The sequence below is a fragment of the Vanellus vanellus genome, assembly GCF_965231255.1.
Source record: "Vanellus vanellus genome assembly, chromosome: Z".
Taxonomy (NCBI): domain Eukaryota; kingdom Metazoa; phylum Chordata; class Aves; order Charadriiformes; family Charadriidae; genus Vanellus; species Vanellus vanellus.
In genome coordinates this window covers 86,702,598-86,773,873 of record NC_138908.1, presented here as the reverse complement: position 1 = coordinate 86,773,873, position 71,276 = coordinate 86,702,598, and the positions used below count along the sequence as shown (strand labels likewise).

Sequence of the window (71,276 nt, the reverse complement as noted above, 5' to 3'; positions counted from 1 at the left end):
CCAACCCCCCTGCCATGAGCAGGGACGTCCTCAGCTAGATGAGGCCGCTCAGAGCCCCGTCCAACCTGATCTGGAATGTTTCCAGGGATGGAGCGTCTATCACCTCTCTGGGCAGCCTGGGCCAGTGCCTCACCACCCTCAGCATAAACAATTTCTTCCTAATATCTAGCCTGAATCTCCCCTCTTTTAGTTTAAAACCGTTACCCCTCATCGTATCGCAACAGGCCCTGCTACAAAGGCTGTCCCCATCTTTCTTATAAGCCCCCTTTAAGTACTGAAAGGCCGCAATAAGGTCTCCCCAGAGCTTACTTGTGTTATTTTGGACCGATTCGTCTGCCCTTGGAGCACAGGAGTCCTGCCAGGCTGTGTGGGACTTCAGGCTGTGTGTCCCGGAGCCGCGTAGGGTGGTTATTCCAGCCTGTTGCTGGGTAGTAGCACTTGGGTTGCTTTGAAAAGAGAGAAAAGGCTTGTTATTCTGGTCTGCAAAGGGCTGCATGTTGTATCAGCTCCATACCAGGGTGTAACTATCCCGGCAGGGTCCCACCAGGAGAGGTTTCTTTATTTCCTACAGTTTTCAGGGCTGATCTTCATCACCCTTCAGCTGTACATTGGCTGTGAGATGCACAGCCCAGCAAGCTCCTATTTCCCACTCACTTCACCATCAGAGAAGATGTTCGATGGAATATCTGTTGTGGGCATCAGGGACCAGGGCCATGGGAGACGGTCCCCACCGCAGGGACTTGGAGAAACAGTGGGGCCAGTCTGGAGAAGGGCCCAAAGGTATCTCGCCAGGCTTGAGCGCCTGAGAGATGGATGGAGAATCACGGCTTCAGTCTGGGCTATGCATTTCTCACTGAGATTCACTGCTTTTGTTTGGTTTTCCCAATATTGTACATAATAATATCCTGGGCGCTATTGAAGGCAATAAAAATTCCTGTGCTTACAGTTACAGCCAAAAAGAGCTAATATTTCGTGTGATCTTTTAGGTAGAACATGGCTTTGGGAAGAAAATGGAAATTTTCATAGCTTTGCCTGAGAAATTTCCAAGGATTCAAATTAAAAAAAAATTAAAAAATAAGAAACATTTCAGCCGGAGAAAGCTCTTCCACGAACGTGTGGTTCTCAGACTCTTTGCTGCTGAAACCTGGAAAAAGCTTTGACGTTGGTCGTTCAAAACTAGATTTGCTGTGGGTGGGCGTGTCCAAAGAGAGAATTTCAGTGGGAAATGGCCACAAAGCAATTTTCCTTTTCCACATAAAGGCGATGACGCCTTCACCAGGCTTAATTCTGTGTTAGGATGGATTACGCAGGAGTGGGTATGAAGGTCCACGAGACGATGTGGGCTTTGCTTTCTGCCACGGCCCAGTGATGCTCTCGAATAAAGGATCTTAGCCAACAGCTGCCTAGATAAGGTAGCAAGTTCAAACCTCCTTTGGGCTATCAGCAGCCTCATGGTACCCATCCCCAACACCTTGCACACAGCTGTAACGCTTCTCCAGCTTATAGCCAGGAATTCCAGACTTCGTGGAAGCTGAATATGGTTTGTGCCATATTATGTATAGATCCCCTCAACTTCAACACACCCAACATCACAAGAGATGGAGATTTCTTCTCTTAGTTCCCTCTAAAGAAGTCAAATTAATTCCCCTGTGCAGTCAAACGTGACCGCCACCCAGAAGCTAACACTGTAGATGTGTTTAGCACGATTTAATTATCTCATCTGATGATAATTAGGAGGCTCATTCTCACACCGCCGTCTGTCTGGCCCATGGAGCAGGGATGCTCCAGCACAAGGCGTGATGCCAGACCACGGTACCCACCACCCTGGGGACACACGACTATTTGTAAGCAGTTTGTGTCACGCATTTTGCCACGTCTGACCTCTTTGCAATTGGAGAAATACGCTGGAATGGCTTTTTAAAGCAATCTGTGAACAAATGCACGTGAGATCTACCACGCGGGAGTCCCTCAGTGGCCAATTCCCCAAGACCTAGTTCCCACCAGCAAATTTCCAGGATGCCAAATCAGTCCAGGGCAGGTATTTTCAGGCCTCCATCACATCAGAGCCAACAGACGGCATCGCATAAGGCTATTTATAGTAGTATCCAGCCATGACTTGCAGTAAGCTACATCTTATTTCTATACCTGTCTCATGCTATCTAAAAGGGAGGTAATACTCCGGCAGCAGCAGTGGGAACCATCACCCATCGCTATTTACATAAGCTTTTGGAGATCCACGCATAGAAGCTGCTGTTGAAGGGAAAAATTCAAACCTCCACAGCAAGTAAGCAGCGCTGAGCCTTTATAAATAGTCTGGGATGCAGGGAAACTTGGGAAAAGTCTCTGCAACTTGAAAGTGCGTTTATTTTTGTAAGCATGCAAGAAGATGATAAATTATTTCTTTTGATCCTTTTCACTTCTGTGCTTACAGCTGTAAAAAATATGCGAAAGGCGGCTGCTTTTTTTTTTCCACCCCCCCCTCTCTGAATCTATCGGTGAGTGAAAAATCCTACAGCACAAAGCAAAGCGTTTTGGATAAAAGCAGGCGTTGGAGCGCTGCTCAGCCCTTAGCAGGACCGCCAGGATTTATTTCACTGCTTCCTTGCATTAACAAATTACCTTCAACATCTCTTCAAATTCTCCCCAACTCTTTTACAGCCTTTTGTACTTATACAGGAGAAATTCCTTCCCCGGTTAATTTGGGACAAAATTTGACCCTTGTTCCCAGCCCGTTCCAGTTGTGGCTTCCCCAGCCCGGCATAGGAACGGGGCATTCGGTTCTTTCACCTCCTCGCAAGGGAGGAAAGATTTGCCTTTTCCCCTCAAATATTTTATTATTGTTATTATTATTACATCCTGTTGTGAATTGAGCACAGCAACAAGAGAAAAATCAAACTTCTTTTTTTTTAACAGTTTGCTTTGATTGTCTTGCACAGATTCGGGGGGGGGGGGAGGATACTTATAATTTCACACATACATAATAAAATCAGTGTATTAAGGGAGGAAGGACCTGGAGCAGCTATACTGTGGCCAATTCTGCTGAGTGAGCAAGGAGACGATGCTTAACGTGCACAATTCCACCCATTCTCACTGCAATAACCCGGGTCTGCAATTTGGCGGCAGAGGCAATCAATGTAATTTTGCACAAGATTTATTGGATCCGAGAGTAAAGAGAGTGCTTTGCCCCTCTCCCCGTGTGCATGTTAATCACAGCAAACTCATTTAACAAATAAATAACGCTAAAGCAAAAATGCACAAGCCCTTTTTAATTAAAAAGTGGCTGCTGTCTTGACCTTATTCCAATAAACTCAAAGCGGGCAGAATTAAGGTCTGGATCCTGCAACTCCAGGAGAAATAGGTAAAGTCATAGATGCAATCTTTTAAATAATTTTGTTACGCTTCCTCCTGCCTCCTCCCGAAACCGCTGCCTTCTCCTGCCTGCTCCTAAGCCCAAGTGCCAGCCAGGAAAATGCTTTAAAAGGTTCCCTGGCTGGGAGCAAGAGGTTTTCCCTGATTTTTTTCAAATGTTCACATTCACGCCTGAAAAGACAAGAAGCATTTATAGCCCTACGCCATTTCTCGCAACAAAAAGAGCTTTTGCCATCAACGTGGCTTCCCAGGTGTGAACCTCGAAACTTCTCCAATGTTCACAGTTCTTTGGGGTGAGGGAGTGGAAATGTGATTGGAAAAGTTTTACAAATAAGAAAATTATCCTGTGCGTCTTCTACATTAAAAAAAAATAATAATCAAGAACAATGAAAAGAGCTTTGGGGATTCTGTTCAGACACCCTCCAAAATAATTCACTCTCAGGTGGGCACCAACCGTGTTATCCTTTTGCATCAGCAAGCTTCAGCCTGAAGTGTATTTCATTATAAATCAGTCATAAGCCTCTAAAAATCTAGGAAGGAAGGGGAAATTTTATTAGAAATCCTGAAAATCCTTAACTCCGAGGGGGTTCGCGGGCTCTGCTATAATTAAACACCGCACTGAATAGCTGTATAGGTTTTAATCAGGTTTGTGACGAACTCAGGGTGAGTTTGCCTCAGTAAAAGGTTATGTTTGCTTCATTAAAATCTGGATTCTGGCTTTGTCCTTGATACGCTCTTGCTCCAGTTTCTTTCATCAGTTCAGTCTTCGGGAGACTTACAGAACATCGCCCATGAAGGATGCCAAGAAGTAGGTGCTTAAAAAAAGTTACCAATTAAATATCCCTTCCGAGCTCTGCTCTCATTTTTGCACCTTAAGTGCAAAACCTGAATAAATTCCCCTCGCCGGTGATCTTCCGCCCGTTTCCTTCAGGTGCTGGTGAAGAAGCCGGCAAAATTGGGATGCTCTCCCTCCTTTCAGCCACCTGGTAATTACGTTACATGAATGACACAAAGCTACAGAAACTGGTGTTCACGGGGCAGCGATGGGGATGCGGTTAAAAACCGGCGTGCCGCCCCTTACACCACGCACGGGTGCCTGCAGCACTGATTTTTGGCAAAGAAATCCCGCTGGAAATATCACCATTTGCTGCTGATTTCCTCCTGACAGCCCCTCTCGGAGACCTGTCAGTTAGCCAGCCCTCCATCCATTTAATGTGCTCGTTATTGATAGCTTACCACGATAAATGTTAATCAGAGTGTCAGCCTGCGCTGCACTAACCGCTTTAGCGGAGTCTATTACCTCAACACAGTCACTTTTATCAACCAAATGTGTTATCTCGTCAAAGAATGAAATCACATTCCTTTGACAAGATCTATTTTCCATAAAACCATTTTGACTGGCATTAATTACACTCCTGTGCTTTAATTCTTTATCTATCACAATCTGATGTCACCTTTTCCATTCTTTCACCCAGAAATTGTTAGGCAGCCCAACCGATGCTCACCCGGAGCCTCCTGCCTGCCCTGCCTTCAGCTCCTGCTCCGGCACAGCAATGCTCCCCGTCTCCTCCTGGGATGTCCATAGGAGGGCCACCAGCAGGTGGTCACCAAAGCAGCTCTCCTGCCCAGGACAAATTGCCCAGCCTTGGCAGGTTCAGACACGTTCATCCCCGCTCGCTGGTGTTTAATATCCTCCTTGGTTGCTAACGGCTTGGAAATTTCCCTGCCATGCTCACGTGACGCAAGAAATCACCCTGTTTTTTTTTCCATATGCAGCACAAAGGCAATTACTGGAAGGTCCTCGTGTTCATCCTCATATGTTCATCACCCACTGTTGAAGCGGGTCCAGAGAAGGCCACAAAGATGATCAGAGGAGTGAAGCACCTCTCCTATGAGGACAGGCTGAGAGAGTTGGGGGTGTTCAGCCTGGAGAAGAGAAGGCTCCCAGAAGACCTTATTGTGGCTTTTCAGAGTCTGAAGGGTGCCTACAAGAAGGATGGAAAGGGACTTTTTCCAAGGGCATGAAGTGATCGGATGAGGGGGAATGGCTTCAAACTGGAAGGGTGGGAGATTTAGATGAGATATTAGGAAGAAATTTTTCCCTGTGAGGGTGGTGAGCCCCTGGCGCAGGTTGCCCAGAGAAGCTGTGGCTGCCCCATCCCTGGAGGTGTTCAAGGCCAGGTTGGACGGGGCTTGGAGCAACCTGGGCTGGTGGGAGGTGTCCCTGCTCATGGCAGGAGGGTTGGAATGAGATGGTCTTTAGAGTCCCTTCCAACCCAAACCATTCTGTGATTCTATATTACTAATCCTCCAGTCACCATTGCTGTTTTATTTACTGGCTTCAGGAGTCCACAACCATCCTGTATTTTAAAAACCTGGTGCTGCTTTGCCCTTGGCTCCACATCGCCTTCATGAACCCCCGGGTGATGCAGCCCAAGAGGCACCTACTCCTGGATCTACTCAGACCCAAATAAGTTCTACAGCTGAGTTGCCTGAATAAGACCTACAGCTATTTCTTGCTCTACGTATAAAGATTAACACAGTTTTCACATATACTGAAGTCTTTAAGGCTCCAACTACTAAATAACTGGAGTCAGCAAGACACTTCTCATGGGCATATTACTGTATTTTTTCAACAGAGGTACATTCACACTTCCAATTCTGAAGTTTTTTGTCCTGAGCACACTTTTAGGGAAAAAAAAAAAAAAACAACTGGGAAAATGGAGTCATCATACCGTATGTGCTGCAGGACAACGGTTCCTGAGTCCCTAAATGACATTAAAGTACTGGAGCACCAGTAGTGATGGGAAAAGATGGACCGTACACATTAAAAGAAAGATGGTTTTTGATGTGTGCCAGTCACTCACCACATCACTGGCAGCGTGCACAAGCGCTTCATGAAGCGTGACGAGGTGTACCGGGATCATTCTAAAATCTCAAATTTAGTGTTTTCATCTGATTTTAAAATATATATCGGCTTGTCTTCAAGAGACCTTGTCCTGCAAATACCTACGTACAAATTTTACTCCACTGAGTCCTGCCCAGAGCAGCCAGTGCGAATACTTTCGAAAAACAAGTTATTGGCCCAGGCAGGCGCCTCGAGGGTAGAGCATCCATGAAGCACCCACGTGCACCATCCGTCGGTGTATTGAGCAGAGCCCTTGCCAGTTTGCTTCAACCTTACTGACCACCCGTGGTATTTAAGTACTGCTCTGAGACAGATATTTTTAACGTATTTAGACCCCTGAAATGCATCTAGGTGGATTTCTAATTGAGCCTATTGAAAATCCCCGCTTTGTGCCTGCTGTTGTTAATATTAAAAATAATCGTCTGGCCACAGGTATGCTGGTAAACAGGGACAGAATTAAGCCCTGGCTTAAACGCTTTGCTGGAGTGAATTTAGCACATAACAAGTAGCCAACACATGCAGGAACTTTTCAGTGCCGTATATCCACGGCGGTTAAAGTGGAAGGATTTAAGGACTGCACTGAGGTGTGAGTTGGGAGCCCCACATTAGCTCTTGAGACGGGACATTTTTAACTACAGGCAGGAAAGCTGTCAACCCCCCCAAAATATTTCGCAAGATCTGCAATCTGACCATCCCTAACAGAGCTCATCTACCCTCTCCACGCTAAAAGCAAAGGCAATTGGCTGTGGCAGGTGTCTCCGGACAGCTTAATACGACCATAATAAAGTGCTTGGAGGAGACCTCTCATGGAGTTAGTTACTTTATTAAAAAGAGTATCTTCGTCACTGTCATTGGTTCAAGGGCAGCCCAATGTACGCCACGTCAGGGACACGGTACGAGCACTGCAGCTTGCACAATTTATAGCCCGTGCTACAAATTAAAATCCAATAAAGCTTTTATAAAGGCTGCTTTAGGAGTATCAAGTTCTTTCCACGGTGCTCATATTTTAGGTGATAGGTTTGTATAATGACTTTACAGTCGATAAAAAAAATGTGTAACTCGCTAAACTTCTGTCCATATTGGTTGTAAAATAGTTACATAAATCTATTGTCTGAAGGTGTAGGCAGTATGGAAGGAATATGGGGTACATCGACAGCATATGCAGGTGTAGGCCAGTTGATGTAGCTGAAGTTCTGCCTCTTGGTTCACTTCACTTTGCTCTTTTGAAAGACAAAATGAGCTCACAGCTTCAGGGCCATCCTCGCCATGGCGGCGACGTGACTTTGTGCACAACCAACGTTCCCCGTAAATCCTACACAGGGACTTTGGGGAGTCTCGAGGGGATGCATCCTGCTGCTCACCCATAAATGACCGGCGCATTTTTGGATCATGGATTAACAGTGTCTGGTTTCCAGCACTCTCCTGCTCAACTCCAGTCCTTTCAAAGGCGTTTAAACCCCCCAGGAGGACCATATTTCTAACACCTGCAGGTAAAGCAAAGTCCCAATTTCCTTCCTGTTCTCCAAAATGATTTCTCACCAAAAATTGCTGGGATTCATTTGTTTAGCTGGTTTGGCATACAGGGTCAGGGAGGTTAGTCCTGGACCTGGACCTATTTAATCCCACCCCAAGCCCCGCCGTGACACCAGAACTGGACCTCCTCCCAGAAGAGAAGAGGGACCCACAAGGTCCACGTGCACCTGAATCTCCTTCTCCAGTCTTACCCTTTTTTTTTTTTTTTTCTGCTTTGGTGGAACAAAGAGAAACCGCAGACTGAGGTAGAAATATTAAAGCAAGCAGGATTATGTGCTTAATTGTAAACTGAGATGGAAGATTAAGCCTGAAGAAAGAATTACTTATGTGGGGGCCTGTTGGGACCTGTTCCTCACAGCTCACTTCACACCAGCTAAAACGATTTTAGCTCTCTGCCTTCCCCTTCTGCTTTGCTCTTACCCCTATCACGGCTGAAGGAATTTACCTTATTAAAGAACATCGTTAAAAGCTGAGCTGCATTTCCAATGACCCGAGAGCATGGGTTCAGGCTTCTCACCTTTTCTTTCAGAATTTAAACAATATGTGCACTCCTCAATTAAGGGACTTGAGAAGGGACAACGTGAGCATGGGGACAGGTCTAGGGTGACAGCAGGAGCTGCGGCTCAGCGGGACTCCCCAAATATCAGGAGCCATAGCCGAAGCCCCGCTGCATGCCAGGCTTGTCCCCATGTCACCCCCAGCCATCCCCAGCTGTCCCCCCCCCTGGGGATGCAAAGCACATGGGAACAGTGCCCAGGACATCATGGCCATCTGTCTTCTATCGAGTTGTGGTTCACTCACTGGTTTTTCTGATGTTCTCCAGTATCCCCAGACTCCAGGAGGCAAAGAGCCAGATCACAGCAGATTCATAAGGAAATCGTAAGAATTGGGAACTCTACAAGTTTTTACGCTTTTGTGACTTGAAGGGAAAACTAGAAAATATAACCCAAAAGCTCCCGAGCCAGAAACAACACAAAACCACTTAATCAGAAATGTCAAGTTCTTCTGTCATATGACTCATGACTTCTGATGCTGATTTTGAATGCTGAATGTGTACGTCATGGCCTTTCTTTGATCACTGAAGCTATTATAGTGTACCTTGAAAAGCTGTACCAGTTCAAGGCAGTCCATCAGGGTTTTCCTGGGCTGTCCTGGACAGCATGGTGAACCCATGACCACAGGAGAAGGAAGGAAAGCAGTTATTTCAGAGAGGCCCAGCAGCTTCTTGGGAACTGACGTATATTTGTATATTTGCATATTTGCAACCGATGCATACCTGCTCCAAGAAATCCGAATTTCAGGGTCAGACCAGGCAGGGGAAGACTGGATGGCTCCAGCCCATCAGCCCTACCAGCTGCACATCAGCACAGATCTCCATTTTAAGATGATTCCCAACGGGTGTCCCAAGGAATATCCCTTTGCTCTCATCTCTCAATGCAAACCTGAAGACCGTACGTCACACCAGATAACTGCCTAGTCCAAAACAGGGCCATAAGGAAGAGGCATGGCCCCGCAGAGAGAAACCCGTGAGATGGGTCCACCTTGGGGCTTTTGCACCAGCAAAGGCTCAGAAGTTCCTACAGAATTTGCTTCAGCCACATTTTCATCCCTTTTTAGTTTGCTTTCTAGGAGTATCTTTCATGAAGTGGATTTGTTATTGAGCATATTTACAACAACGGGTAATTTTAGGAGACAATTATTAGAGACAAGTCGCTGAGAATTAAATTTGCAGATTAGGATCCACAAGTACTTGCCGGGGAGAGCTGACTCCAAACCCCAGGTGAACCCATACAGAAACAAGATATGATGTTGTGCGACAAGGGTGTCTGCTGAGGTTAATTAACATGTCTTAAGTGCCCATAACATAAAATAGCTATAAAATAGCTATACGGTGAAGGTTATTCATTGAAGTTATTTGGTGCTTAAAATTTCAGGTAAATAAAAGGCAAGGCGAGAAAAATGAAGCCAAATTAATAGACTCGGTTATTCGGCGTAAATTATTTGCTCCATCCTGCGAAGCTACTGCACTAGAAAATGCATTTAATAAAATTGTGGCACCTTGAAGTTCCTTTCTGCGTACACGCTTTTTTTTTTTTTAAAAAAAAAGTGGAAATCTTTGCAGACTGAAAGAAAATACCTTATTTCCCCTGCACCAGAGTTACAAAATCCAAAACTGGGAAAAGCATTTCAAAAGGCGGTTTGAGGGCACAGCCACCCACGTCGGTACCCGTGCGGGAGCTGTAGGCTGAATTGCCATTTGTATTAATTAACAAAATTAAACATACGTCACAGTGGAGGGAGCCACAGGTTTTCTCCAGCAGCAGGCCGGTATTAGCGAATATTGTACCTCCAGTGGGTACAACGTCTCGGGGATTATTTGGCTGCCTGTCTACGGAAAACACCGGCAGCATTTATCCTAAAAGGAAAACCCCCATCCCACACCGGGGAGCCCGAGCCGTGAGCTCCCACCGAGTCTGCAGCGATGGGCAAAACACAGCGCACGGCGATGTCTTCTTACCTTCTCCTTTGCACGGCCAGTAACCTTCCTGCAGCGCCACTGGCAGATGGATGGAGGTAAGCCTTGCCTTTAAACGGAGGACGACAGATTTTCGGGGGGAAAAAGAGGGAAGCAGATTTGTCGGGTGTATTTAGGGCGACCCTGAGCAGCGCTGAGTTCTGCCTCCCCAGGGTAAAAGTGGTGTCAGGTTCGTAAAAGATAATTACTGCCACCTGCCCCTAAATCCTTATTCCCAAATGTATAGCATGAGCCCAGCTTTATACCCGTGGCTGTGCTCAAGCTGACATACGACTGAAGGTATATGCACTTATACATACTATATCTATTTTCACAGAATCATTTAGGTTGGGAAAGACCTTTGAGGTCATCAAGTCCAACCATCAACCCAACACTGCCAAACCCACCACTAAACCATCTCCCTCAGCACCACGTCTGCCCGTCTTTTAAACACCTCCAGGGATGGCGACTCCACCACTGCCCCGGGCAGCCTGTTCCAGGGCTTGACAACCCTTTCCGGGGAGAAATTTTTTCCTAATATCCATCCTAAACCCACCCTGGTGCAACTTGAGGCCATTTCAAGTTGTGCCAGGGGAGGTTTAGACTGGGTATGAGGAAAACCAGAATTGTCGGGGTCTCACCAGGTAGGCGAGCCACCTAACCCCTTTTCCTGGCCGCAGTAAGAATTAAGAAGTGGTCAGTTTATCTTTTTCCTGAATTTTAACCTAAACTGAACGTTGTTCTCTACCGCTAAAAAGGAAGATAGTGCTAAGCAGCTGGAGCCACAGACTTGTGCATCACAGACGTTTTCACTTTGGTCCTGAAATATCCTGACTAATCCGTTTTAGGTAATGTGAGGGTGGGTTTGGAAGAGAGAATCATTAGCTCTTCTTGAATGAGCCTAAAATATCTTCTCCCTCCCACCCCTTAGCCCATTCACCTAGGAAATTTGGGATTTATTTAAACACCTCAGCATCCCTTGGATATTTTCCCTTACAAAACAGGAGGGGGTTTCCCATTCTTGGGTGGGGAGAGCCTTAAACAGCCCTTTGCAGAGCTCTTTCAGCCAGTCCAGAGGAGGAAAAGCTCCTCCCTGCAAATGCTCTTTGCGTTTCGTCCCCCACCAGAAATACCTTCTCTCTGTCTCGGACTTGCTGAAGTCTGATATTGTGCAAGTTCTTTTCCGAAAACGGGAGAAACAAATGCGGACACGGGATGAAACCAGTCAGAGGCAGTTTGGAAATACGATAAAGGACAGCAATTTTTATATTTTTTTTCCATTGACGGTCACAAGTATTTTCAATTTTGCATTCATTTTCTGCCTGCAGACGGTATTCTTTGGTGCTGATTAGTGTCCCACCAGCCACACTGCTGTAAACAAAAGCTTAAATAGCCTTAAAAGGGGAAATAGAGTCAGCTGTGTAATAACACTTGGTTAATGAGTTCCCCAGCACACACCTTGCTTTCCTGGAGACCTCAGGGAGTCCCGTGATATACAGTAGAGGTTGATGGGAGACCAGATTTGCAATACCTATCACCGTTTGGTGGACCACAAGGTCCACCTCTGCGTGGTGGGGCTGAGCTGGCTCTCCCCGAAGCAGAGATGCTTCATTCATCCCTTAATCCCAAAGCCGAGACTAAACTCTAAAACCTCCCCTTCTCCCTCAGACTCAGGTGAACAAAACCTCTGAATGATGTGGCTTAGACACATTTGCACCCACTGGCCGAGGTTCACGGCCAGAGAAAGCTATCTTAGAAATGTGAAGTGAAAATGAAAGTTTCACCCAGCATTTTCTCTTCCCCTTCCCACCCTACGCACTCAGGGAGGGTTGACCTGCCTGTAGCAGATATCCATGGATTTAAGAAAACATTCCTCACCCGGTGGTTTTATCGGATGAGTGATGCCCACACAATAGCCGCTTGGATGTTTCTTGTTTTTTTTTTTTCCAACACCATCAGGGAGAAAATGAAATAACAACATGGGGATCCCTTGTGTGGAGCTCTGAGCACCGAGCCCACTTCACCTGCCCCAGGACCACCAGCCTGCAGGTGCTCTACACCTCAAAAAAGCCTTTATCTTCTTCTCGTACCTTATCGTACGCTCAGCAATATGGCCTCACGCTGGGAAACTGTTTGGCCCTCTTGAACTGCAGGAGGACTTTTTGTCCCTAAAGAAATACTGTTCAGAAGACATCTGCTTGCTTTCTTTACATGCAAGTTCTAGCAGCATCATAAAGATAACTTCTTGGAAGTACATCTCTTGGAAAAAAAAAAAAATTATATGGGAAGACTGCTTAATTATTACATATATCTTTGGCATACTTGATGAGAAGCACTTTAGTGTGTAGGTGTAGCTTTAGCAGAGAAAACAGGATTAAATTTATACAGAGCGATAAAGTTATTCTATGCAATTACAGCCTGCCTTTGAGACCCTTCCCTGGAGAGAGCATGTCGCAGAGCTGGGTAGGGCCTTACCCGTGACACCAGTGCTCACTCTTCTTCCAGAAATACAGTGTTCTTCATGTGTAATGCCCTTGTCAAGCTTTAACTGAGTTATTGGCAATGATAACTCCGAGTCCATATGTCACGATACCTCCCAGACCATCCAGTTGCTAGCCTGCCCCTGCGTTGGGTTGAGTTGGGTTGGCCACCTGTGGGCAATGCTCAGCTGAAACTTGGGGTTCCTCTGCCCTTTCCTTCCACTGCATGACATCATTCATCTCAAAGTACTTCAGAGCACTGGAGCTATTCAATACTCGTCTTTGCGTTGAAGGTATCTGAGCACTTCAGAAATGCTGCAGCGCCCAAGCCTTGATTCCCAAAGTGCACTCAGCCGAAGCAGTTCTCCACTTGGGTTGTGCACGCCCGCCCACCCAGCAAAACCCTTCCAAAAGGGACACAGAGCATTGCTATGACCTTTTTCCAGGAAGCGTGACTGTATTTGCATACCCAAGAGACAAACCCATTGCTCAGAGGGATGGAACACCCTTCCCATGAGGACAGGCTGAGAGAGTTGGGGGGGTTCAGCCTGGAGAAGAGAAGGCTCCAGAGAGACCTTCGAGCCCCTTCCAGTCCCTAAAGGAGCTCCAGGAGAGCTGGAGAGGGACTCTTGATCAGGGAGGGGAGCCATAGGACGAGGGGGAACGGTTTTAAACTGGAAGAGGGGAGATTTAGATGAGATATTAGAAAGAAATTCTTTCCTGTGAGGCTGGCGAGGCACTGGCGCATGTTGCCCAGAGAAGCTGTGGCTGCCCCATCCCTGGAGGTGTTCAAGGTCAGGCTGGACGGGGCTTGGAGCAACCCGGCCTAGTTGAAGATGTCCCTGCTCATGGCAGGGGAGTTGGACTAGATGGCCTTCAAAGGTCCTTTCCCACTCAAACCATTCTGTGATTCTATAAATCTATGATACTCTGTTTGCCAAGTGAATTCACTGCCCCGTGTGAAAACCCTTCAACCCTTCCAGGAGCAGATGAACCCTCCAGCGACAAAAGGGCAGCGTTTGCCCCCGCGGTTCTTGCAGAAAACGGGAGCAGATGGGGAAGCACAAGGCGACAGATGCCTGCGAGGAGCAGTGCGCGGCGGCCGCCCGACTATTGTTGAGCTGTCGCAGGCGGCGCAGGGGACGTGGGGACAAAGCCGGCGTCTGTGCCAGGGAACGGAGCAGTGCCAGGGAACACAAGGCACTGCGACAGGACGGTCTGTGCTGCTAAACTCCCTGAGAGCCCGGCGTGCCATGAGCCTGGACACGCAACGGAGTCTGTCCTGAGGGGTGGGGGATAGACACCGCCCCACCATGGGCACCAGACCTGCCCCGTGCCACCACCCTCACCAGGAGATGCTGCCCAGGAGTTCATCGGTGCAACCTTCAGACAGCTTCTGCAAAGCAAACGGCTCGGGTCTAAACCCTGTGAGATTTTGAAAACAGCCCCCTAGACCCAGAAAACTGCAGAAAACAGTAAAATCCAGAAATCGGCACCCAGCCTCTTGGGATCCCTGGGATGAAACGCAGCACGTGCCTAGTTTTTGCTGGCTTTAATATTTTTGTTAGTATGTGTTTGTGACAACTGCGTGGCAGGCAAGGTGTTTCCCACCGCATCGGGAACAGAAATACTGCGGGAAACGGCTGCTTTGTGCACATGGTACACATGAATCCTGAACGTCAGTGTCAGAACTGTTTCAAAAAATCATTTGAAATGATTTCATGAAAGCTCCTCAGCCTGACAGTCTCTTCAAAACAAGAACTTTTTATCCCCAAGTCATCCCCGTTTCCCAAAGCAGAGAAGCAGCTTCCCTGGCTTAACGAGAGCATCAGCGGGACTCTCCACCCTTTGGGTTTCTCCTGGTGCTCTGAGCATCTTCTGGGAAGGACAGCAAGACCAGGACATCACTTCAGGGAGGGCAGCTGAGAGGCTGATTTTTCAAGCATTGGGCACTTCTTAAGTAAAAACACCGAGATTTAATAATAACAAGAAAGGCGGTTCACGGGGAGATGCTCTGACTGGGTCTGCAGGAACTCACAGGTTATTTTGGCTGGAAGACCACCCAGCACGACAGCACAGTTGGGAGATGGCCAAAACCAGGCTTAATCCTAAGTCAATTTGAACTGAGAGCTGCAGCCGGGAGGAAAAAAAAGAAAAGAGAGATTTTTAAAAAATAATTTCATATTCAGTTTTTATCTGAAGGTGGTACCTGAATTCCGAAAGGGAAGGACTTTATTTTAAATAAGGTTTCTAAAAGGCTCAGTCATGCAAAGAAGAAACACGCTTAGGGTGCATACAAAGTGCAGCATGAAGAAGTATTGCACTTAGGGTTGAACAAAACGTTTTGATCAACAGAAAGAGAATTTTTTAAAATATTTTTGACTAAGTCACTGAGTTAAAACATCCACAATTACGGCAAATGCACAGTGTGTACATAAAAAGGCAGCGGGAGATGCTCCACCTGCTTCCTCCCATTAGCATCTTACCAAATCCACGCTGAGAAACCCGACTACGACACAGTACGTATGAGGATGTAAAAACCACTCACTTTGGTGAGTCAAGAGGGAAGAGAAACAAAGAAGTGAATAACCTGGGTTTTCAAAGCATCGAGGAAACAAAATCAGAAGGAGAAGCAAAACTGCGAGGCGCAAGAGGGGAGAGAGAAATTGCTTCTTTCCAACTGGCTACAAAGATGAAGTGACAGGTCCTCAAAAGTGAATTTACAGGCATTTAAGACAAGTTTTTCCCATATAGAAAAGAAAATACTTGGAAAACAACTTGTAAGGAAGGCCTTATATATTTATAAAAGAGAAGGGATTGCATGGAAAGCATTTGGGGGATTCAGTTTCACTTATTTTACAGCAACCGAGTGGTCTCCAACAAGTCCAGCGGCCCAAGAGGAGGCCAACGTTGAGTTAAGAGGATGAAATTGTTTGGGTCGCTTCCAGGGGACGTCAGAGGGGATGCTGGGGGGAGCCTGGGCTAAGCCAGACCCCACGGCCCCAGGCAGGGGCAGGATGCTCATCTTCAGGGACCGTTGCGGGGACCACAGCACTGAGCCATCTGCCCGGACCTCCTGGTTCGTCGTTGGCTGTAATTATCTGCTTTAGCAATTGAAATCTCCCAGTGTGGCGGGTTAACGACTTCCTCGCCGGTCACAGAGCAGTCATTGCGTCGGCTTGCCAGACCAGCACATTTCAAAGTCATCCATCTCGCCCAAAAAACGGCCCTGCCATGGTCGGCGAATAAATTGTTGAGCCATTAAAAACACAGCTGTCAAAAGCGCAGCCAGGCCTGCGTGTTGTCAAGCACCGGGTCAATGATGCTCCGCTAACGCGAGGAAAAAAAAATGCCCTCATTAGAAAGAAAAATACGTCTTGCCATCACCCCGAACACAGCAAAATGGGAGGGGGGTGGGGGGTGGGGGGGAATCCCAATCCTGCAGATGTAAACACAGAAAGTTAAAAGGGGAAATGGAGAGAAGTGACGGGACACAGCCTGCGGCGCAGGGAAGGGAGCGCAGAGCAGGAGTTGGGAGCTGAGCTGTAATCCCCGCTCAGCCACCGAGGCGCCTTAGGAAACCAGTTAACCCCTGTGATCCCGTCATCTGAAAATGGGGATAATCGTTCCTACCCACCTGCATCCCTTGCAGGGGTGTGAGGGGATTAGTTAGCGGCAGATCTAGAAAATGCAAATTGCTAAGCGTGCTAACGAACTGCACGCGTCTCCGCTCCAGCGCTGGCTTCTGGGTGGGATGAAACAAGCTCTGTTCTTTTCACTGGTGTTTTATAATTCTTTTGTGGATGCCCAGAGGAACCCGCCTGCACGTGGCCATTGGAAAGCAGAGCCATAAGGATGCCTCAACCCATGCCCAGCTCATGCAGGGACAGCCCTTATCCAGGCAGCGATTCCCAGTGCAGCTGAGAAACCACATCCTGCGCTGATGCTCACATTACTCAGAAGTCCCAACCACAAAAAAAAAAAAACCCAGAAAACAATTTATTCCCTTCCTTCGTCACATTGTGAATTTCAAAACCACCACCGTGTCTTTCCTCCACCTCCTCCAGAGTTATACAGGACACACAGCCCCCAAGACGCTCCTTGGAGGTCCCCATCTCTCCACCCCTCCTCACTGCTCTCTACTGGACCAGTGCTCAGTCACGCACCCAGGATATCAGCTGGGTCTTCACGAGCACCAAGACGAGCAGGATTGTTGCTGAGCTGTTACAGATACTCGCAATATCCCCATTTCAGCAGCCCAGGGTGATGGTCACCTCCAGTATGAAGGTTCAGTTGGGGACTATGACACCCCCACGCCTTCACCTCTCCCATTATCTCCCATCTCACACTGGATCGCTGATCCACATGCATTGCATTTACCTTACTGAATAGCACCGCATCATTTTTGAGAGCATTTCTCCGACTTGCCAAGATCCTTTTAAATTCTAGCCCTGTCCTGTGAAGCCCTTGAAGCTTTACCCAGGCTGGGATGACCTGCCAATTTGAACAGCACATTCCTGCACCACCAATATCATCCCAAAAAGCCAGAGATGAGTGCCCACCCCAGGACAGCCCTGGGTAATGCCCAAACACACTCATAGAATCATAGAATGGTTTGGGTTGGAAGAGACCTTGAAGATCATCCAGTTCCATGGGCAGGGACACCTCCCCCCAGCCCAGGTTGCTCCAAGCCCCATCCAACCCGGCCTTGAACACCTCCAGGGATGGGGCAGCCACAGCTTCTCGGGGCAACCTGCGCCAGGGGCTCACCACCCTCACAGGAAAGAATTTCATCCTAATATCTAACCTAAATCTCCCCTCTTCCAGTTTGAAGCCACTCAAGGCTGTTTCTGTTTCAACAGGGAGCCACTGATGACTACTGTCTGATGGCCATTTCCTACCCAGCCCTTCCCTACCTTAAAAGACTTTCTTCTGGACCACGCTGCCCTATTTACCTCACCAAACTGCCATTTGACACATCATTAAATGCTTTGTTACAGTTGCAGGAGACAAAAGCCAGATGCACACTCCACCAAGGCAGCCTCTAACGTCGCGTTAACACTTGCCGGTGGAGTAGAGACCTTAGAAATAAATCAGTTATGGCAAATGAAACATCAATTCCCAGCAGGTTGCTTACTTGGAGCTCAGGCAAGTCGCTGAGCCAAAAGGTCAATGGGGACCCAGGGGAAAATAAAGACTTTATTGTCAACCGGAGAGGATTCAGCTCCCTTGACTCAAACTATCTGCAGCATAGATGTCTCCATCAGAGCTAATCACCCCCCCCCCCCCGATTCCTTTAGTCAGCGAAGAGAAACAGGCGCTTTTAGGGAGTGATTCATCAAATCTATTTTAAATGTCTTCCACGGGATGAGATAAATCGCACCTAGAAATCTTGGTTTCTCACATTCGGTCGGATGGGTCCTTATGACTATTGTCAAGACGTCCCATTTCATGGAAATCACCTTGGAAGGTGTAACGGTTATAGTTGTTTACTTTGAAGTAGAATCCAGCCCTCCACTTCTATAATGAAGTGAAAAATATGTATATACAGTAATAATATAAATATATATAATGTATACGTGTACGCCCTGTGAGCATCCCACACGCGTTCCAGTGCCCGGGCGCTGTCCCCCACCAGGCGCCGTCTCTCTGTTTTCCTTCACTCCATTTCTCTTTGCCTACAACTAGAAAAATTAATATTTTCTGTCCCAGATGTGAGGTTTAACATTTGTTACCGGCACTTAGCACATGCTTGAATTATTGGGCCGGCTGCTAACAGAAAAAGATTTAGTAGGATTAATATGGCGAACAAATGAAAAAATTTGCTGAAGGTGGTGAGGGGATGGCAAGAAAACTGCCAGAGAGCGGCTCTCCTCTCCGTCCCGATGATTTATCTTTTTCATCTTAGCACTCAATGAGAGTTTTCCTATTAGCATCGGAAACAACCTCTTAATGAAAACCGGGCAAGGAAAGAAGCATTTCATACCCCAAATCTGCCTATTATTGGGCGGTGGGGAAAAGGATAATTAATATTGGGGGGGCATTGCACTGGGGTTGTTCACGCGGTTGGAATTGGGCCCGTGGGGCAAGACCAGGGCAGCTCCTGTGGGACTGCGGGGCCCCGTTACATCTCCCCCCATGCAAAGGGAAGCTCTGAAAAGGACATCAAACAGGGACCCAAAGTCCCTCAGACAGGTACATCCCAACATGACACCTCGATTCTAGAGGTCTAGCAGCCAGTCTGGGGAAATTTCACTTTTCTCCTTCTTTTTAGGCACCGGATAAGGTGCACCAAAAGGCTCTGGTTGCCCCACGAGCGTGCCTTGCAACACAGATGCTGCCAGATGGCAGTGCAACCACCAACCCTGTGCCGACAAACGCCAAATATTTTATGCTGGATTTCAAAGGGCAGAGGATATTTTCTTTGCAAATCTCCAAGTTTCAGAAGGGAAAAGAAAAAAAAAAAAAAAAAGGCGAAAAAAATGATGAAACCGGTTGTGAAATCACTGACATTTGCCATCCTCCCAGGACATTTTCCACAGACTGGCACCAAGATTGTTTACACCACACAAAGCAGAGGATGCTGCTGCTGGAGAACTGGTTTAAGCATCTCCCCAGCTTCACTCGAAGATCCAAGTGTAAGTCCACGTACGCTTGCCTCCCCGTGGCACCCGACACAGTGGGGACAGTGGCAACTGGGCCACGAGGATGCAGGGAGATGCTCCCTCAGCATCATCCAGACAAGAGGGACCACAGTCACTTATACCCTGTTATTTTTCAGGAGGGGTGTCCGGTGGAGGCTGGGGTGCGTGTCACTAACCCCACATGGGGACAACGCTCTCAGGAAAATCTCCTTCGCGGGTGCCATGGCCGAGTCTCAGCGCTGTCGTCCCACCCACGCAGCCTAAACCTGTCTAAGCCGGGGTAACTGGTAGAGGGAGGCAATCTCCCCTTCCCCTCACCTCCTTTGAAGATCGGGAAGAAAACGGAGTGCGACAGAGATTTAGGGGATCTGGCTCGACTGCAGGCACTGACCCAGCAACTGATCCGAGACACACACCAAAGCCTCTACACCCCCAACTTGAGTAGGTGCCAGGATGACCACAGATGGTCGTCCTCTGTGAGTGAGAGCTGTGACGACGGTCGTGCACGGCTGTGCAAGGTTTGCGGGGGACCCGCAGGTTTCTCCTCATCCCAGGGATGCCAGCGTGGCACCAGGGCAGCCTCTGAACTATAAGGAGAGCAGCAGCGAATAAAAAGCCATTTCTAACACAGGCAGCTACAGCGTGTGACAGAGGAACAGCCACACGGAGCCAGCTCGCCCTCGAAGGGAAGGCTGCAATCAGTAACACTGTTAAAAATAAAAACCTCTCTTGCTGACGCTGCAGTTGCAGCTCGAAACAATCAAATCCTACACAAAGGCTTCATCTACCGAGGAATCGCAAAATAGCACACAGTCCTGCCTCCGGTTTCCTCAAATAACGAGCAGCTCGGTAGCCAGGGATGAGGAAAGGAGTTTATCCAGGGAAATCCTTCCCAGTTCATTTTTGGAAGATCAGTGATGCTTCGTGGCTGACCCCAGCGCAGGGTCAGCAGGAGCGAGGAGAGGGGCAGCCCCTTCCCCACCGGCATCACTCATTTCTTCTTGAAGCATCACCAACCATCCCTTCCCCTGGAGATCATCGAGCATCCTCCCAACCTGTTTTTATATTTTTAGATAAATTGGAAGGATGGTCTGATAGGGCCACCAGCACCATCACCTCCAGTGTCACCCCATCACCAGCCTCAAAGCCATGTCCAGCAGCTGAGTGCCACCAGCAAATGCAGCTCCTGACACGGTGCAACAGATGTAATTAATGAAACCCTGCTTTGAAAAAATGTCAGGCTCATTAATTCAGCTCCAGCACAAGGTAAGGCAACCTCACAGCTTGCTGACCCTACTGCAACAGGAGCGGGAGCAGTCACGCCATCCCTGCCTACCGTACCGGCGTCTACACCGGGGCCAGGCACCCCGACTTGCTCCATAGCTGGTAAGAAAGAAACAGGCACTTCTAGGGAATGAGTTTGGGGGTTTTCCCATCTCAGTGTAGACATCTGGGATCAGACAAGTCGTTGCAAGCCAGAGCAGCTCCAGTGCGAACATCCAACTGCAGCCAAGGGCTGAGGAAGACAAACCTGGTACCTCGAGGTCTCGGAAGGGTTGAAAAACCAGGGAACTGCCAGATCAGTGAGATGAAAGTCAGCGATAATCATCGAGAGAAATAAACCATCAGCCTCCTCAGCTCATCTGAATGTTGTCTGGGATGAGAGGCTGTCCCATAGGCCCACAGCTAGCCGGTAAAATTGGGGAAGAGAGCAGAAGGATTGTAAAAACCAGGGGGAAGGGTAATGGTGACACGTGCCTTTGCAGTCTCACACTTGCATTTTATTTATATGCACACATCTAGCTAAGCAAATACCCATGAAAACCCATTTAAGAGCACTTTTTGAAAGCAAATTGGACGGCGTGGCTCAGCAGAGAGCTTGTGCCCTCTCCCCGGGGGACTCCCTGCTCATCAGAGGTCGCACACCTTCTTCTGACGACCATCAGGGCCTACACAATCGATCCAAGACCGGCTTTAAAGTGCTGTCCCGGCACTAAAGGGGTAGATCCAAGACCACACAAGGCTGGCGTTCAAACACAGATTTCTAAGCCTCCGTTTTGGAAGAGCCCAGACCAGGCTTGGACTTGGCCCACCACAGAAACGGGACTTTGTTGTTTCTCCTACTGATGTTAGAGAAGCCGGAGCAGGTAACGTTTTGATATTAACTTTGGTAGTGGGAATGCGAAAAAGAAAAAAAAAAAAGAAAGGAAAACAGGCCTAGAATTTTCAGGGAGGTTTCTTGATCCCAAATTCATACTGAGCTTCACAGATCGAACTATTCCTACACACAACTGACTGCAGAAGAGTTAAAAGCAGTTGCAAAGAAGGTAAAGATCCTCACATTTACAATCTTCTACATTATACCTCTTTTTTACAGCCGTAATTTGGAAAGGGTGAAGAGATGGGCTCTGTTTTGAAGCAGACAGATGACAGGGTGTCTACCCAAAACTTAAAACCTGCTAATTGGTAGTAGGTTGTTTTGGGAGGGTGAAGCCTTGCTCCTGTCCTGAGGATGTAATTACAAGAGGAAGATTGATGTTTCATACTCGGATCTGCAGGAGCCGCTCCAGAGGGACGTGTACAGATCACAACGCGACCGCAGTAATCACGTGGGGACGTTAATGACACCCAACTGAGTTCTGCAAATACGCTTCAGAGAGGTGTCCAAATACAAGGGGGAGGAATTAATCTTCCAGGAGAATTATTTAAGACTTATAATCTGTTGAGAAAGGAATTACCGGCTGAGTGCTATGCAAAGCTGTGGTAATTATGCTAACAAATTAGAAGTACATTTATCTGCTTTCAAAGATATTCATCAACATTGTATGCTTGGCTTTCCCCGTACGCAGTTATGGCAGAAATCGTTATTCTTTGCAGGCTCCCACATACCAGCCCCACACTGCAATAGAGCTTTTTCACAAGCCAACAGAAAATCCCACTTTTAGGTCACATAATCTTCAAGACTCATCGGTTTAGGTTGGAAGGGACCTTGAAAATCATCGAGTTCCCACCCCCCCCTGCCCTGGGCAGGGACACCTCCCACCAGCCCAGGTTGCTCCAAGCCCCATCCAACCTGACCTTGAACATCTCCAGGGATGGGGCAACCACAGCTTCTCGGGGGAACCAGCGCCGGGGGCTCACCACCCCCACAGTCAAGAATTTCTTCCTAATAGCTCATGTAAATCTCCCCTCTTCCAGTTTGATGCCATTCCCCCTCGTCCTATCACTTCATGCCCTTGGAAAAAGTCCCTCCACAGCTCTCCTGTAGGCCCACTTTAGGGACGGGAATCCCGCAATAAGGTCTCCCCAGAGCCTTCTCTTCTTGCTGAACGACCCCAACTCTCTCAGCCTGTCAACTATGTTCTCTTCTGCTCCTCTGCAAAGTCTTTAGATTGATAAAATAGTTCATTTAGGCATCATTCCCATGCAGTGGTGTGGGGAGGTTTTCTGGTTGAACCTCATCCTGGCTGAGAAGGCTATGGTGAGTCACCAGTGTAGAGCCCACAAGGAAGCTTTGAAAACATTTATTTTCCACATGCCAATGTATCTGTAGTTAAAGCACAACATGGGACCATACTGGGTTTACTGAAATCCTGCCAGAAACCCTGGCAGGTTTCTTACAAAAATTTAATCTAACAAGTAGGCAGATTTAAAAAAAAAAAAAAAAAAAAATTAAAAAAAATCTGTCTTATTTTGGGGGCTGGAGAACATCCTGTAAAGCCTAACACCACATCTCCCGAGCCCACAAGCTCCCAGCAGCCTGTCTCGGGCAGCCCCCGAGCAATCGGCGCTTGAGCTCCCAGCAAAGCAAAGGAGAAAACGGCAACCATCTTCTGTCAAATGTCAGATCTGGGGCTTGTCCCTCTGCCAGTATCTCACCCAGGAGGTGCCACCTTGCACCCACCTGTGCACCAGGGACCTGGAACCACCATCAGAGATGCAGCAGCAGCTCAGCACCCAGCAAGAGCCTCCCAGGGGCAGATTTTGATGGCACCCAAGGACCCCTTCCCACCACAAGACACCACCTCTCTCAGATCCGATACGCCGAATGCGACATTATACCCAATATCCTTCACTTCCCAGGGACAGCACCAGGAGCAAAACCGCTGCTCCTCAAAAGCATCCTGTAGGTTATTAGCTTCTAAATGAGCTAATCTACTGAAAGAAAGCTTAGAATGCACCAGGACTGTGGAGCCCATCTCCATCTCCCCTCCCAAAGAGCACGACAGCCCAAGAACACGCAGGCAGCAGGAGTAAAACCTCCAGTACGCCGTGGCGTGACCTTCCCCCAGCACTGCCAGAGGAATAGGGGCTCAGCCCCCCAACACCCTGCTCCAGAGGAGGTCCCAGCTCTGCTCTCCCAAGCGATCCCAGGACTTATCTCCTGCGATTTCACCCGGGACAATGAACCCGGCCTGTCACACGCTGTAGCTGGACCCTGCCCGAGGGTCCATCCACGCTATGAGAAGGAGGAGTCTCAAAACCACCAAGATGCCTGGTTCGGACATCGGGTTACCAAGTGGAGGAGCCGGAGCATCAGCACTGTTGGGAAGGGATACACAGGGATACACAGCTGTCCCCAGGCTGGAACACCGACCTGACACAGACCAGCCAGGGTGGACCTGATGTTACTTAAACTGTTGCTAAATCCAGTTTCTGCCTTCTTCGTCTCCGGTTTGGTGCTGTGAGCGTGTCCCGAGGGCCGTGCCGGCGGGCTGACCCCCTTTGATCTCTCCCCACACACCCGGGTTGTAATTTCCCGAGGACTGGAGCCTACAGCAGTTTCATTGTAGGCTTTGCTGACGAGCCTGACGTCCAAGGGGAAAGCCGGCTGCCGGATAGCGTGCAAGGACATGTTGTGACACGAAAACTTGGCTCCAGGATGGGATCATCATCCTCTTGTCAGAACTCAAACCGCTTAATTACTTTGCACAGCGATGGAGAAGATGAGTTGTCCCTGCAGCGAGGGAGGATGAGGGTCTGCTCACGCAGTGGCCGGCATCTCGAGGGTAGGTGGAAACCCTCGGGCATGGTCCGATGGCTCTCTGTGGTCACCGCGGCACTGCCTTTGAAGATGCCAACTGGCAAACATAAGAGGAAAGAGCAAATTTACTCCTGCTCTTCACCCAGCACGCCGTTTTTGCTCACAAAATTGTCCTCACCCACTTCATAAAGCGGCGCAAAATTCATACGGGAGGTGCTTCCGTTTAATTACGAAATAAGTAGGGTTGGTTTTTAATTGCCCCACTATTTTCCAGAGCCAACCAAGCGCTTCCTGCGACGGGCAGTGGGAAGACGTCGGGTATTTTACAAGATGCCAATTTGCGCGTTGCATGGTAAATATAAGCACACCATGAACACAAGCCGCAAGATGATTATAGTGCAGCGGAACAAAGGAGACAGAAAATAAAATAAATTGAGGGCAAGGCTGCTACCCAAAATGGGTATTCTGTATTTTGGATCTAAAAATACTGTGCTCAAATAAGGAGGCTTTAACTTACCCCTGACCAAAGCAAATAAAATCAGGTTGAGGCTACACTCAGCAGAGAGGTCGGGAATAGAATCCGTATAGGGTTTTTTAGGCTATTTATGTTTTATTTTACACCCATCCTTTAGTCACCCAGTTATCTGCAGCTGTTATGGTGTATCTTTTTTTTTCCTGTAGGCAGAGCGCGGATACGCAGCGGCAATTGTCTGAGGAGAGAACGCCCGGTTTGTTGCTCAGACTTTTTTATATCTCAGATAAAGTGGCAGAAGGCACAGTTATTTCCTCGTGCCAGCACAAGAAGAGTGACTGCGAGATAAGGTATAGGAACAGACCGAGCCTCCGAACTACAGCCTCCCACATTCCAGATTACAGCTCCAAACCCCACTTTTTGGAACATGGGGCATTCATATCTTCCCAGAAAAAAAAAAATAAAATATCTTTTATATAAAATAAAAAAACCACAACCTTACCAAACCCCCACTTTTCCATCAAAAAAAAAGTTTCCAAGAGAAAAACGACCTCCCCAGCTTATCACAGCACCTCTGAATACTTTTCTGCTTCTCTGCAGTCGATCCATTTTTAGCAAAGCGCTTCAGTTGTCACCATAAAGAAGCAGAAGGTCTTTCTATTTCAATTAATTTTATTTATTTATGCTTGTCAACCACACTTTTATACCAGCTGTCTCTGTTTGGGACCATCTTTATTGGCTGCTGTCAAAGGACTCCAAATAAGTAAAAGCCCAATAAGGAAAATAAGTAAGATTTATATTGCTGTATCCGCAGCCCAGCTTCACCCGGGGGGAAGCACCACAGCACCACAGTTTGCATTTATTTTCCTGCCCATTCTGGCACCGCGGTGTGCCGTCGAGAAGCCAGAGGTGGAAGAGATGTACTAGAAAAAACTTGAAGTCAAAGATAAAAATACCACGTTAGCGTGTAAAGCGTGTAGGGAATGTATAGAGCATCTCGCCAGCAGCTCCATCCTCAGGGCGCAGCAGGGAGAAGAGCACGCTCTGCACGCCGTCCCCCACCACCAGCCAGAGAGGAGCAGGGAAAAATGCTATTATCCATTTCTGGAGCTGAAGAATAATTGCTTTTCACTCTGAAAACAGCAGTTTTTAAGACAGAGGTGCCCAGCCTGCTCCTCCTCCTCCTCCTCACCATTACACCCGCTAGCCGAAAACAGTCACCGCACACGGCTGAATCCTCCTGTACATGGGAGATGTATTCACCTTCAATTTTTTCAGTCCTTGTCCTCTGCCCTGGGAGATTCAATGACTGAAGAAACAACATTAGCATTGGCCAAAATATTTACGAAGAGGCCGCACATGGCAATGAAGCAAATAAATGCCTCCTGGTGAGGACCGGAAGACACTAAGAAACAAATGTTTGCTGTTGGTTATTAAATTTCGCAGTTTACTGAAACGCTGATGTCCATAAGGGTCTTAAGGGTCTTTTCCAACCTAAATGATTCTATGATTAATGTGAGTCCTGCTAAAAGCTATTCTACCTCTGCAATGTTGGCCGCTGCTCAGGTGGAAGCTCTGTTGGGTGGGAGGAGAGAGGACAGAGCCCAAAAGCACGATCCCTGTCTCTGAGCCTAGTTTTCTCAAGATTATCTCCTGAAATTGAGATATCTGACCCCCATCGCACATGGTGCATGGAAACGAGTCCAATGGCTTCAGTGGGTTTTCCAATGGCTTCAGTTCAGTTTCACCAAACCTCCCAGGGATGTGCAGATCCCACTGAGGTCCAGGGGAATCATACACCTTCCCCAGCAGACCTGGCATCAGCCCCTATCCAGCTATTAAAAAAAGCTATCAAAGCCATAGCAATAGCTGCAGCGACGCAGGTTAATTATTTAAGCCCACGTGCTTGCTGGAGAAGACAGTCAGTTCATCCCCATCTCCCTGGTGGTCCTTTCCTGGGGACATCTGTTCACGCCGGTTGCCACTCGATTTCTCAAAATAATTTCACATTACCGCTGCGTTTCCCAAGCTCGGCGTACGCTGAGCATGGCCAACTCCTGGAAACAGCGTCGGGAAGAGGAGACAGCAACGAACAGACCATCTCTGATCACAGAAATCAGAGTGGTCACCTCCCCGAGAGAGCTCTCCCGCAGGAACCAGCATCTCCCACGTGTGGCAAATATCCTGATCCTCTTTCTCCTGTTTTTAAAAGAGGACTTCAAGGGAGGTTTCCTATTGTCCAGACTCCGACATCCCCCATCGAGCAACGCAACATAGGGAGACAGCAGCGCTGGACCTACGTCTTCATTAAAAACACAATTATTTGTATAAAGCCAGCATCACAAATCACTGCTTTTATATGCACGATGATATTAGTTTGCATATTCATAAGGCACCATACGTTTATGCATCTTCATAAATATTAGGGAAGAACAAATTTTTCCGTTCTTAGGAGAAAAAATAAATACGGATTTGGGTAAGTGCTTTCCTAAACAACTCTGTTAAGAAGTGTTCCCTCTTCCAGCGCTGTGCAAAGGGGGTTTGGCTCAGAAATTCAAATTCTCTTTGAATTTCTTCATTTGGAGATGTGCTTTACTCCCCTCACAGCCAGTGTAAGTGTATCTCAGGGAGTTTTAAGCTCTCAACCCAAATAACAAGTGAACAAGCGCTGGATCAGCTGGGACACCCCGACCTCTCCTCATGCAACAGCACGGAGGGAAGAGGCTTACCCAGTTCCTGGGATTTCGGTGCTGATGGAAAGATCATCCCTACCTGCAACCTAGGAGAAATCGAGCAATTATACAAATACCAGCAACGTCTCAAAAGTATATAACGACATTAGTGTGTAATTCTCAGGATGCAGACGCGAATATCCTCACTCACCCCTGAACCGCAGCCAAATTCATTGGGACAGGAGACCCAGTGCCACCTGCCTTTGCCATGCCAGCAGCTGAAGATGAGGGCAGGGATCAAGAGCGGCTTTCGGGAGGAGATATAGAAATAATACATCTAATAAGTCCCTGAAAGGGCTTCGTTCAGACGTCAGCGTCTGTTTATCACTGACTGCACAGCCACTTCACTCCCTTGTATATATACTCCCTTAAATAGCCCATTTAAGTTCATTTTTATCCTGTTTCCAACGGCAGACTGGAACCCCTATTTTAAAAGTGCTGATTAAGTATCTGCACAATCAACCCCTAGCAGCCCGCTTCAGTGGAGCGCTTGATTAGCTATGCTCTAATTAACCTCTTCACCTCCCCACGCATTAGCAGGTAAATTTATTTACACTCATGAGTAGGCACAAATCCACATATTGCCAGACTCTGAATTCCTCGATTTTAGGTTTCTGTTCACCATCGCCTCCTTGGAGGCCAAGATGCAGTATCTGTACGCTCGTGGCTTTCGCTGGACCAGATATCAACCATTCAAATCCCCCTGAGCCACCACTTGGAAATCAAAAGCTAAGACTGACCATGATTTTTCGGAGGCGAGGAATCTGCTCTGTCTAGCAGTGACGGCACCCTAATTAAAACGGGTCGAGAAGATGTCCCCATCCCTTGGTCCTTCCACATATGGGACCAGAGTTGAACGAGTGTGGGTGAAACGGTTACACACGGAGTTGAAATAAAATGAGTAAGTAATATAGAATAAGAAATAATACAGAATCAAATAGAAATAATAAGAAATAATATAGTAATATAGAATAAGAAATAAAAGCAGTTGAGTAATATTTGCTCTTAAAAAGAAGGATTTATTCATTCGGAAGCCATTCAGCCTCCCGTTGAGTTCGATATGGACCACTGCGAGGGTGGGATGAGACCTGGATCGCCAATGGTTTCTGCTGGTTGCTGGTTCACCAGGACAGCTCCAGGCCAGACAGATTTGGGAAAAAAAAACAAACAAACAAACACCAAACCTCCAAATCTACGACTTTTACTGATGAAGAGACACAAGCAGATGGGTTTTTTTTCAGATGTTGCTTGGAAAAGAAGGATGTTGAAGCTTGCTACAACACCGTGGCTTTCCGTACGGCTGCAGGATGCTCGACTCGGGCATCCCGTGCTGGCTGGCGATACCCATCCCTCACCCCGGCTGATGGATCGTAATGGGCTGCGCTGACACGCACAAGCAGGAGGGAAGGAAAAGTTCTGTGCCATGCTCGTGTCAAGTTGATTTAACTTTTCAAGCCATCTGCAACCGTAAAAACAAGACACCGCATCCACCAACCAAGCAGGCAGATGGTGGATTTGGGATGGCAACTATCCTGCAGCGATGCAGCAGAGTGTGATGGTTTCCCTTTGAATCAGCCGTCCAAGAGCAGATCAAATGCCTTCAAAAAGCATAACTCCCTGGCACCTGTGCATATGCACTCTTATATTAGCAGGATAAGCCAAAAATCCTGACTTCCTTGGCGTGAAGGGCTTGTCTGGATCCCTCTCTCAGCCCGGCTATCTGGCCGTGACTGCACTCCCTAGCAGACAGGACAACCCATCGTCCCTTTATCCGTCTCCTTCTGTCACCACCACAGCTTCCACGGGCGCAGCCTGGGTTTTTCTAACCAGCGCTGGAGCTGTTCCTAGACTGATAAGAAATACCCCCAAATAAATCAATGAAATGCGTCCACCGAGAGAGAGGCTTCGACAACTCTGCATCACCGTGAGCCTCTAAATTAAACCTCCCATGGAAATCCCCAACCTGCGACAGGCGCTCCACCGCCATCAGGCATGGTCCAAGATGGGTGGCTGCGTTACCTCCTCCTGCTTACCCCAACTGCTTATCAAAATGTCCTTCAATGCAGAAGAAGCTGGATGCCTACCGAGCTGGCACAGAAAGATTAAATTATTTGCTGCTAAATAACAAGAGGAGATGAAATAGGAAAATCCACCCCAAACTGGAGCGCAGATCCAACCAGTCAGCAAAAAGTTGAAAGGAATGAGGCAAAGGGAGAATATCCCTGAAAAGGAGAGGAAAAAGGCAGCCAGAGAGCTTAGCGGGTTTCAAAGATCAAGGAGAAATCCCACCTGATCAGCTTAAAAACTCCCAAGGCACTAAATATCATAAATACAAGCCCTGAGCCTGGAAACTATGTTTTTGAAGATAAAAGAAAACAGCTGCAATCCAGCCGTCATCGCAGGAGCTGGGACATCACTAAAACCATCCAGTTCCACGAGCTTTGCAAGAAAACTCCTGGGGCTTGGCGAGGTTGAGGGTGCCCGGCGGGAAGGAGGACCAGACAGGGCTGCCGAGGCCGCGCGGGAGAGAGGGACCATATGGCACAGAGGGATGTTCGGGGAAGCAGGGGAGGAGAGGAGACGAGCAGATGGGAGGGGGAGCTGAAACGCAAACCGACGGAGACGGCGTGTTTGGGTTTATTCTGCAGGAAGGGAGACGGCGGCGCAGGGGAGGTGGTTCGAGAGACGGTGCTCCCATCCCCGCTCAGGCCCGCAGGCAGCGGGGTGGTTCTCCCCCCCCCCCCCCCCCCCCCAGGAACGGCTAAAACCACACCGAAAGCAATCAGGCAGGGAAAATACCAGACATGTCTGGCTTGTAGCCATACAAATTACCATGAAAACCACTCCCAAATTTCCTTTTGTTATATAGATGCTCAACCTCTCCCCTGCCTTTGTTTTCTCCACACCAGGTCCACGAAACATCATGGCAGCTTCTGGACCACGTGTGGGAAGAAAACCGAACGTGAAGTGTATGTCCAACCGTGGGGCGCGTGTCTCCTGCCGCACACCCTCACCACCAGCGCAGCTCACCCTGCTTTTATTTGCTCAGAAAGCGTTGATTTCTAAGATATCGGAGATGCTTTGGCATCTGCTCCATAGGCTCTTCCGGGCGGAGCATCGCGGCAGGGCGGCATCTGACAGATCTGGTCCCTCGGCGTCACGGTGCGATGGGATCCGCCGCCCGTGGAGGATGCTCCAGCAGTGTAAGGACCAGGCAGGTTGTCGGCATCTCCGACGCGTGGCGTTTCGTGCCCCGGCTGGCCAGAGGCCATGCCTGCAATCCACAGCAAAAAGCGAATTACATAAAACTTAAATTCCTGGCATGACTAGGCTGCCTCGCAAACCCCGCTGCCCTGAAAGCTGAAACAATTAGTATACTGTTTATTCATAAGATTAAACCCACTGAGGTGTAAAACAGCAGCTGTAGTGTCAAGCACAAGGCATTATTTCGCTGCCACAAAACAGACACGAGCCTGGGCTCCTGGCCGGGTCTCCAGCAATGCTTTTTCATTCACCTGGAATGAAGGAACTGGCCGTCTTCTTTTTTTTTTTTTTTAATTTTTTTTTTTCCAGACACACAAGGATAAATCCTGGGCTTTAGGAAGGGAGCGGGGCCGTCCATCCTCCACAAAGCCTTCCGCTGGCAATAGATGTGACGAAATATTTCCCTTTTATAACCCCATTAAATCTCCCTCCTTATGCAATAAGATCATTATGGGACTGGTGCGAGAGAAAGGATTATAATAAGTATTACATATGTAGAGTCTGTAGCTGGCACAGCCCCGGTACAGCTGACAAAACTGTTGATTCTGGGCTGATCTGGTTATTTATATTCGCAGTACGCACGGCGAACTCCCACTCCCCGGGCAAGGCGGGTGGTACAGAGCTTTCCGTGCCTTCCCGGGTCACTGTTCGCAGGCCACCCCACTGCTCTGTTTCACTGTAATGATGAGAATTATATTCCCTTAATGCCCAAAAAGGTCAAATAATACAACCAGTATCGGTCATTTCTCAGCCTTTGGGTTAATGAAGCCAATTAGATCAACCAACCTCATTTCCCATTCCCCATAATCCGCCCAGTTCCTCCCCTGATTATGTTGCAGTGACTGATTCTTGCCAGTTTTATTCTCCAGAAACTGAATTTTTGGGTCCTATGGGCAAAGGAGATGGGCTGAAGTGCCGGCAGTGCCTGAGCATCGCACGAGCTGTGCCTGAGGGACCGGATCCAGCCCCCTGCCCCACATCTTGCAGAAGGCAGCAAAAAGTCCCTTCCCATCGAATTTGGGAAAAAAAGCTTTGTTCTGATCCCATATTTTATATAGGATTGACCCAGGTCATGGGTGAATATAGCAGTTAGTGGGGGCAGAAACAATACCAGCACATCAGCATCTCCAGGAGAAGACATCACCATCCCGGGGTGAACCGGCTTCCGTACACAACCACGGGGCCCTGCCGGGTCCCATCTCCAGCCACAACCAGCCTCGGATGCCTCCAGAAAAAAAAAAAAAAAAAACAAAACAGGAAAACAAACTCATAAACCAAACCCAGCAAATACCCACTGATTGTGCACTGGGGGGAAAAAGTCCTCCCTGACCCTCCACAGGCAGCTGGCTGGAGCCCAAAATATCACAATTGATCGTAGTAACTGTCAAGCCAGATGATCGTTAACGGTCTCTTCTGACCTCAGTAATCTATTAAATATATTAGATAACAGCTGTTTCCGTGCCAGGTGATGTCAAGACAACAGCACTGCCCCGGGTCATTCGGACGGTGAAGAAAATCGCCTAAGGTCACCGTCTCTGCAGGAAGCCGCGCTCGGATGCTCGGCCACCTGAAGGCGGAAAAAAATATTTTCTCTTCCTCAGTTGGCACCGATGTTGTCTCAGAGCCCCGGGAAGTCTCCAAAATAGGTGTTTTCATCAGCGGCGTGTGCTTAAATATACAGTCACCCCTATATTCTGGATCAGGATATCTGCTACATCATTTACATGGTAGACTAAAACAAAGTTCAGGATAAATGAGACAACCTGAAAAATATTCTTACTGGTGGCATATATTAATCTGTTCAGGCTACACAGGAGGTGGGGGCAGCGTTGTTAATCAAGTGCTTAAAATAGGCTCAGCACTGTACCAACACGCGGGGCTGAGCTAAAACTCCATCTGAGATGTTCTTATCAAAACGGGGTTTGGCTCAGCGCAGCCTGCAAGGAAGAGTCACATCTAGATGGCTTCAACAAAACCTGGTGGATTTGGGCTGAAAAATCAAAAGCTGGGTTGTTGTTTGGTTTTTTTTGTTTGTTTTTTTGTTTGTTTGTTTGTTTGTTTTAACACACACGTCCTCCCCCATTTTTTAAGCCAGAATTGTTCTGGAGGTTGGCTGAAACGTCACGGAAAATGTCTGTCCCTCTGACCCCCCTGCCTGTGCCCAGGCAGGCGACGTTAAGTGATGTGACTGTGGTTCTTTCGCTTAAAAACCGAGCAGACAAATGCCCAGCCTGTGCATCTCCAGGACATCAGCGCCCCAGCAACAACAACAACAACAACAACAACAAAAAACTGCTTCTTTTCCTATCGTGCCGAGGGTGAGAAAAGGAGCGAGGGGCATCCGAGCCTGTTGTCCCTGCGGAGAGCTGCTCCTGCACGCAGGAGGGATGCGGGCACGCACAAAAAGATGGAAACCCATCTTTTTTTATTCACCATTTTATGAGTTCTTGCAGGGATGCGCGTGTGTTTTCACGTCTATCAGGAAAAGGGTTTTTTGTGGGTTTTTTTCCATGGAAATACCTGCGTTTGCAAGCATTCAAACATGCTTATTGCTCACTATGCCTTAATAAACCCTATAAAACCTTTAGCTGTCCCACACGGGAAAGGAAGCAATCCTGGGTGACAGAAATCACCCCCACGATGAATAATCAACCTTAATAATCCACACACTTCATCAACGGATATTAATTTGTATATAAATAGATCTTCAGGCAAAAGAAAAAATTGAGGACCCGCTGTTTATACAAAAATCAACCCTCCGCGGAGACACAGGCACACACAAAAACCAGGCACAATTTTTCAGCGGGTCCAAATGAGATGCTGAGATGAAATGGTGCCAGCTGACTTACACTATATAAACATTTTATCCCTGTTTTTCCACTGAAATCAATTGCAGGCTCCGACGTTACACAATTTCTTTCCTTTTTATTTCTTTTCTTGCTTGGATCTTTTACTACAGTCGCGGTGCTACGGCCTTGCAGAAGGAAACCTGCAGGCTGAAGAACATGAAGCTATTTCAGCTCTTTCTTTGCTACAAGAAACCATCTGCCTCCCAGGCATAATCCCAGTCTACACTCGGTAGGAAACCAGTTTGGTTGCTGGCCGTGTGACTGGATCCACACAGAGAGGTGTTTGGCCGAATGGTTTTCATGTTTACACCGACAGCCAGCCAGAACTGCGCTTCTCTTTCCAGCGGAGCGGGTCTGGCCTTCAACCAGGGTATTTTTAATCAGGTCACTCATTAGCATTTCCTCAGGTACCTGCTACCTGCAGCTTTGGTCTCAAAACCGCAGAAGGCACGCCGAGTTTAAAGTCTTTCCCAAATGCTCCAAAGAGCTCAGGCCTCCTCGTACCCACACAAGACCTCCGAGAAGGCAAAACCTTCCTGAAATTCTGCCTCTTTTTCTGCAAGAAGTGAGCACCGACAGTCTTCTCACCCTACAGGCTTCACAGCTCCTTTAAGTTCACTCAGTCCCTTGAACCTTCGCTGCCAAAAAGATGCTGGAAAAGTCTGTGACCCGCATCCCTCCTCTGCTTTGCCCGTAGGTACCGGGTAGCATCATTCAACCCCCAAATTTTCAGACATGCTCCTTTGTGTTTCCTCCACCACCGACTCCAAACGAGGTCCCGGCTCCTCTGCACCCATCTTCTGGGGTGCCCTGAATGGGGATGATGATCAGAGCGTCGCGTGCTGGAAGCATCGCCCCTCGCCCCGGCGGGCTCCCCGTGCTCCCCAGAGCTCCCCCACCGTATCCACACGGACAGAAACACTCACACAAACACAAAACAGCACCAACGACTTCATCCCGTTCCCCTCTCTGGCTGAGCAGGATAAAGGCTCATTAGTGGGAAATATATGCATATACGTATACAATAGATGTGTATCTTCACCGGCTTGGCTGCCTTGGTGTTTGTTGGCGATCCCACACTGGCCGACATCCCAATGATCATGCCCCCGACCCGTGCTCCCACTGCAGTCCCAGCACACGGACCCCCCGTACACACAGAAAAGTGTCCCTCGCACCAGGAAATAATTAGAAATGGATTTTAATGAGCGCACAGGACAGACCGCACTGCTCACACGCAGGGCACAGCCGAGGGTGCCGACCACCAACCTGCTTACACACAACCGGCCCTTTTCATCCTATTTTCCCACCCTTGTTCGCCACCCCAAACCACCTTGATTCCTGCCTTTGTTTCCTCCTCTAAACATCCCATAATAAGCCTTATGCAATCCTAAAACACTCTTCCCCTATGTGTCCCACACCCCTAGGCAGCGACACCCTCCCCACTCCAAAAGATGCTCTGGAGAGCGGCTCCTTGAAGGCACCGTTTGGGCTACCTCGCCTGCCACCGGTCCTCTGGGCTACGGCTGCCGAGTTCGATGGTGGCACCAAGAAGAAATTGCATTTTCATCCTGGATCTCCACGCAATGATGGCAGGAACAGGACGGGGTGACACCGGCTTTGTGGTCCTTCCAAGCCTTTGATGAGGATGCAATCGGTGCCTGGCTGCTCGGAGGACACCCGGCAGCCCCAAGCTGTTAGCTTCCCCTTCCTTTCCTACGCCGCAGAAATGTTTGTAGCCTCTGGCCAACTCTTCCTCCTGCCTGTGAGATCTTGCCCTCGGCAGCTGGTGGGCTTTCTAACCCCAGCGTCCTCCCGCTGCCGCCTGCCCTACGTACATGCTGCGGAGCTAACGAGGAAACAACCACTGGACAAGAGGAATGAAGGGGAAAACATGGAGGAATCTGAAGAAAAACAGCAGGAATTTGGGAGAAGGGAGCAGGGAACAGTTTGTGAAGAGCAGCCAGAGACGGCACATCTGGGCAGGAGGTAAGAAAGTTAATAAATCCAGTCAAAAAGCAAAGTTCAGCTGCAAAGATACGGGATGGACTTTAATGCTCTACACAAATTGAAGAAGAAATCTTTTTCTTTTTCCCCCAGGAGTCACTTCTCATGGCTGGGAGCCCTCGGGGACGCTGAGCACTGATTCCAGGGAGGCAGGTACAAGGTTAATGCTGCGAACAGCAGAATCGTTAGCGGGGCAGATAACACACCTCGGTATGAAGATAAACAACATGTAGGCAGATGCCACCAAGGTTAACCTTCATCTTTGGGAAAGCAAGATCCCAACTTAGGGGCTGGCACCGGTGGATTTAGATCCAAGAGGTGTTTTTAAGTAAAAGCGTCTGGACGGGAATTAGTTTGATGCTTGAAAAAAAAAAATAAATAAAATTGGCGAGTCCTAATAGTGGAGGTGAAAGAAACGTTGCAGTGAAAGATCAAAGGGTACTTTGATTCCACTTCTACCTGGTGACTGAGGAAGGACAGAAAGGAAATCCCTATTTAGTAAACAGCGAGCAAACCACCGTGAAACAGCCTGACAGCCCAACTCTAACATCTGGCATGCAAGCTGGAAACAACACAAGAAAAAGACTATCTACATGTCACCACAATATCCAGAGAACTGGAAATACAGCCACTCCAAAGGCCTCAGCCAGTCCAAAAAGCTCTAGGCAACACTAGTGCAAAGATTTGGCCAAAATACATGATGGTCAGGGCGCAGAGGAGTGAAGGAAAGCAAGGAAAAGGTCTGGAGAACATCCACTGCTGAGCAACCAATGCTTGGCCTAACAAGAGCCTTTGTTTATTCTTTTGTGTGCTCCTCACTTGTTTCCCAACCAACAGCGATGAGCAGAACTGGATGAAATCATGGAAACTTTGACAGAGCTCACCAGAAAATGGACCTTTCGGGCCATCAAATCTAATCGCAGAACTTCAGCCGGTTACCAAGGCTGTAACCTAGTAATTTGTGTGTAAATATCTTATAGAGATCCATTATTCTTCATTTCAGGTCATCAAAAGCTGAAGACTCTACCGCTCCTCCTTTAGTCACGTATTTAAAACTCTCCACAATGTCTTTGCAAATGCTGCCAAAATAAATTTTCATTTATTTATCAGCTTTAGAGGACTTCAAAAGCTATGACCAGATAGCAGAGCTTGTCTGCAGAAGGCAACGTGAGTGCCATTTACTCCACTTAAGAACAAGTCTTTAAAGTAACAAAGAAATACTATATATAATGTACGGTTAAGGTCCAGTTTCATTTTTTCCAACAAAACAAAAGTTTCCTGCCATGGAGGGGACACGCCAATGGATCAGAAGGAGGATGGGGAGAGAAGGGAGCAGGGGGAGCAGCTGAACAGGTTCCTCTGGCTGCCACCAAACTCGGAAACACTCTCCAGGTCCTCAGCTTGGGCAAATGCCCCGGCTGCCTTGGGATGTTATTTCAGAGCAAGACCTACAAAAGCATCAACTATCTCTTTTTCCCTGCCCGCTCCCCTTCCCACGGGAAGAAGACACGGGGAAACAGACCAAAAGGAGCTGCAACGTGTCTGGACAACGCAGAAATCAGCACTGTCGGGCATATAATGGAAAAAAACCCACCACATGGAGGGAACCTCTGGTTTCTCTTCCTTCCAACCTCGTAAGGAGATTGTCCTGTCTTGCCCTGCTCGTCCCTCCGCGCTGTTGGACACCTCCCAAGCACTGGCAGGGAGTGTTTGAAAATACAATGTGGAAACCCCACAACGCCCCGGAAAAGGTCCCTGCAGGTGTCCTTACTATCAGCATGTCAATGCACGGGGCTGGAGGAGGAGGCATCTCTTTGATGCTCCAAGATGTGCAGCTCAAAGCAAGCTGAACTGCCGACTTCTTCTGCTCACGTGTACCTGAAACCCCTGCCCTTCCCACCTGGAGAAATGTAAGAAAAACACATTTATTTCACCATTCCCTTCCTTTCGCATTACCTCTCTGCTTTAAAAATATTATTTTTTTTTAATTAAACCTGAAATCACCTAGAGCAGACGCCAGGAATGGAGGATCTTACATGGCACGGAAGAGGGGTTCCAGGCTCCAGCCAAAAGGTCACCCTGGGACAGCAGGTCACCCAAGGCTGGGTGCACCCCCAAACCCCGCAACCCTACGCCTGTAAATACTTGTGCCTAAGTACAGGTGGGAGAGTTCCCACGGAGCCTGACTTTAGGTTGCAAAACGAATGCTACAGAACACCAAATTTAACCTATAATGAAAGAGAAGAGAGAAGCATTTGAATTTGAGTGGGATTCATTAAGAAAAGCAAAAGTGGTGGCATTGCACAGCATGTTCCGCGCAGTATAAAGGTCCAACTGAGCCTTTCTCTACATCTGATTTTATCAAGAAAGGAGGAGAAAAAAAAAAAAAAAAGCAGCAAGAACACAAAAGCCTGTGGGAGCCATATCAACAGCCTGGGGAGGATTCATCCCTGCAGCAATCTCTCTACGCTCTCTCTTCCTCAGCCCTGCTTTCACCTCCCTCATAGCACAAGAACCCCTTCTTATCCTAATTAACAACTTTAACGTATGGATTGTTTCAAGCCAATTACATCAGTCCATTATAGGCGGTTTCACGAAGTTGCATTTATAATTCCACTAATTTACACTTGGAAACAACGATATACAAAGGGAAAACGTTACTGGGGGAGATCAAAATAATCAAGAGCTTTGGTTATTAGCGGCGTTTTTGAAATACAACCCGAAATCTAACAGTGGTGTCGGGAAAGTCTTTACTGAGTATTTGTGTAGGCTGATGGAGCAGGGGGAGCAAAAGCCTCTCTCACTGCATCCAGGGTTTTTGGCTGTTACCTCTGACCCAAGGTAGGAATGATGTTTTCCACCCCCATTGCTCAAAAAATATTTCTGAGAACACTTTTTGTCTTGACTACGGGCTCCAGCAGGCAATTATCTAATCCTCGTTTTTATGAGTATTTTCCACAAGTAGATCTAGCGGCTATTATGTTCATTTATCCATTTACTCGGGGAAGAGGGGAAATGAAGGCCCCCCGCTCGTCTGGAGCCCAGTCCAGGTGCTGTGTCCCCAGCACAGTGACCCAGACAACATCTCCACGAAGGTGCGGGAGCTCTGCTTGGCTCTGACGTGGCAGGAGGACCCCTGAGGACAAGTGTCAGCTCCCACTGATGGAGCGGTCACAGCAAAGCAATTTGGACTTCAGTCTCGCTGCAAGCAGCATCCACCCGGGTGCCAATTAACACCCCCGGTGATTGCAATGACGCGGACATCTGGCTGCTGAGAACAACATGCGCTGAGTCCAACTGCTGCTGCCTGGAGAGCTTTTCCTCTGGTTCAGACCTCGGTTGGTTTTTTTGGTGTTGGTTTGTTTTTGTTTGTTTGTTTGTTTTTGTTTTTTTTTTTTCAAAAGTCTTCCAACCCGGCACCCTACGGGCTTTGCCACATTTGCCAGACCTTCTCCTGAACCCATCAACCAGATGGTTGGCAGAGTAAATCATGCTCCTCTCTTGGAAATCTCCCCTTCCCCTGCCAATGGTGCACAGACTGGTCCTTCTACTGCAGACCTCTGTCTTTCTACCCCAGCTAAAGATCTGCTGTCCCTCTCGCATCTCATGGTTGTCTGCCAGCTCACAGCAACATGGTGAGTACAGAGCTTTTCATCTCTGCCAGCCCACGCTTCCACCCTGACATGTCCCTTTGCCAGCACTGGGAACGACACTGACACCTCTAACCTAGACATGGACTTTTCCCCGGAATCTTTTCTCAGCATAAAATCTTCAGGGAGCAGCCACGCAACCCCAATTCTTGCTCCAACGTTCATATTTGGTTGTAGCTAGGTGGCTGTCAGTCTCTTCTCCCAAGTAACAGGCGATAGGACAAGAGGAAATGACCTCAAGTTGTGCCAGGGGAGGTTTAGATTGGATATTAGGAAAAAAATTTTCACAGAAAGGGTTGTCAAGCATTGGAACAGGCTGCCCAGGGAAGTGGTGGAGTCACTATCCCTGAAGGGATTTAAAAGACACGTAGATGTGGTGCTGAGGGACATGGTTTAGTGGTGGACCTGGCAGTACTAGGTTAATGGTTGGACTTGACGGTCTTAAAAATCTTTTCCAACCTAAATGATTCTATGATTCTGATTGTATGATTTCAACCATTTGCACAGGGCACCACCCTGCTCCACTCCTGCCAACCCTGAAGACTGCTGTTGAAGACCATTTTCTAGTCTCTTTTTGTGGAGGACCGTGTCACAATGTAACCCTCTGCTTTCTGTTGCTTGCTGGGGTCTCCCCCCACCCCCCGTACGTGAAACAGGAGCTAGTGGTCTTCACTCCCTACTCATAATTTCATTTCAGAGTCAAGAAGTCCTTTCTCATTTCCGACTCTTCGTGCCAGCGTAATCACGTGTTGTGTTTTAACCCCAGACAGCAGCTAGGACCATGCGGCCACTCGCTCACTCTCCGCAGTTGCAATGAGGGAGAGAATCAGAAAAGTGAGAAAAAACTCATGGGTTGAGAGAAAGACAGTTAATAGGCAGAGCAAAAGCCGCGCACGCAAACAGAGCAAAACACGGAATCCATACCCTGGTCCCCATGGGCAGGCGGGTGTTCAGCCATCTCCAGGACAGTCGTGCTCCATCATGCCTAATGGTGACTTGGGAAGACAAAAGTCATCACTCCCAACGTCCCCCCCCTTCCTTCTTCTGCCCCAGCTTTATATACTGAGTGTGACACCATACAGTACAGAATATTCCTGTGGTCAGTTGGGGTCGGCTGTCCTGGCCGTGTCCCTTCCCAACTCCTTGTGCCCACCAGCCCATCACTGGTGGGGTGGTGTGAGGAGCAGAAAAGGCCATGAGACCTCAGCAACAACCAAACCCACCAGTGCGCTGTCACACTGTTCCTATCCCAGATCCAAACCACAGCCCCACACTGTTAACTCCATCCCAGCCAAAACCAAGACATTGCATTTTCAAGCAAGTTCCTTTATATTTTACCAGAAGATTTTCACCTGTGACTTGAACATACCTACACTATGGGCCTGATATGAAAAATTGCAAAACTCTTTAACTCGTACAGGTTCCTGCATTGAAAACTTTACATCAGCGGGAAAGTGCATCACAGAACACGAGGGGAAGGTGGCCATCCATCAGAAGCTTCTGATTTTTCTCTTTTTTTCTCTTTTTTTTGGCTCACACCATTTCACCATGGTGAATCACAAAATGGTTTGGGTTGGAAAGGACTCTAAAGACCATCCACTTCCAACCCCCCTGCCACGGGCAGGGACACCTCCCACCAGCCCAGCTTGCTCCCAGCCCCATCCAACCTGGCCTTGAACACCTCCAGGGATGGGGCAGCCACAGCTTCTCAGGGCAACCTGTGCCAGGGGCTCACCACCCTCACAGGAAAGAATTTCTTCCTCATATCTAACCTAAATCTCCCCTCTTCCAGTTTAAAACCATTCCCCCTCACCCCATGGCTCCCCTCCCCGGTCCAGAGTCCCTCCCCAGCTCTCCTGGAGCCCCTTTAGGCACTGGAAGGGGCTCTAAGGTCCCCCCGGAGCCTTCTCTTCTCCAGGCTGAACCCCCCCCACCTCTCCCAGCCTGTCCTCCCCAGCAGAGGGGCTCCAGCCCTCCCAGCATCTCCGGGGCCTCCTCTGGCCCCGCTGGGTGAATTTACCCCAGGACATCCAGGCTGCCGCTCCCGCCAGGCCCGGGGCTGAAGCCCTCCGTGGGGCGCCGGATAACGAGCGAACCCCTTCCGCCACCCGACCCGCCCTCCCGCCCACCACACCCCGCAGGCCCCGCCCACCCCCGGCCCCGCCCAGGAACCGGCTTCACCGCCCAATAGCGCCGCGGCGAGTGCGGGGCGGGGCCGCGCCGCCACGCCCCCTTCCCCGCCCCGCCCTCTGCCGCCGCCGCCGCCCGCGGCCGCCGCCGAGGGGAGCGCCATGGGACAAAAGGCGCGCTGAGGAGCGCGGCCCCAGCGCCCAGGCCGCGCCCGCCACGCTCGGTGCCTGCCGCGGCATGGCGGCTCCGTGCCGCTAGGCTCGGCTCGGCCCGGCCCGGCCCGCAGCGCCTCCCCCGCCATGCCGAGCGGCAGCGCCGCCGCGGCCTCCCCCGCCGCCGCCGAGCCCGCCGAGCCGCCGCGCCTCCTCCCCCGCCACCACCACCACCACCACCCGCCGCTGCTGCTGCTCCAGCAGCGCCTCGCCGGCCTCGGCCTCCACGATCGGGCGGCCCGGCGGCAAGCCCGGCGGCGGCGGGGGGGGAGCTTGGCGCCGCTGCCTGACCCCCCCGGTGAGCCGGGGCCTGGCGGGGCGGAGGAGGAGGAGGAGGCGGCGGGGGACGAGGGAGACCTGGAGCTGGAGGAGGAGGAGCTGCTGGCGGGGGAGGACGACGACGACGAGGAGGAGGAGGACCCGGCCGCGCTGCTGCTGCTCTCCTCGTCCTCCTCGCCCTCCCAGCCGCTGCCGCTGCTGCCGGCGCTGGGCTCCGTCCTGCTCTCGCCCGCTTTCGATGCGCAGGAGGCGGCGGCGGCGGCGGGGCCGCTCTGCGGGGCGGACGATCCTCAGGGCATGATGGCGGCGATGCTGTCCCAGGCCTGCGGCGGGGGGGCGGCGGGCCTCAACGGCGAGCAGGCGGCGCTGCTCCGCCGAAAGAGCGTCAACACCACCGAGTGCGTGCCGGTGCCCAGCTCCGAGCATGTGGCCGAGATCGTGGGGCGGCAGGGTGAGTGGGGGGAGGGGGGGACCGGGGCGGGAGGGCGGAGGGGGCGGCCTGGGCCTGCCACCGTTCCCTGGGGGTGGACGGCGGGGTCTCTCCCCACACGGCCCCCTCGGAGCCGGCTGGAGGGGCCCCTGCGTGCCCCTTCTCGCCCAAAGCCCGGCTTCCCCGCGGGGGACCGGCTGCTGAGGAGCTGAGGGTGAGCGCTGGGGTAGTTTAGGCCTTCGGGTGGTGGTAACGTGGGTTGTAAAACGCGGTGTGTGGCCCGGCCGGGTCCAGGTAGGCCTTGGGGACTACAACACTTGGCCTGTGGTCTTTGGTAAGAAGCTGCTTTTTACCATAGGACTGTGGTTTGCAAAGACTCTTTTAGGGTGAAGGCCTTTAACTTGCTTGCCTTGCAGAGGAGGGTATGGGCTGATGCTGTTCCTACAGCTTTTCACAGCGCTGGCCGAGACAAAGTAGGACCCCAGGAGCCAGAGAGGTGGAGAAAAGAGCCATGTGCAGCCTTCTTCTGTGTGGAAGCCCTTGTCTTTCTGCTGGGGTTGTGGCTTCCTGTTGATCGCTCTTGCTACCCTCCATGGGTCTCTGTTACGCCGTTAGGATAAGGTCATATCGGTGATGTCATGTTGGTTGTTGGCCTTTCATGTGGTCTCGTGGGAGCGGTGCTTGGAGGAGTTAGAAAGATGACGTTTCGCTCCAGCTTTCTGGCAGTGAACCTAATTTTAAAAGCACTTTTTATGTATCAAGAGAAGCGCTGAGCAGAGTCAAGTGTAGGTGTGGAAATGCAGACAATGAAGTCGCGGCTCTCTTCCTCTTCCCTTTCTGTGTTATTCTTTATTGGTTTGGGGGTGGTGTGTCTCGTTTGCTGATCGGCTCAGATAACGAGCGGTTATGCTGTCTGGTCTCTCTACATCAATGTGGCTTTTGTTTCTTTTTTTTTTTTTTTTCTTAAGTATGGAAGAAATGGTAACATTGGTCTAAACCAATGTGGTACTAAAAGACATGCTCACTGAGCACCGATGCTTGGGCAGACTTTTGTTTTCTCTTTCTACATTTATTTTTAGGCTTTTAGCAGTCGAGGGTGGTTTTTTCTGCTGGGTGTGTCAAAGGAGAACCGAAGCCTGTGCCGCAGAAATTGGCAGGTAGCTTCCTCTGATGCAGACAAGCCTGTTCTGTTCAGAAGCAGAAAAATATCTTTTCCAAGAAATAGTGTTTGAATGTCTTAAGACTGCTCATGTGTCATTGGGGGGGGGGGGGGAATGGAAAACAGAACTGAAAATGGTTATTGCTACAGTCCTCTAAAAGAGAAATACAAACTATTGGGCTTTGAGGACCGATTAGGCTGCTGTGTTTATTCTCCACCAGATCAGGATTGTTCTCTGTAGTATATTTCTCAGCACTTTGAGTCGCTTAAAAAGAAGATAATGGAGCTTGCATAAAAATAGGATCATTGTTCCTGAAGAGTTCATTTGCTGCTTCTGCTTTTATTTCTTATCTGATGTCACACTGTTTGGCTTGTGATAAAATAGCCTCGGCGGGGAGGGATCACGTCATAAAAAGAATTTGGGCTACAGAAGAGGAAGGAGTGGAGGGAGAGCTAAGAAAAATGCTTACCAAATATATTTGCGTGAAAGCTTTGCGTAAGGAAAAGTCTCATTCAAAGGAGACTTATGCTTAGAGACCGACTTGAGTAAGTTGTGTTAGTTCCACTAAGTATTTGTCAAATTTCTTAGAAGTACTGGTCCTTGCATCTCCTTTTATGGCCCAGAGGCTCTTGCTCTCTCACACACCTGCTTTGCATGGGTCTGTGCTGGTGCCCGCCAAAGTCTTGTCAGCTTGGGCTGCCTCGAGCAAGGCTGGCCGGGTCTGCATCCTTCGCTGAGCCTTCTGTTCTCTCTGAAAATAAAGATACTGCATATTCTCTTCCCAGTACACATCGTAACCAGCTGGTTGCATTATCTTGAACGAATTCAGCTTCAGTTTTATGCCAGACTCCTCTGTGCTGTAATACTTTAATATCTAATTATGTAATCGGAATGTTACTTGTGATGGATTCTCACAAAGATTAAGTTTACGTTCTTTCTATTGCCGTCTTCGTGAGGTATAAAAAGAACTTGAAATGTCTGCAGCTCGAAAACATCAGCTCTGAAATACCAGGAATGCTGAGTTTGATCTGGGCTTTGCTGGAGGCCTCACTGCTGTGTCTGAAAGAATGTTTATTGTAAATCCTAACCCCCTAACTGAAAGAATAATGATAACCAGAATTCCACGGTATTATTTATCCAAATTTAATTTTTTTTGCACGGAGTGAGAGAATTTCCAGACACTGTTTATCAGACCAAAGGAGCCCCTGATTCCTAAGAGAGCTGTAAACAAGCAAAAAACCTTACGGCACTTGCATTTAACATTTTTTTCCAATTATGTGCAAGTTTCAGGAATAAATATAGCACTTCAGGCAGCGAAGTGGTGCTCCCACAGCCCCGCTCTGGGTCTCTGTATTGCGGCTTCCCACGTGGGTAGCTGGGCTCGCTGAATCTGTGCTTGTGACTGCGCAGAGATGTGGGATGTGGCAGCTATAGAAGGTGTGGAGTGCCTGAAATGTACCTTGTGGTTGCTGGTTTTCTCTCAAAGCTCGGTTGGAGGCTGCTGGGTTAAACCACTGTGACAGTGGTTTAACGTGTTGCTGCCGGGAGTATTTACATCACTGTAAAAGACACTGGAAAAGGCTTAAGTAAAATTTTCTTTTCATGAATAGTAGGTGTTCCTTCTTTAAAAAAAGAAGTCCTGTAGTATTTCTGAAAGCTGGTGGGGTTTGGTGTTTTTTTGGTGTGGGTTTTTTTTTTTTTAAATCTTAAATATTCTCAACCTTTTCTTATTACCCTTCCCCCCCCCCCTAAAAAAAAATGAAGCTGACAGACACGGGTTGGGGTAGTGTAATAATTCTTTGTAGTCTTTGAAGTGGAAGAATCTCAAAGGTGAACAACAAAGGAAAAGATATTTGTATGCCTTTATTCTTGTTAAGGCATGTGACTGGGAGCCAGGAAAACTAGATTCCATTCATGGCATTGTACAGGCTTCCTGCATGAATTTGAACTAGCTGTTGAATCCAACCTTCGGTACATCGGCCAGTCATCATGCTGGTCAGACAAGTGACTTCCTTTGCTGTCAGCAGCTAAAAATCCCACGTACACAAAGTTCCATTGGTTGAAAAGAAACAATAAAATAAAGTCGGAGAAAGCGCTCTTGAGAAGCGGTAGCGAGAAAGCTGCATTGCTGAGGAGGTGACTTTGTTTGCCTGAGAAAACCTGGCATAGGGCGTATACCAAAATTATATAAGCATGTATCCAGACTTAAGAAAAAAAAAAAAATCCACACCCAAAAAAAACCTTCTGGAGATCTGACTCGGAAGGTTTTGGTTTAATCTCTAAAGCTGGCGATGGTGATTTTCTGTGGCAATTCTGGTGGGTCTTGAGAAGGCTTTGACAAGTTTAACTGGAGTCTTCAGTGCCCAGCGCTTCTTTCTTTACACTGAAAGCTGATTTGAATAATGCAAAAAGAGGGGTGGTGTCTGAAGAAATGAACAGAAAACCTGAAAGGTGGTGGAAGGGACAAAAGCCTGTCCTATAGAGAGATGCTTCAGCCTCGAAGGTATTAACTGTCTTCAGCTAATATATTTGCTAATGCATTCCAGCAGTGATTTTCCAAGTGTATATATCCTCGATAAAGCTGACAATAGTGCTTTTTCTCCCTAAGACATCACTCAAGTTGGAGCTACTTAACTCTGAGCTTCTCTCCCTTCTGTAAGAATAGTTCAGATGATGGCTGCAGAACTTGAAACGGGCAGGGCAGTCTCCAAACCCCAGATGAGTAAGAGGAGGAGGAATGATATCATCCCATTTCACTGATTAAATCGATAATGACAAATCTGCTTTGCATGAGACAGCCTTGCAACTAAAATAACATTTTTATGCATATTTAATGATCTTGGACTCCTTTTTGCTCTTTGCTTTTGAATGCAGGCTCTTGAGCAAAATATTACTTTGCTTAAAATAGTCCTGTAATTTGAAACAAAAAAAAATAATTCTGATAAGTTGGTAGCTGATAACTATCTAGTGTAGCTGAACAGCCAAATAAAAACAATAGCTGTTACTTGCGGAGGGTGGAAACAGTGCTAAAACAATGCTGGAGCAAGTACTTGTGTTAGCTGAGTATAGTACCTAGGTGTCCTATGGTAGGATAATTATAGTCCTTTCAAAAAGAACTATATGCCTGGGTTTGTGTCTCTGTGTTGTGATAATAACATTACTGAATTACTGATAATACTTAGGTAGCCTTGACTGGTTATTAATTGCTGACCTCGAAGAAGTCAGCATAAGCATAGCTAATTAGTCTGAATTGCATATTGTTGTGTTGGTTTGGGTTTTTTTTAAACTGGATGTTTTAAGATTTCCACTCTCAAGAATGAGTTTAATTTGCACGACTGAAGTCATCACCTATCTCTGTGTCAGTTGATTGCCACAGACAACCAAGACTACAGGTTCAGCTAACTTATTTTAAGTGAAAGCTGAAAAGGCAGTTACGCTTCAGATTTATTTTTTTTTTTTTTTGCAGGTTGTTAAGTGCTATACTAAACGGCTCATTCTAAAGACTGAAAGAAAACTTGAGCTGTTTGTTGAAATCCAATACAAAAGCTTTTTTTTTTTTTTTTTTTTTTCTGAGAAGTTGAAGTCTCGTCACTTTTAGAGCCTGGAACTCCAGGAACTGAACCACGTGAGCATACCGTGGCCTGGCACAGTCTGAAATCGCTGCTGAAGTTTCAGTGGCCTATTGCTCTGGTACTGTGTGACAGACGTCGTTTCGGTTCTGCTGTTGGTCATTTGCGCTATGCGAAGACCCAACTCAAGTTGCAAAGTGTGTCAGAAGGGTGCAGGTTCTCCAGCTGGGATCATAAATCCTCGGTCATAAATGCTGCTCTTGTCTGGCGTGTTGGGTGGGAAGCACACCAAACACAGTGTGCGCTCGAGAGATTTTTTTTTTTCTCTTTGTGCAGCCTGCCAGAAATTCTGTAGATTTTAACGTATGAATACCAGAAGGGAATACCTGCATAAGTAAGATCTTTGGATGAAGCTGAAATAAAAATCATAGAAATCTTGCAACATAAAGTGCCGATTTCTAACCCTCTGGTCCTTCTGGTTTTCTTGTAACATTGCAGTGTTCTAAAAGAGTATGTTTTAAGTTTATAACGTGCACATACAAAAGCAATCCCTATTAATGTGCTTCCGAACTGCACTGGATTAAGCTGCTGGTGGCATGAGAAAATGGTGATGAATTTTTTTTAAGCTGTTAGTAAAGTCAGCAGACACTGTGCTTTTCCCTGTCTTAGCCCCTGTTACTCTTTCTTCTAGTACACTGTGGTCTGAATTTCTGGAAGAGAAACTTTGTTCTAAACAAAGTGTTGGATATCTCAAAGGTCTTCAATTTGTTTTTGATGCAATACCTCCACCCCACAGGGCCAATTCCCCATTGCAGGCAAAATATTTAGCAGGGTTGCAAACTTGCTGTAACAAAGGAAAAAGGCTGCCGAACACTAGAACATTCTTATTTCATCCAAAGAAAAGGCCAAAAAGCTCTAAATCAAGCATTTGTTTCTGACTTCGGTTACTCTTTAAGAATGTCTTCCTTTTCTCTCTCTTTCAGGTATTCCTTTATGAGATCTTGCAAGCGTCCGAGATCTCGGTTTCCTTCACTGGTGTGAGTCAGTAGTTCTGCGGTCTGCATCAAGTTCTCTGCTGCTCCTCTGAACAAAGACACAGTATCTCTTGCTTTTTACCTTCTAGTTCACTTTACATTTGACAATATAGTGTGGAATTCTGTGTTTAAAAACACAGCTCAAGCAGCACTTTTGAAGCAACGGATTTGGCGTAGGTGAAGATTTGCGTGGGTTTTTTGCAATCTTTCTTTTATTGGCCATCTTGGCATGTTGAATGGTGGTCCCTTTTAAAATCTGCCTTGTGCAGGTCAGGTTTGCCAGCACTGTTGCTCACACCAATCTGTTTAATTCACTAGATCAATGTTCTTAATGAAAACAACTTCTTTTCCCTGTAGTTATTTTATTCGTTGGACATACTCAATCTCTTATAACTAATTTTGCCCAGCAGCTGCTACCTTAGTCCTGCTGCTGCAGGAGTGCAAGTAATTAATAATACAAGTTGCTGCCCTCTGGCTCTTTTGCTGCGTGTAACTTGTTTACTGAGTTACTGTCTGTCTTGGGAATTGGAGTATTCCTCTGCCTGTGGGACTCCTGATTTATAGATTGTCTCAACCTGACATATAGAAGGAGACAGCGTGCAGGCTGACTACTTCATTCTGTACTGGGCTGATATATAAATTGATTGAAATTGATACGTACCTAAGAAATCTTTAATAAAGAGTTTGTACACGGTTCTTGAACCAGGGCTCTTGTTTTCCAGGAGAGGGAGATGTCCCTGGGAGCTTGTGAGCAGCCTTCCCTTGGGACGCTTTCTCAGCATCATCAGGGACTCTTAAAGCTCCCCTCTTTTCCCATCCATTAGTGTGGCAGCAGTAGGGCCAAAGTCCTGTCCCTGCAGTCTGGCCCAGCTGAGGGTTTGACTGTGATTACATGGCTTTTGATTAAGGTATGCGAGATCTCCAGGTTGTCCTCCTTCCTGGTACCTCAACAAGTCCCAGCCTGTGTCGCTCCGGCATCTGGTGCACACAAGCTTGAAGTGCTGGTCTGGAAAGTATCTTGTCTAAAACCCCTTCTGCAGTTCCAGCTGGATGTTGTCAAGTAGGAAAGTCATGTATCATCTTTGCGTTTGTACATGTATAAAATGCAAAGCGAAATAAGTGGTCAGTTGCTCCTCAGAAATGGGTAAGCGTGATGGAATTATAATAGGAGCAGTCTCGGTCGCTATATATAGCGTGAGTCATATTGAAATGTTCCACAGGCAGGCACAGGGGTTTGGTAAGTGCAGCGTAACTAAAAGCCTTTGATTGCAGTGGTGAGTTAATGAGGGGGTCAGGAGGCAGGGAAAAATGTCTTTGGTAGAAAATGCTGTAATTTTTATTTTTCTTGAAAGACTTGTATGTCGTCTTTCCTTCTCTTGGAACAACTTTATCAGAGTGGCTGTCAGTTGAGTTTTTCTTTCTCCTCTAGGCTACTCAGTAATTTACCTACTTGCAGCATTGTTTATTGTAGTGTCGTTATAGTTAGAAGTGAAAGATGGTTATTACCCGTGCACGGCACTCCTGAGGTACGGTCATCGTTTGAAACCATTACTGCAGCCACACTCCAGAGCAGAGAGCCAGAACTGTGTTCCCAAGTTTTGGGTTATAATGGTATTGGTATTGCATTTTTGGATTGTAAATTGGAGAAGAAGCTCTGCTTGGTGGGTTCTCGCTATGAAGCATCCCTACTGTGATAAATGGAAAATTTAACCTTAAAAGATACAGCCTGATGAAGGGCAGGAGCACATGCTAGCGCTTGGGTAGCCCGTGCGAAAAGCCTTTGCCCAGGGACGTAATTCTCAGAACTCCGTATGCGTTTCAAGTGGCTGTCTCCAAGGAACTGCAGCTTGGGTACCACCAGGGATGAGATTGCTTTGTTCATTAGGTAACGAACAAAACAGCAATTGCTTAAACTCTGCGTACATCCATGTCCCCGTTTAAGCAGTTAGCCTGCTCTCTTCTTCAGGGACTGTCATCTTCTGGTTCCAAACCTGCCAGCGACCTGCCCCGTGGGCTTGAGCAAACCCCAGCTGCGAACTGCGCCTGTCCCTTGCTGTATTCATATTTGCTAGCTCTCTATCACGCATCATGCTTAGCTGTCACACGGGAGCCTTAATCTTACCAGCTAATTAACCCAAATAGTGATCAGACTATTGCCTGTGCTACAGAATGCTGATGGGGAGCTGTTAAAGCTGTTGGTGGTCAGTCCTGGCGGCAGGATGGGTGCTGTGCTGTGTGATGAGGTGTCTCTCAGTTTACCTCTGTCTCTAGAGAAAGCTGCATAAAAATAAAGAAGAACCTGCTTTTGAAGAATTCTTTTTGATAATTATTGTCTGAGATAAAAATACCGGGGGGGGGGGGGGGGGGGGGGGAGGGGGGTGATAAATAGCTGCCTGAGTATGTAGATCTAGGGTCTTTTTTTGCAGAGCAGCATCTTTTGCAAGTGCAGAGAAATTCTTCATCTTCCTTGAATCAACTAACTATATTCAACAGCCAGTTGAAAAAAAAAAAAAAAAAAAAAATTGCCAGGAGTTGAAATTTTCTGGTCCATGAATTAAAACAAGGTGTGAGATCAATTAATTAATCTTAGGTGAAAGGCGATAGTAACCAGAGTCAGTCTGTCAACTGAGCAGACCACAGGTAGTATTTCATTACTTTAATAACCCAGTGAAGTGCCAAAAATGTTCTGGTCTTAATTTTCTTGTGTAGCCAGCCTGCTTAAGGAGGTTTAACCATTAAACAATTTAGAACAGGATTTCATTTTCTGTCCCAATGCAGCTTCATCTCTGTATGCTTAATAAATGGGGCATATATCAGTTTTCTACTGTATAATCACAAACTGGATAGATATTTTTAGCTATGTCACAGCTGAAAGGAAGCACCCTATGTTTAAGCAAAAGAATGCAGCTTGTACCACCAGTATAGAACAACTCTTCTGAAAAATATGTAGAGCCGTCATTCTTAATAAAGTAGATTAATTTTTCTTTGTTTGTTAATCAGGTGGGCAGTGTTATGCTCGGCAGATCCAGCAACCGTCGGCCTTATGGTACATCCAGTGTTTCAGTCTCTGCAAATCCTTCATTACTGTAGCTGCAGGAGTTTGTGCTTTCCAATTAAAAGCTTGTGGCAACCTAGCAATGATAAGGGCTGTGCCAACTTAACAGGCTCTACCTTTAAAGCTGTGTCCGCACACGACAGTTGCAGGTTGGTAGAAAACAAATCCCTGGGCAGTCCCCTCTCTCCTTGGCACGCCGCTGTGTCGTCCCTGCGGGGCTGCCGGCACTTCCCAAACCCTGCGCTGACTTTCTAGGCAAGGAATTAGCTGTGCCTCTCCTAGCAGCTCGCAGTTCCAGGTTGATGTCCCTACTTATTCTGTCACCACCTCTTTACTCTGTGTCAGCGTATTACAAAATCAGTGGTCAAAGTGCTAAAGACCGTATACAGAGTGGAGGCTGTAATACAGTATTGCCTTTCATCAGATAACGGCAAAGCTACTGAAAAATAGATTCCGGTGAACTACGGCTTTCTCTTTAGTGCGAACAAGCTGTGGAGGCCGATCTGCGAGATCTCCGCTTTGCTCTGGGGCCAAGTTGGAGGATGCTGGGTTTGGTTGGGGCCGCTCATCAGCGCTGCCTCCTGTGCAAGAGCTGCGTTGGCGCGAATGCAGCGTCACCCTGCTGGCTGCTCTTACAGCCGGGGCAGTACTGGCATCTCCCCGCAGGATTTGTGTGTCTAAAGAGCTGCAGGAGGTTCTCAGTTTTGATCCCCATAGCTAGGTACCTGTCAGGAGCAGGGAAGGAGAACAAACTGGTATTGTCAGTTGATTTTGGTTCACATGGGCTGTTCACTGCTATGACTTCCAGGCTTCTGTTTAGATAAACTTTTTTTTTTCATTTTTTTTTTCCCCCCAAAGCCCTATGTAATCAGGGAGGCAAGGTTAAACAGACATGATAAGAAGGTTTGGGTTCCCGTGTGTGCCTGAACCTCAGTTTTGCTGCGCTTGGCAAGAACTGCAGGAGGAATGTGGGAATCGGGTGTGTGTCCCCACTTTGACAGGCTGTGTTTTGGTACCATTGGTACTCAGCAGCAGGAAGGACTTCCTTCCCCTGGTGTAGCTGTTTGGAAGAGACCATGCAACAAAGGGATCCTCATCTGTAAATAAATCCTAGTCCCATTCCCGATGCATAGTGCTGAGGTGAATTCAGCAAAAGAAAGAAACGGGGGTAAGGTTCCATTTCTCCTGGATACCGACATGGCTGTGCAGAGGAGGGATGCTTTTTTGGGTGGTTCTTGGCTTGCGGCAACGGGTCGGCTGGTGTGAGAGGCAGGCGCACGCTTGGCTCTGCCAGCTCCGTTGGGGAGTTTCCCTGGTGGAGTCAGTGGCCTGAGACGGGTTTTGACGTGTCTCATCCTGTTCACAACCATGAAAGGTGAAAGTTGGAGTGAAGGCTGAGCTGGCTGTTGCTGTGTGGTGAGTGAGGGCTGTGGGCGCTGTGGCTGCTGCGCTTGACTCTTGCTTCAAGGGAGGAGGGGGAAATAATCTGTCTTCTATCACCTTTTTTCTTTTTAATAAGGAAGTATTTGATCATTTAAAATTGGTGGTGTATGAGGTAAACAATTCCTTCAGAGCTACCCTTAAGTTTCTTGGGGAGTATAATATTCGTAGTGTGTTTAAAATGTTTAGTCAAATAATCCTCTTAAGGGAAAAACAGGGAGGAGGCTTGAGAAGAATGATGCAAATCAGCCGGTACAGGGTGAACACTGCCTGCAGGGCTCGGTACAGGCTTGGCTCCTCCTCGGATGCCCAGGCAGGCAAGTAAATCTTTGCCTAAACGAAAGCAAAACTAAAGGGTTTTGCTTTAACTATGTCAGTATGTACGTATAGCTGAGTGTGCTGCTTAGGAATGCTTGTACTGCTGAATCAAGTATGGCAACTTGTATTGAATAGACTTCCATTATCATACCAAAATTAAGATTACTCTGAAAGTTTTGATTAAATTTCCAGTCTAGAAGTCCCCTCTTCGGGCTTTCTCATCTCTGTACTTCAAAATCTTGGATACAATGATCTGATGATTTATTGCAAAAGCATGGGGCAGTGTAATTTTTTTTTTTTTTTTTCCTTTGTCTTTCTGTGTCTAAGCTTGGGAGGTTGGGAAACTTCTTGATTCATTCCTTGGCTGCATGACTTCATAGCTGGCCGACCTCATGTCACCATGGCCCCAGCGCCTCTGGATGCTGCGGGCTGTCAGTGAGGGGATGGGATCAGCCGTACTTCGTATCGTTGCCTCGGTAGTGACTAATGGAGGAGGGTGGGAAACCAGAGCAGCTGAGTAAAAGCAAATAGAAAGATCATCCTGCTGGAGTGGTACAATGGGCTGCTGACCTTGTGTGTTGACATGACTGTCTGTGGTGGGGGTTTTCCAGCACTCCTCGTAGACAAAACCAGCGGGTATTGACTGACTCATTCAGAGATGTTGGGGTTTGTATGTGGTGACTTTCTTCAGTTCTGTCGAACTTTTCAGTTAAAGTTTGAGAGTTGACCTTGATTGTGTGTGGAGTCAGCTTTCCATTGAAGCCAGCTTTCCGATGTTTAAAAGCCTTGTTCTTTCACTGCAGGGAGCCGAGGCAGCGTGTGGCCTCTGCTTTCTAGGTATGTGACCCATACCTGAAAAGAACAGCTCTGCCCACCTTGGTCTGTGCCATTCCGCAGCCTAAAGAAGGAAGCGGAGCTGTTTGGAAATGTGGCTCTGGCAAAGCAATCTCTGGGAGTTCGCAGCTGAAATGGGGAAGGAAGCAGAAGGTGCAGCTTTCTAACTGGATTTGAGTTTCTAAAAGCTCAGGAAAGTCTTGTCTAAAACGTAGACTATAAGAATTGGTAAAGCACTTTGGAAACTAGAATTAAGTAGGCTCTGAATTAATGAATTATGTATATTTTTAGATATATAAATCTTATGCTAGATGCTCCTATTATTCTCTTTTAAAATGCTGCCTCTGTGATTTCCATGAAAAAAATATATACTTGGGCGGAACGGAGTAAATGGAAGTAATTTGTGTAAATTGGAGAATAATTGATATGCATCAGGAGGCTGACTTTGGGTTTAGATGTGCCAGTGAAGAGGTCTCGATTGGTGTGAAAACTTCAGCGGCACTGCTTTGGGGATCCTTGTGGCTTTAAGGTTGGAGCCCACCGTCCTTTCTGAGTAACTGCAGGCACAGGAAGCAGAGCGGGCGAGCAGATTGACTTAGAGGGCGAAATGCAACTGAAGAGATGGAGGGAATAAAGGTGGATTGCCTGAGTGAGGTGCTGCTGTCTGGTACGAGCGGGGAGATGGCATGGCTTCAAAGGATGCGTGCCATAAGGCATCTCATGTCTGTGTTTTTTCCCTTTTTTTATTTAACAGAGCACTAGTGCCCCTCTCAGTGGGCTGTAGTGGGAGGTTGAGGCTTATGAGTTTGTTCTCTCCTGCAGATGTTTGCTCTTCTTGCTGAACTTCTTGTTCGGCTCTCGGGTCTGCATCCCCTCCTTCGCGCAGATCTGCCTGTGCCTCCCGTGCTCCTCCGTGCGCGTTTTGGTGGAGGTAGGGCTACCTCCTGACCAGCTGTTGAAGATAATAAACTTCCTCTCCAGCTGTGTCCTGGAAACAAAGGGCTGTTGTGTTCAGCCTTTGTCCTTGCTGCGTGCAGGGGCCCTGCAAGAAGAGGCTCTTCCTTCCCTCTATTCCACCCAGCATCTGCATATTCGTTGCTTTTTTTAATATGAGTAGATAGTCCTGAAGAGAGTGCATCTTTGAGCGGCTTTCGAACTGTAAAATTGTTATTGCTAGTGGTACCTTGGGTGCAAGCAACTGACAAAACAGTCTTCGTGTACCCAGACAGTTATGAGATACTTAAAGTAAATGAGGAAAATGGGAACAGATTTCACCCTGCAAGTGAAATGATGCTTAAAACACTCGGTCTGCAAACGTCGCTTATAGTTGTTTCAAGATGAGGTTGACTATAAAATGATACTTAGTGCGACATGCTTTTGAATTGGTTTTAATATAGGCTAAATTCAGTTAAGACTGAATCCGGTCGACTGCCTTGCATGTCATGGACCTGCTTGTCTCTCTTAATTTTGCGCTGCCTGCTTTTCCAGTCCTGTGATGGGTAAAAGGTGCTTCTGTATGCACTCTGCCAAAACGCCTTAAGCATCTTGGGAAGGAGCCTGCCGCTGCTGTGGCCTAGCAAACGTTATAATTCAGTCCCCCAAAATCAAAGACAAATGTTTCATTAACTTTTCTGCTTCTCTTTCAGACTGTATTTACCCAGTTAACAAGAAAAAAATCCACGTAGGCACATAACATTACATAGTAAACCTTATTTGCATGCAAGAACCTGCTTGAACTCCTACTTGACAGTTCAAGGAGTGGCTCCTTCATCCCACAGGGAAGAGTAAGGATTAAATAACACTTATTGGTAACAGGAAGCAAATGAAGAGTTCTCAGTGAATCAATAATTTTTATCTATATCCTACACAGGTTGTGATACAGGTCCTTCTCTCGCTTGTAAATGTTTAATTTGCTTTTAGGTCGTGCTTGTCAGTGAAAGGCTAATGTATCAGCGGACTGAAGTGCGTGTATGTGTGAGCATTTACTCCCTTTGGGGATCTTAGAAATAACTGAAGGATACCCAATTAAGGGGAAAAAATATAAACCCACCAGTATTTATGGGATAGCCATGAACGTGGCTGTCATAGAGGAAAAAGCCATCCATGTTTTTTCACTGTCTGATAGCAATTGAGGAGATGATGGGCTAAAATGGCCTGAGAAGTGTTGCTAAAATAGTTTGTGGCTGTAAGTGTCAGAGGTCTGTTTGGAAGTAGTAGGTGGAAGTTGTTACCGCTTTCTCTAGTGTGGCTTGTAGAGATAAAAACAGCTGCTTCTGGTTTCACCCTTGAAACTCTTTCTTGAAACTCTCAAACAGCTTAAAATAGATGGCTTTCTTGTGGCTTTCTAAACTTAGACGTCTTGCTAAACTTGCATGTGTTTCCTTTAAACAGGTTGTAAAATAAAAGCACTAAGGGCCAAGACAAATACTTACATTAAGACCCCTGTTCGTGGAGAAGAACCCATCTTTGTCGTCACTGGACGAAAAGAAGACGTAGCCATGGCCAAAAGGGAAATTCTCTCAGCAGCTGAGCACTTCTCCATGATCAGAGCGTCCCGCAACAAGAACGGTCCTGCCCTGGGCGGTTTGCCGTGTACCCCCAACCTGCCGGGTCAGACGACAGTCCAAGTCAGGGTGCCTTACCGTGTAGTTGGGCTGGTGGTTGGACCGAAAGGAGCTACAATCAAAAGAATTCAGCAGCAGACCCATACCTACATAGTCACTCCCAGCAGAGACAAGGAGCCTGTCTTCGAAGTCACGGGAATGCCCGAAAACGTGGACCGCGCACGTGAGGAGATCGAGATGCACATAGCCATGCGTACCGGGAACTACATCGAGCTGAACGAAGAGAACGATTTCCACTACAACGGTACGGATGTGAGCTTCGAAGGAGGCACTCTTGGATCTGCGTGGCTTGCTTCTAATCCTGTCCCTCCTAGCCGCACCAGAATGATTTCTAATTATAGAAACGACAGCTCCAGCTCCTTGGGAAGTGGCTCCACAGATTCCTATTTTGGAAGCAATAGATTGGCTGACTTCAGCCCAACGAGTCCATTCAGCACAGGCAACTTCTGGTTCGGAGAAACGCTGCCTTCGGTGGGCACGGAAGACCTTGCGGTCGACTCTCCTGCGTATGACTCCTTACCAACGCCTTCCCAAACCATTTGGACCCCTTTTGAACCTGTAAACCCGCTCTCCGGCTTCGGTAGCGACCCTGCTAGTAACGCCAAGCCTCAGCGCCGAGGGAGCCAGCCATCCACTCCTCGCCTGTCGCCCACGTTTCCAGAGAGCCTGGATCACCCGCTGGCTAGGAGAGTGAGGAGCGACCCACCCAGCACCGGCCACCAAGCCGGCCTTCCCATATACATCCCCGCTTTCTCCAATGGTACCAACAGCTATTCCTCTTCCAACGGCGGCTCCACGTCCAGCTCGCCCCCCGAGTCGAGACGGAAGCACGACTGCGTGATCTGCTTCGAGAGCGAAGTCATTGCGGCTCTGGTCCCCTGCGGCCACAATCTCTTCTGCATGGAGTGTGCCAACAAAATCTGTGAAAAGGAAACGCCATCGTGTCCCGTTTGCCAGACAGCTGTTACTCAGGCAATCCAAATTCACTCTTAAATATATATAGATATTATTATATATGGACTTTTAAAACTCTTAAAGGCATGGGTGTAATGGTACCCTCTAGTAAACTTCCTAATGAATTCTGACTGTTGGGCTTTCTTGGGATTAGGCTGAAGTTGTTAATAGGTTTCTACTTTCTCAAAAGGCTGCTACGGTAACACTAAACCTAAGTGGTCTCTGTCCGGTTCAGTGTAAGCAGATGGCGCGTTTAGCAGAGATCCATCGGGAGGGATGTTACGGCACGGTGAGGGGAAGTTTTCATCAACAACACAACTGAAAGGAGAGAAAAAAAAAAAAAATACCACACCAACAAATTTTACAGGCTTTCTAAAGGATCTCTGTTAAGCGTTTGACTTCTGTGTGCTGGCAGCAACGAGCCTCGTCGCCGAAACGCAGAAGTACTCGTCTGCCGTGGAGGGTTTGTGGCATTATCAATATATCAAACAACACTTCCAATGCTGCCTTCTTTACACTGCCAGTTTTGAAAAACAGGTTTGGGGAAATTATTTTTGCTTTGTGCGACAACTTATGCCTAATTCTTCAGCATTGCAAATATCTTTTTTAAAAAAAAAAAAAAAAGCATAGTCTGATGTATCGAAATGGGTGACATTATTGGCAGGTTCAGATAATAAATTACCGGGGCGGGGGGGGGGGGAGGGAGGGAAGCTGTCCGACACACCTCCATTTTGCCTGATGTGTTAAGGGCAGTATGTTCAAAGGATCAGGAGCGTCTCTATTTTGTGAATTCCTACCCACTGCTTTTCTTAATGTAATGTGGAAAAAGTCGGGCTGGCTTCATCCCATTTCAGTAAGGGCTTTGGGATGCACATACTTCGACTAATAGTGAGGATGCTGACATTCCGTTCATTAGTCCGATCAAGCTGTTCTTAAATTACATTTTTAGAGGTTCTATAGTTCAAAATGTGAAGCATTTTTATGTTCAGTCCATATTTGTCTTGCACATATATAAATATATATTTTATTTTTAGTAAGGAAAAGGAAAAAGGGGGGGGGAGTTGTGTACGTGCCCTTGTATTATTCATGACAGCAGCTGTGACAGTGGCCCTGCAATCAGTTTACTTCATTTCAAAGCCGTCTTTCCAATCATAAGGAGAAAAAAAAAAAAAGTCTTTTGAATGCGCTTCTTACATTTCAACCTGTGGATGTTTCTAGCTTTTTCATCCTCAGTACCTTCCCAAATCTGTGCTGGCATATATTAAAACAACAAAAACAACAAAAAAAAAAAAAGACACAAAAGTGGAGTTCTGGTGGATTTTTCTATTTTTTTTGAAGCATTATTTTCCCAAGACAAGACAAAGCTTTTTTTCTCAGTATAACAAAAAGAGATTATATGTGTATTGAACTAGTAAATATACAGAAAATTTTATTTTTTATTTCCACTTGAAGAGTTACATTTCGTATAAAAGTTTACAGATAACGGTTTTTATTTTATGATTTTCAGTATAAGAGTTGCCTTGACGGCATATTATGTACTGCATAACTTTAATGCTATAATTGCTTGTAGAATAGTTACATGTCAGTATTGAAACCTAATCTCTAGCTGCAGTCTTGTAGATAAGAACAAACGTTCACCGAGCATGTATTTTGTATTTTATTGCATCGTACACCGCAACTAATAAGCCAAGGAATCGACAGACATTAGGTGCGTGTACCATTTCTATAAACCACAAACTAAGAATGATAAACTATCAATATAGTTTAGTATTTGCTAATTTTACTACACTTTTTGTTATGTATATGTAGGGAGGTCATAGGGATTATAAATTCAATTTGAGTAAAGTTTAAAAACCATATATTTTATGATAAAGGGCCTTTAACTTATGATGGCCAAAGCACTGATATTATATATTTGCTGTAAAGAGAATTATAAGAGTTTTATTTTTCTGATATTAAAAGTTACTTAATAAAGACTTGTTTCCATTAACTTGAATGTTTTGCTGTCTTCATGGCTGTAGCTCGGAGCAGCCCGTGGAGGCTGGGGCTGGCTGACATCCCTCCGTGTCCCCCACCCACCCTCGAAGGGGGTTTCCCAGGGCTGTGGTGTGGCTGGGTGACATCACGTGCGAAGAATCTTGTTTTCCATTAATTGCTGGCTTTACATGCTGCTTTGAAAAAGCAACTTGCGGTCTTCCAGAGGGCACAGCCACAGGTTGCTGCGGTGCTCAGGAACTGCCGGGTCAGAGTTAGTCCTGCGTAGCTGCAAGATGAACTCTGTGCTCCTATTTGAGAGCATCAACCAGCAGCAGGAATTGCAAGAATCAGAATGGTTTGGGTTGGAAGGGACCTTGAAGATCATCTCGTTCCAACCCCCCTGCCCTGGGCAGGGCCACCTCCCACCAGCCCAGGTTGCTCCAAGCCCTGACCAACCTGGCCTTGAACACCTCCAGGGATGGGGCAGCCACAGCTTCTCTGGGCAACCTGCGCCAGGGGCTCACCACCCTCAGAGGGAAAAATTTCTTCCTAATATCTCATCTGAATGTCCCCTCTTCCAGTTTGAAGACATTCCCCCTCGTCCCATGGCTCCCCTCCCTGATCAAGAGTTCCTCCCCAGCTCTCCTGGAGCCCCTTTAGAAGGGACTGAAAGGCCACAATAAGATCTCCCTGGAGCCTTCTCTTCTCCAGGCTGAAGCCCCCCCACCTCTCCCAGCCGAGGGGCTCCAGCCCTCCCAGCATCTCTGGGGCCTCCTCTGGCCCTGCTCCAACAGAGTGTGACCTCCTTCTGATGACAAGTTCCACAGGTCTCCTGTTGCCTTTCCTCCCAGTCTGATGGAGTTTTGCCCCCTGTGCCTGATGCAGAGGGTTTTAACAGTTCCTTCTGAAGTCATCATGTCCCCTTTTTGCCATGGGCCACCTTCTCTCTTTTGACTCAGTTTTTGCTGTTGGAAGGAGCGCTGCTGCAGTCTCCTTACCCTGGGTGTTTGCACTGGGTGGTGTTGCAGCGTGCTCAGATATTTCGGTGATGTTCATACAGCTTTACTCTTGCTCCCTGTCGAAGCATCCTTCCCCGTTTCTCACCGATGGGGACCTGCGAGAGGGAGCAGCTCCCCTCGGGGAAGGTTTGCAACAGAGCAGAGCACCTGCACCGCTGATGGACTCATCCCTGGGATGAAGGAGGGTGACAGCAGTTAATAGAAAAAGGCATTTTAGGGCCATCTGACTTCAAAGGTGGATATTTTTAAATCCTGCACAAATGCAGGAGCCGGTTTCCTGCAGCCTGGTGGTATTGAAGGAGACCCTTGTTGGGTCTCGCTGGTGGGATCCATACCATGGGCTGCTGCTAAGTTTTTTTTCCAGAACCTATTTCTGATTATTCTTTGGCGGGGGGGAGGGGGGGGGGGATAGTTGCTCCTTCCTGGCAGTACACACAAATGCACTGCTTTGAATTTTTCGATGCCTGAGGGCCACTTTACGTGGGGGCTGTTTCACCTCTCCTTCACCATCCACTGTCCGAACATCCCTGAGGTATATAGGGGTGGTGGAGCCTGTGCGTCTGCCTGTGGTCCTCAGAGCAGTTCGTGGCCTCAAATCTAAACTTTCTGTTCACTTTCTTCAGGAGGATGGAGAGGAGAACAGTTCTTTTCAATAATAAGTCCTGGGAAGAAATCAAAGGGTATTTAAATTTACTACACGTGGGTCTTGGGGCGGTTTTAGTGTTGCAGCAAAGAGGCCTCCGAGAGAAAACCTCAGGCAGGAGGGAGATGTAACCTCTATTTCTAGATGTACATCAACCATCTTAAATCTCAACCCCCCCCGACAAGTTTTATTTAGCAGAGCAAGTAGCACTGTGGTTACTTCTGAGTTGCATAAGACAGGCAACGGGCTGAAAAAAAAACCTCCGCTTCACCTTAATTTGTTGTAGTGAATTTATTTTTCCATGCTCAGGAGCACTTGTGATGGGTGAGTAACCCGCCTGGAATTTTAGTCATGGAAAGGGAAGCACTTGCCACCGGGCATCAGCATGAGCCGGGGCTGCCCCGCTGCCAGCCGGGCTGGTTAGGAAAACTAAACAGTTTTAATTTTTTTTTTTTTTTTTTTTTTTTTTTTCATTTCAAGGTGACATTTTAAGGAAGGGCTAAGCTTGAATTTTTCCTTTCAGGCGAGGAAAGGTTTCACGGTTGGGCTCTGCGCTGGCCCAGGACCCTCCTGCAGCAGCTCGCCCCAGGCGGGGAGGGCTCCGGAGGGCTCCGGCGAGGCTGGGTGGGCATCGACGAGGCTGGGTGGGCATCAGCCGAAAGCCCCGCGAGACCTTCATCTGGCAGATGTCTCCCAGCACTGCCCTCCTGCAGCGGCATCTGGATGGTCCGCGAGCCCAGTCCCTGCCCCGGGAAACCTCCGCCGGCTCCTTCTTGGGGGAAATAGGGATGGAAACCTCTCCCCACCACCGAGGAAGGAACGCGGGGTTGTTTTCCGCTTCACGGTGCGGATACAGCGTGAACCTCGGGGTGGGAAGCGGTGCAGGCTGTGCCTGGAACGGCACCGTCCCGTGCTCAGCATCTCCCCGTGGGTCCTGAAATTCAGCCGGGGTGAGGCTGTCCCTGCGCAGCTCTCCGCAGGGGTCGGACTGGCTCCCGGGGACAGTAGGTACGGCGCAAGGAGCTGGCAACAAACTGATTTAAGTTTAAAAAAAAAAAAAAAATTGAAAATAAATCCCTTTCGTGGTGTTCTTTCATTTCTGCCAGAGCAGCGGGGCAGGGAGCTGCGCTCAGAAATCCTCTCCCTCCTTGGAACCAAAACTCCTTGGAACCAAAACCAAGACATCTTCACGTCTAGTGAGGATGAGGACGATGTGTCCCTTGGGATGAGCTCGCTGACGCATCGACTCAGGAGCCGAGCTGGCTTTTGGGGTTGGAAATGGTCAGAATGGAGAGTTTCTGGGAAAACTCGCCCGGCGTCCCGGGGGGCGGGGGGGGGGAGTTCCCTGCATCGCCTAATCCCCATCCTGCGGCATTTCTGCTCACTGGAGCTGCTGGAAAACTGGGTGGCAGTAAGGTGGGGAGGACTTTTGGTGGGAGAAGCTATAGGAAAGGCTCCGTCTTTCCTCTGCGGCGGTGTGGTGGGTTGGTTGGTGCTGGCAGACGGTGGGGGGGCCGAGCTCATTTATAACATCTGGCCAACGTAAAACTGCTGGATCTCACCCTGGTGGTCTCTATATCACCAAGGAACTACGTGCCAGCACATGATGCTGCACATCTAACCCCCCCCTGACATGATCACGCACCTGTAGGCTCAGGATAAATCCACCCCCCGAAGTTAAAGTGAGACCAAAAAGCCTTAATCTGAGCACCAGCAGCTCCTCCTGACCCGTCACCCCGTGGGTGAGGTGGGGGCTTCCCATCGCGAGTCCGGATTGCGTTGTTTTCATCGTTCCTTGGCTCGCACACGCAAACATTGTAAAATCACGTGGGTTTTTGTTTTTTTTTTTTGCCCACACCGATGAGGCGCATGTCACACGGGCTGGGGGAGATGCTGCACAGGGTTGGGGGGATGCAGCACAGTGAGCTGTGGCAATTGGGAATCCTGCAAAAACTAAAGGATTTGGGGTGTGTTTGAGAGGTTTTGTGTGTTTGCATGTGGGGCGTTTCTTTTTTCCCCACCTGCAGCTGCACCATGGCAGTATCAGAGTTGTGGGTGTGCTGCTCCTGCAGAAGGGTGTGCGGAGGTGGCGTCACACACGTGTGCCCTCGGAAACCTTTAAGCCGGTGGCTCCCGCAGCTGCCAGGGCTCTCCTGGCATGGAAAGGGCTGTGGACAGGCATCACCAAAGCCATCTGAGACCAGCAAGTGCTGCAGCTCCACAGTGGTGTCCTGGTGGCCACAGTATCATCCCACCTCATCTTTCTCCATCGTGTTTGGGTCAGGAGGGCCTCTGCACTGCCCGAGGGGCTAGGGATGTCCCCGTCCCCATGCCAGACCCCTGCTCACCCACCGGTGTCATTTTCCATTCCCATGGGAGCACTGGGATGACCCCATGGGGGGCACAAGGCCACCGTCCTGGGTCCTGCTGCAGGGCCATGGCCATGACCGGGGTGGTGGGTGAGTTGAGGCTGCTGTGCTGTGCTGGGGGCCTCGGGGCCTCCGGGGCCAATGCCAGGAGATCATAGAATGGACCATCCAGTCCCACCCCCCTGCCATGGGCAGGGACACCTCCCCCCAGCCCTGTTTGCTCCAAGCCCCGTCCAACCCGGCCTTGAACACCTCCAGGGATGGGGCAGCCACAGCTTCTCTGGGCAACCTGTGCCAGGGGCTCACCACCCTCACAGTGAGAAATGTCTTCCTAATATCCCATCTAAATCTCCCCTCTTCCAGTTTAAAACCATTCCCCCTCATCCTATGGCTCCCCTCCCCGATCCAGAGTCCCTCCCCAGCTCTCCTGGAGCCCCTTTAGGCACTGGAAGGGGCTCTAAGGTCTCCCCGGAGCCTTCTCTTCTCCAGGCCGAACCCCCCCACCTCTCCCAGCCTGTCTTCCCAGCAGAGGGGCTCCAGCCCTCCCAGCATCTCCGGGGCCTCCTCTGGCCCCGCTCCAACAGCTCTGTGTCCTTCTGCTGTTGGGACCCCCCGAGCTGGAAACATCGCACTTGCGATATTTTATTAATTTCTTGAGAATTTTGCAGTCTGGTGACTGCAGGAGCGGACGGAGCAGAGCTCCCATGCGCCTTTTAGCACAGGATGGCCATCGCTCACCGGCGTGTAGGGCTGCGAAGACTCGATACTCGCTCTCCTCTCCAGTCCTTGCTCCGAGACCACCACACACACACACACAGCTTGGCTGGTGGTTTAAAAGCAATGATTTCCATTAATACAAGCACCCACAAAAGTGTTGTGCCCCACCAGCTTAAGACAGGCTGATACCCGCATGCCTCGAGCTGCAGAGAGAGTGTGCCACGCTGGACAATGCATTTGGATTTGGGTTTGACACTGGTGACACCCAAGTATCTGAGACACGGGACACCGAGAAGAGGACCCCCTGAAATCGCAGCCCTGGCCTGGAGAGCTCTCCCAGCCATGACACAGGTCAAAACTGCAGCTAGCAGTTTTTACATCCAGCCAGAAATGGGGCGAAAACCCTCCCCTGAAGGAAATAAAGAAGCCAAAGACTTGAATCTTTACCTTTTTTAATCAAAAACATACTCTGTTACAGAATTTCAGGAAAGTTAACTACAGTATATTATCCACAAACTAGGTCTAATGAAAAACATACAGTAAGCTACAAAGGAACTACTGGGAATTCTGTTGACCGCTTATCAAAAGGCAATGGCTAAAAGAAGAAACGCTTAACTAGGCTTTCATGCTCAAAAAAAACCCTCTCATGGTGAGTTTTGGGTTACGGGTAGTTCGCAGCTCTCAAACCAGCTGAATCACAACTTAGTAGCGCTACCAAACTTCACCAAAAAGACACAGAAAAAGGTACTGGAGCAAGAAAGCGCTAGGTGATCTCGGTGAGCTCGAAAGAATGAAGTCCTGTCAATTTAAGAGCGATGTATCACTCACAAGGCACAACAGCAGCCAGCAGTTCCAAAACCTCCGGAGGTTTTGTCGACAGTGGTTCTGTTTTCCACCGAGTCTCACCAAGTGAAACGTTCACCACGCCGAAAAGTTGAGTCAGTTCTCAGGGACCTCAGCAGCATCATATGCGGCAGCTTTGACTCGGCACGGTGGCACCTCCCAGATTATTTTTGGAAATACACCATCAAGAGCGGTGTTTCGGAGGTGGATGACACAACGATTCAGCATCCAGCTCCTCCACGACTGGTGAAAGAAGTGTTTTCCATTGGTTTCGTTTCCCTGTCCAGGACCAAAACGCCGACTACCCGCATCAGGGGTAGAAGCAACCAGCATAGTGCCCATCAATAATGCCAATGCCCTACAAGAGGCAACTCAGTCCCAAGAACAGTGCTATGGGCCTCAAAAAACCATTACCAGTCATGGAAACACCACTCTTAGCGGGACCAGGCAAGACCATTGCTTTTAAGTCTTACTTTAACCAAAAAAAAACAACAAAAAAAAATAAAAATAAAAGAAAGTAACCTCTCAACAATCATGTCCTTAACAATATCTAACAATTAAGCATCTTGTAATTTTATAGAGCAGATGTTACGTAGCATGGGGCCGGGAAGGAGAAGAGGAGGGAGGAAAGCGGATTTCTTAAATGAAGTCTGAATCCCACTTAGAGGAAGACCCATCTGGCTGTCTTTAATTGGTCGCATTAAAGAAGTGACCGGAGATCCCAGTCACTCCGCGTAGCAGCGTAAAAAACGCAAATCAAGGAGACAGTCCTTTCTAAAGCGCTTACTCTTCAAAGAAGAGATTAAAGATGTCTCAATAAAGACCACCATCAAGACGTAAACAACATTTGAAGGGTTCAGAGGCAGAAGCTCCCCCTACATGCACTGGCATAGGAATTTTTTTATGGTTCCTAGTAAAAGAATTGAGGCAGTCGTTCCTGAGCTACGCAGAGAGGACGCTGTCGTCTTTGCAAGTGTCACAAGAAGTAAGATGGTCTAAAAGATTAAGGCACAGGAGTTGGACACAGGTTGAAGGACTACCGCTGCTGCAGACCAGCGTGGTGACTGGGGGAGACCGTTGTCTCCTTTGGACTTTAGGTCCCTCTCCGTAAAGCAGCCAGAGCACTTCCCAGGCTTTCAGTACACCAGAACCATTAACAAAGTGATTTATATCGCAGCCGGGAGGTCCAGGTCCCTACACGCATCGTTCTTATCAAGCCCAGAAAAGCGATGGAAGGAAGAACCGCTTCTAACCAGCACCGCTTAGCGGTTACGGCTCCTTCCAAGGGATCCCTCTCCAAATTGTTTGAAGTATTTTTAAACCGGTCCAGCGAAAAGGTTTCCTCTCCCCCATCTCTACCGTGTTAACTTTAAATGCCCCCGCTTTCAAAACTAACAATAACACGGCTAAAGCCGACTAAACCTTCCGGTGCTAATCCCAGCTCTCCAGTACACCAAGTGAAATTACGAAGTACTCCAGCACAATGCTTTTTTTGAGGAGCGTGTAATTGAGGGCGAGAAAAACAGGGGTAATTACTTCACGGAAAGAGCTAAGCAGAGCTCGGGAACAGGATCGCAAGCAAGAGATTGCTAGTTAAAAAAACCCAAACCTAAAACTTGTTGAATTCAGTGAATTTGAGACTTTCAGAGCTGACGAGGAGACAGGATTCTGGCATTCGTGACATCCCTGCCTACAGCGCGTATGGGGATCGTCACGGCTGTCAAGTAGCTGCAGCTCTTTTCTGAATCTCAGAAAAAGACATAAATACAAGACTGTCAAAGATTCAATGTGCCGCCGCTGTTGGGTTTCCAATCCATTATGCGCCGCCTTTTGTGCCTTGTCATAAGAAATAAAAGTACAAAAATTAAGTTAAAGGCATATTAAAAACTAAGGATGAGATTCTCTCATTTTGCCCTTTAACAGTTACGATTGCATCTTATCGGTAACTGCCTGGCGGGTAAGATGAATGCCACTGCAGCATTTTTACTGCCTCACACAATGTTCAGATTTCTCCTGATGCGGAGCCTGTGATTTCTTGGTTGTGATAAACTCCGCTGACGTTATTTTGTTGTTCTATTCTAAATGGCTTTGGCCATCTAAATACTACACTGTAAGTACCGTTCACTGTAGGCAGAGACTTAAGGAGACTTGCAAAACGTCTGCAAAACCCCCTAGTCTTGATGGCTGAATTCTTTCAGACTGTAATACAGGCAAGAACACCAACAGGCGGAAGCAATCTTTCGTTATTTTATCAAAGTTTGGCACAATCAAAACGTTTAAGCAACTGGTTCAGAGGGTTTCTGTAAAGTAGCCGTATACAAATCAGCCAGCCACCAAGATAAGCACCTTGCAAAACCACAAAGGTATACAGGGATTGAACTCATGGACTCCTAATCTAATGAAGTTATAAGCAATTATAAGCAATTCATCGGTCAGACGGCTAGACGCTTCCCAAAAGCCAAGGCACCGTGAAGCCAGCGGTAAGAGCAGGGCAGACAATTCGAAAGGGAGGGTGGTAAGAAGGTGTAGTCAGGTATTTCATTCCTTCCCCCCCCCCCCCCCCAAATCAATTTTTCTGTTGTGGATGTAACCAAGCTGCTAATTAATAAGCTTCTCTGAGGATGTAGTCAGAATCCTCTGCTGAAAGCATTCGTCAAGAATCTGAAGCAGCTTGCTTTGCGGACAAACTAGATCATTAGGAGAGAAAGGAGAATGAAAAAAAATTAAAAAAAAAAACACGTTTTAAACATGAAGAAGTGGCCACAGAAGAGGGGGGAAAAGAGTGATCTCATTAGAAGTTAAGTCTGGAGAAGGCAACCCTGTTCATGAAAATACAGAGAAAACTCATCAATTTCTGGCCATCACTCCGAAGTCATCCGTCTTCCGTGCTTCCACGCCTACGGCAGAAACGACAACTGCTGACTTCTTTCGTTAAGAATTTCGGTGTACGGGAGAAGCGATACCTAAACACTGCGTGTCACAGCCCTCTACGGATTCCTGAAACTATGCAAGAAACTTGGCAAAAAGCTTCTGAAAAACCTCTTCCAAGACTCCCGGTGATGTTAACCACTACAACCGCGCTGCCAAGTCGGCTCAGTGAAGCACGGCGGGCAGACCGAACTCCCAGCGCTCGAAGGACTTCAGTTGGAGTCTACGTACGTCTACGCCTGTTTAACGAAGCTCCAACTCCCTGCACATGTGCTGAAAAATAAGGAATTCCTGCTCCCTCTCCGTGCCCCATCACATAGCCAAAAAGAGATATCCTCAGGACATGCTTTTATTGAGAAGGAGGCAAAGTAAGAAAAATTGGACTTGCTTCCTGGCAAGTTTAAACCAACAAAAATTCCTCCCGCTATTGGCTGCTGCTGCTGGTCTTGCAAAGGAAAGTAATCCATCACTCAAGATCAATGGTTTCAAGGTGCAAAATTACATAATAGAAGCAAACTAAATTTATAAAAATCAGGGTTTTCATAATTTTATTTATACTATTAACTAGAGAGAAAGCATACATATTGTATCTGTCATACAGTCAATACATTTGCATTTTTTTTCTACTATAAATTCTCTATACAAAGTCATTGCCAATTGATACGGTCATTGATGGCATAGGGCTTAAAATAACCAAGAGGTATAAAAACAAGTTTGCCATCTTGCCCTGAGTGGAAATGGTGAACAGATACAAAAACTGGATCCTAAATATTGATGTAATATTATACGTGACTGAATGGTATATGCAAGTAAAAAGAGTCATGCGACTTTTTAAAATACCTGCCAAGTTTTACTTGAGTAAAATTATAGAAGTCAGCAGTAGTTATGAAAATATGTTCCTGCCATTAGGTACTCCTTATGCAATTTCAGTGGCAACTTTGCAGACGGGGTATTTCATGTTGTATTTAAATTGAGTGCCAGCACTGAACGCGTCCGTTTTCCTTTAGTGTTTTAAAACTCACGTGTCTATATAAATAAAAATCTAAGGTATCTTTTTTAAAAACTAGTGAAGGAAAAGCCACATTTCTTTTCCTCGCTATTTTTCAATCGATGCCAACAACGTACGTCTCATCCCTCACTTTTTGGCAGCTTCTACGTTTTAATCTGGAAAAATCATAACAAGATAGCCATTAAAATAAAGAAGTCTTCTGTTAACTATTGTTCCCTAAAAAGAACTTCACAAATCAGTTGGAATTTTAAAGTTGCTATAAGGTAAATGTTTATAACTATTAGAAGGAATTTTCAGATATAAATATATATATAATATATATTCTGCATACAAAAGGCTCCTCTGAGGCTTATCACCAAGATGCCATAATAGAGAAGGAAAGTTTCAAAGGGAACAAACCCCACACTGTAAAGTCTCTATAAGGCGTTTACCTTTCACTTTTAAGCCCTGAGCCATGTATTATGACAATTAAGTTCTGAAAATAACTGAAATCCAAATTCTGCATGTTCAGTTTCTTTCTGCTAAGAGCAAGGCGGCAAACACATTTTTAAAACCTGGTTTTAGAAGATTAAGCAGAACAAAAGTAAAATATATCTTCAGGTTATAAACAGAATTGTATTTTACAATCCACCATCCTCACAATATAATGGCCCACAGCAGTGCAGCAGAGGGACCTCAGTCTAAAGGTTGTGGGTCTGCAATAGGCATGGTATGAAGTACTTCGTCTAGAAGCTGGAGGGCACGGTGTAAGTGAATTTCAATCCAGCACGGCGTCTCTTTGATGCTCTGTCTTGGGTAATCAGGTCCCCAACCTTTTACAAAACTCATCCTGAGTATGCATAAGCGGCGAAGGTCATCTACACCAATTCCAGCAGCAGCTGACAAACCTAAACAGGAGAGGTTTCACGTAAGTGTTCACGGACATGCTCTTTTATCGTCTGTTTGTTTAGCCATTCCTGTTTGCGTGGCTCGCTCTTGGTGTACAATTCCTTCTCACCACAGCCAAGGCCAATCCATATTCCTAGATCTCCGCTATAACGAAGGCGGCAATTATTTTGCATTTCTTCCAATTACATTTTTTGTCATCATTCTGCAATCTTGAAAGGGTGTTGAAATATAGAACTCCTTATAATAAAGCAGACACGATGAAACCTAATGCCTTATGTGATACAATGCATATAAACCTTATTTAGGAAATACGGTATAAAATATTTATCCTTGAGGTTTGCCAAATGCTGCGTTTTCAGCATAAGAACTCACGACTGATCACCTGCAGGAAGCTGGGTTAACAAATTACACTACTCACATCTAATAAAATAAAAAGATGAATACAGCTGGCAAACTTCAAATCACAAGTATGGCTAAGACAGAAGTAAAATACATTCCCTCAAATGCCTTCAGCAATTTATAGGACAGCTGCAAAGAGTCATTTGGCAACACAAGGAATCCAGAAAACACTACGGCACATAAAGCAGTCCGAGATACGTAAGTACTTACGCTTTTAAAAGTACTTAGGTGTAATTTCAAGGATCTAGAATTTAGCAACTAAGGAAACTCCAGCCCAGAATAACTTAAAAAAAATAAAGAGAAGAAAAAGAAAAAAGAAAAGAAAGAGAAAAAACACCCTCACGCTCTCGTCCTCTTCTCAAGAATCTTAAGTTTCTCTAAACCCAGTCAAGGACTTTGTCGCTCAAGAATCCCCACTGTTTTGAATAATGTTTTTATGAGCTTAAATCTCAAAGATTATTTTTCAAGCTTGGGTCTAAGCAGCCGAAGTTATCTCTGTTTAACGTTATAGGGTTATGCTATTTGACCTTGTAGAGGTACGTTTTCTGTTGTACTGCGCATCCAACATCCCCTCAAGACTACAGAGTGAAAATTGCTGCGTGAAGAAGGTACAAAGTGAACGGATACAGACTGACCACCACGCCAGCCCAGCCCCACCTGGCCCCAATCCTGCTACCTCCTTCCAAGTTCATTTGCACTGTTGCAGGGCCAGTGGGTGGATGGGTGGGGGGTGCTGTTTTCAGGTGAGGAAAAAAGGAAATCAAGCAGTTAATGTACTTACTAATGGCTGGGGCTATTCCACCTACTGATCCCGGTCCAGGGATGTTTCCGGCTACTGCTGCAGCTTGAGCAGCAGCAGCAGCTTGGGCAGTGGCAGCCTGCTGTTGCATCTGACGATGACATTGGCGTAAATCAAACACCTTTAAAAAAAAAAAAAAAAGAAAGAAATATCAAACTATGTAGACTTACCGCAATCATTGAAAGAACTCCTAAACTCCCATCCCCGATGATCTGGACCTCTCTGCTCCCCCAAAGCAACTC

The 71,276-nt window shown here is 47.6% G+C and overlaps 2 protein-coding genes and 1 long non-coding RNA gene across 4 annotated transcripts in view; 1 reads left to right on the top strand and 2 right to left on the bottom strand.

The window, feature by feature from the left end:
• Positions 1-30,670: 30,670 nt before the first annotated feature.
• On the bottom strand, positions 30,671-41,460 carry LOC309683628. The gene is made up of 3 exons (XR_014270222.1): positions 41,425-41,460; positions 40,329-40,399; positions 30,671-30,911 (listed from the first exon to the last, which is right to left on the bottom strand). It is a non-coding gene; the product is annotated as an uncharacterized lncRNA (long non-coding RNA).
• Positions 41,461-41,833: 373 nt separating this feature from the next.
• On the top strand, positions 41,834-57,482 carry MEX3C (mex-3 RNA binding family member C; the record flags this gene model as incomplete). Its single annotated transcript, XM_082497865.1, has 2 exons — positions 41,834-42,476; positions 56,257-57,482. The coding sequence occupies 2 exons, from the start codon at positions 41,834-41,836 to the stop codon at positions 57,480-57,482; spliced, it is 1,869 nt and encodes a 622-aa protein (XP_082353991.1).
• Positions 57,483-68,365: 10,883 nt separating this feature from the next.
• The window catches only part of SMAD4 (SMAD family member 4), a 15,154-nt gene continuing 12,243 nt past the window's right edge, over positions 68,366-71,276 (bottom strand). For both annotated transcript variants that reach the window (XM_082497729.1, XM_082497730.1), the window contains 2 exons: positions 71,017-71,155; positions 68,366-69,835 (listed from right to left, as the gene is read on the bottom strand). In XM_082497729.1, the coding sequence (XP_082353855.1) occupies positions 69,624-69,835; positions 71,017-71,155 (351 nt within the window). In that variant the 3' untranslated portion in view covers positions 68,366-69,623. The remainder of the gene's footprint in view (positions 69,836-71,016; positions 71,156-71,276) is intronic.